This window comes from Pholis gunnellus, assembly GCF_910591455.1.
Source record: "Pholis gunnellus genome assembly, chromosome: 8".
NCBI lineage: Eukaryota > Metazoa > Chordata > Actinopteri > Perciformes > Pholidae > Pholis > Pholis gunnellus.
The window spans coordinates 4416209-4488297 of NC_136534.1; the positions used below are offsets into that span (position 1 = coordinate 4416209).

The 72089-nt window shown below is 44.3% G+C and overlaps 2 protein-coding genes across 2 annotated transcripts; one reads left to right on the top strand and one right to left on the bottom strand.

Annotated features, from left to right (window-relative positions):
• Positions 1–11147: 11147 nt before the first annotated feature.
• On the top strand, positions 11148–46800 carry LOC306700253 (protein TMEPAI-like; the record flags this gene model as incomplete). The annotated part of the gene is made up of 4 exons (XM_079165216.1): positions 11148–11362; positions 40926–41080; positions 42320–42370; positions 46213–46800. The coding sequence occupies exons 1-4, from the start codon at positions 11269–11271 to the stop codon at positions 46798–46800; spliced, it is 888 nt and encodes a 295-aa protein (XP_079021342.1). The 5' UTR covers positions 11148–11268.
• A 15328-nt stretch (positions 46801–62128) lies between these two features.
• On the bottom strand, positions 62129–66213 carry LOC306700251 (uncharacterized protein C18orf19 homolog A-like). The gene is made up of 4 exons (XM_079165214.1): positions 66078–66213; positions 63878–64355; positions 63617–63728; positions 62129–63393 (listed from the first exon to the last, which is right to left on the bottom strand). Exons 2-4 carry the CDS (start codon positions 64297–64299, stop codon positions 63079–63081), a joined length of 849 nt encoding a protein of 282 aa, XP_079021340.1. The 5' UTR covers positions 64300–64355; positions 66078–66213; the 3' UTR covers positions 62129–63078.
• Between the last annotated feature and the right edge of the window lie 5876 nt (positions 66214–72089).

Consider the following 72089-nt stretch of genomic DNA (forward strand, 5'->3'; position numbering starts at 1 on the left):
GAGTTCTGCCAGGGTGGTAGCAGGTCTGGGGCGCTGCAACATGTTCCCGCCGCCGTCCATCTGTCGGCACTTGCTCCGAAGCACAGCATCTCTCACCTAATGTTATGTTTTCATTGTATCTCCCTCAATATGGGAGCTATAGCATTTTGTGTGGCGTGGCCAGGCGGGCAGAGAGGAGGAGTGTTTGGATTGCTGCAACTTGTTCATATGAGCGTCCATCTGTTCCGAACCTGCTGCCCTCACAGTCGGTAGCTTATGCTGCGACAGTCTCAGATGTATGGAAGAGATGATATGTGAGACTGACTACACCTCAGCCGAGATGGCTGCTCGAGTTGTTTTTTGAAAATTAAACTCCCGGGGCCTAAATTATATGTAGTAATTATTTGACGGATTATAAATTCTCCAGGAATTTGGCTACAATCCATTCCACCTGACGAAAAGCAAAAGCAGAAACGGGACCAACGATCCTAATTAGTCCCTGCAATCAAAGTTAAATTAGTCATTATAATACATCCAAATAACTTTGGATCAGGCAGTGTTTCGACAGATTTAATGGCATGAAATCTAATAGCAGAACCCAGCTAATTATTTTGTTTTTCGGGGTGTCATCGCAGCGTTCGGTTCGCTGGAAAAACAAACGCCAACGTATCACCCACAAAGCGATTGTGTTGAAGAGAGAAGCTGAACATAATCATCCCTTTTTAATTAGAGAAAGGTGATAAGTAACAAGTGAAACTGGTCAGCATGACTCTACACTGTGTGTAGGACAGGTAATGGGAGATTTAGAGGCACAGGGTAATGGGGAAGGGGAAGAGGATGGCAGACTGACTTATAAACATGTGACTGATGTTGACCATGTAGACAGACAACAAATTATTAATGTGACTGTTGATTGTGTAAGCAGAAAACAGTGTGACAGTCAGGTGACATGGCTGTTGGGTAACAATGTACATTTCGGTATGGTTTGATCATTCCCAGTGTTTGAAGTAGTTAAAGATGCAGTGTGTGGGAATTGGCGCCATCTAGCGGTGAGGTTGCAGATTGCAACCAACCGTATCTTCTCCTGTGTGGGCTACGGACTGGAAAAGGCAAAAACACAAATGGACCCTCTCTAGAGCCCCAGTGTTTGGTTTGTCCGCTACTGTAGAAACATGGCGGTGCAACATGGTGGAATCCGTGAAGAGGACACCGCTCCGTATTTAGACATAAATGTTTCATTCTAAGGGAACAAAAAAGTTTCAGGTGACTTTATACAATAAATAAAACACACTTATTAAATTCTAACTTCACCTCCAGGTCTTAGTCGAAGTAAACCCATTGCATAATATATATTTAAAAAAAAGCAAAACCACATTCATTTCTGTATGACCAAAGTCATGACGTAGTGTAGACAAATATTACTGCTACAGTAGCTTTGGACAATAGCGACATGGGGCAGTGAATTTGATGAATTTGCTGCTCGTCAGACCACAAATGGGACAAAAATTAGCTAGCTTCAGACCCAGCTGGCCACCAATTCAAATCATTTTCTGTAACCAGTGTAGCATGAAAGCGTGGTGGAATTATCAAGTTAACGTTAGCTAGTTAACTAGCCAGCTGCTAAACGAGTACACATTTCACAACTTCCGCCGCCGTTCTAGCCACAATGTTGTATTTAGAAATCCCCAGAAATTCTGCCGGACCAGTGTGAGGCTGATGGGAGTGTTGTTACCTTTCCAGTATATTTGATAAACCGGTAAAGTATTGGACAGCGAAAGTAAAACTTTAAACTGATCATCGTGCTAAATTTAAAGTTCTGGAGATTGTTACAATTCATCCTCAGGGGAACATGAGTGTCTGACCCAATTATTATAGCAATCCAACCAACAGGTGTCAACGAATGAAACTCGAAAAATACAAATGTCAACCTCATGGTGCCACTAATGGAAAAAGTCAAGGGATTACCAAAGTGAGCAGGATTCATTGCTTGGGCATCATAAATGTCACATTTTCAACCAAAAGCTATTTCAGTCCAGATTAAAGTGGTGGACCGACTGACATTACTATCTCTAGAGATAGCGGGGCTAAAAATACAAGCATTTTCAAAATGTATGTATTGAAATCAGTAAAACATGAAGTTGTATTAAATAAAGCCGGCCCTATTTTTAACATATTCCATCACTTCAAAACAGTGCCAACAGGGGATACAGATTTCTTTCCTTCCTCCGTGTTGTCCTCGCGTCTTCGTTTCAGATGCAGATTGAATTCAACACGGTTGTGTTGTGAGGCCACGGTTTACACAACGTGTCGAGATCACTGTCTAAGCAGCAGACCTGGGGATAGGAGAGCGCCGTGTCGAGGCTGCTGGGAAACGCCCGCAGTGAGAATAACCGCCACATTGAGTGAACGCAAACGCATGTACTGTAATAACAACAACGTGCTTTGCAAAGCAGTGCTGAATATTCTGAGCAGGTTGACCGTCTGTTCATTTTCATATTAACATGTATATATATGTTGATATCACATTAGCATACGACACAAACGGAGAGAATGCATGTATGCATATGTATTCTAGTCCATATGTAGACATCTTTTGATTTTATGTTTTAGCAATAGGTTTGTCTCAGTGTGTGTGTTTCAGTGTGTCTGTGTGTGTGTGTGTGTGGACTCCTAACAGCGGGAGGCTATAACCTGAACCATCCACCCTCTGTAATCACTGCTGTTTATGGCTGCATAAAACAACACACACACACACACTTGCTCTTTTGCTCTCCCTCATTTTATCTCTTCTTCGCTCACTTTTACACACACACACACACACACACACACACACACACATATACATTATAGCCGCTGTGTGTCTCCCTGGCTGTGTGATTATTGCCGTCTGGTCCGGGGCTCTTATCACTTTTGTGACGGAAGTGGCTGACACACACACACACACACACACACTCACACACAACCCCGACACACCTTCACCCTCCTCCCCCATCTCTCTCTCTCGCTCTCTCTCTCTCTCTCTCTCTTCTCTCCTGTGTCCTTCCTCTTTTTCTTTGCAGCGGCGGAGCGGCAGCGTGGCGTCTGCACTCGGCCCCGCCGAGCCGTGTGCCAGTTCTGGGAGATTGGCATTAAAGCCAGACATGAGCTCATCGGCCCAGCTGGGCAGACAGCCCATTACAATGCTCAGCAGGGCCCTACCGCAGGGGTGAAAAGAGCTCAATACCTGCTGATTATCTACTCTTTCTCCCTGTCTGTGTCTCTGGGTCCCTCTCTCCCTGACTCACTGGCTCTCTGCTCTCTCTCTCCTTCTTCCTCTCTCCCTTTTCTCTCCTCTTTTCTTGTCCTCCTCTCTCCTCTTCATTAATTCATTCACTCCGTCAAGTATCCTCCACCTCGGGCTCCACCTATCTCTTTCTTGATCTGTCTCATTCAATCTGTCTCCCTCTCGTTCAAACCCAAACTTGGACACTGTCTGTCTGTTGTCTTCCTTTCTCTTTTTCTCCCCCTCTTGTCTCTCACAACTTTTCCAGCGAGCGCCGTGGTGTCATTGCAGTGGTGCCTGCGGCAGTAAGAGAGGTAGGGAGGGGTGTTTCTTTTTTTTTTTTTTAAATGACAGGGGGTGGAAGCGAGGTGTGTGTGTGCGTGTGTGTGTGTGTATGCGTGCGTGTGTGTGTGTCTAGAAATGACAGGGGTGGGAAACTAGACAGCTGGTGCACCTGTGCGGACAGGATATGACACGGAGCCTCAGCCAGACAAGGGCAGGAAGCAGCAAATATGACGTGGCGTGCCAGACGTTTTTTTTTTTTAAATGTTATTGAACGCAACTCTCTACTCTGCAATCTCAGTCTGGAGTGGCCTTTCTGTTACTTAGCGCTCCGCTGAAGACGCCCGAGCTACAGTCTATGCCTAGGCAAACACTCCCCCCTCAACCACCCTCTCTCTCCCTCCTGCTCTGTCAGCTGGCGAGATGTATTGCGGTTAATTCATGAATCCCATTCAGCCTTGGTATTAAGGCTGAGTCATATCCATCTTTTGTTCTGACATTTAGAATGGGATTCAGCAATACAGAGTCCACACAGAAGTCACGGGGTGTGTTTTCTTTTCTTTTTTTCGAGTTATTAGTCCGACTGAAAATGTTATGTCAGAGTCAAAATGGATCACCGTCATGCGCGGGTACTTTCATCACAAAAGTCCCATGATAGAGGCTGCAGCCTGCAGGACGATTCTTTTTCCTTTTTGGATAAACAGGCATTAGGAGATGCAGGATAGAAACTGTTTTCCTGCTGTTTATATAATGGCTGTGTGTTGTGTGGATTTTAAAGTGGTGCGGGTTAATTCTTGTTGTGCTGCATGACACATTTGTGCATCTGAATGAAGGGATATGCTCAAGTTCAATGGAATATCCCAATGGCTGCCATGAGCAGTGGAGGTTCACCATCAGCCGTGATGTACAGCAAAGTAGTTGTAGCGCACTAGTGATAGATCATTATAGGAAAAGGAACAGATACGTTCTCTTTCCAAATATAAATCGTACTCCACTTTTCAGAAGATGGGTAGAATTTAGAAAATGTCCAGAAACTAAGCAGATGAACTGGAACACTGATTCAAACGGCGAGGAATGGATGAAACATGGTCAGCTTAGATAAATCATTTTGTGATGATGCCTTGCACCTACATGTGACCTGCGTTTAATGACAGGTAGGGGGGCCACCGATGAGGGGTGACAAGGCCCCGCTACGTCACTCCTCCGCATTCTAAATATGATAACTTCTGTTCATTGGTTGCGAAAACAAACAACATGGCGACGGCCGTAATCCAAGATGGCAACGACGAAATCGCCGAACTCAAGGTTTCAAAGCGGCAGTCCACAAACCAATGGTAACATCACGATGGCTCTGTCCACTTCTTACTCACTGTCTATAGTTTAACAACAGGTGTTTGCTGAACATGAACAATAACAATCGGGGAGGATGTATGGATTGGGTAGCGAGTGACAGGTGTTGTCGTTGTGATATTGGATTGGCGCACTCTCAAAGGACAGATTAATAAAAAAGATTATAAAAATCGAAGCAGCAGAAGCAGTGATATCATGACTTTTATTTCGTCAAGTCAACATTTCCCATAATGCAACTCTAACCCCTTCTAAATGCTACAGTTTGTAATGCAGGGTTTACGTCGCAGTTCCATAGTCTCAAGCCCAAGCCCGATGGTATCATCAGGGCTAATTCTTTACATTTAGGAAAGCTCCCTCAACAACAAGACATCATACAACTGTTTTCACAATCCGACTTGGACTCCTTTTGACGAATAATCTGAACTCCATGTGTAAAATCAGTGGAGTGGCCCTTTAAACTTTTACTACAAAGTTGGATCTTTTTTTTTGGGGTCCACTTTTAAAAAGAGACAAACCAACGCGACCCAATTCTATGGGGTCAGATCAGTCTCAATAATTGCAAATGCACACAGAAAAACTCACAAATGCAAACAGAAAGATTCACAAATGCGCACAGAACAATTCACAAATATATTCGATTTACAAATGCGCACAGAACAATTCACAAATACATTCCAATGCACAAATAAATAAATTACAATTTATATAAATGTAAAAAAAATCACAAATATATTTCTGCATTTGTATGTATTTGTTTGTGGATTTGTATGTATTTCTTTGTGGATCGCACTGCATTTATTTGTAAATCGCTTCACATTTGTTTGTGGGTATTATGAGACTCCCCTGACGCCGCTGGATTCACAAATGCGTTTTTTTCAACATAGACCTGTCTGTAGCCAATCAGATGTCAGCCTCATTTTCAACCAATCACATGAGCGCAGCTCCCCCCTCCCCTCCCCTCCCCACGAGACTGTCAGCTTTGTTGAATCAGGAAATAAATATTGTAGCCGTCTGTGTTCACCCAGAGCTCTACGATACCTCATATCAGTAGAGACCGGACCAAACTATATGTATAAATGTTATTTCGGAGTCCCTTTTTGTTGGTTTATTGCCGTTAAATCACTTTATGTTGTGTTCATACAGCTGTGGTAAACAGCCGACGTGTGGCTTGCTAGACACAGTGAATACAGCTCGATGAAATCCACGGAGCTCCTCCGGACTATGTTATGAACCAGACATGACGCCGTTTAGTTCCCCGTGATATCTGGGACTTCCACAACACATACTAAGCAGAAATAGAGGTTATTTTTTCCACAGTTGAACGGCTTTCAACTCCGGCGCATCCAGCGCGATTCACCGATTCACGCGATCGAACACAAATAGTCCCCCGGGGAGACAGGCGAATAACACGATTAACGCGGCGCGAATCGCGTTTAGTGTGAACGCAGCATTACGCTGGCAGCCTCGTGGCCTCATTGTTTGTACCATATGGTTTACACACACATAGTTTGGTCCGGTCTCTACTGATATGAGGTATTGTAGAGCTCTGGGTGAACACAGACGGCTACAATATTTATTTCCTGATTCAACAAAGCTGCCAGTCTCGTGGGGAGGGGAGGGGAGGGGGGAGCTGCACTCATGTGATTGGTTGAAAATGAGGCGGACATCTGATTGGCTACAGACAGGTCTATGTTGAAAAAAACGCATTTGTGAATCCAGCGGCGCCAGGACAGTCTCAAAAACCCACAAATAAATGTGAAGCGATTTACAAATAAATGCAGTGCGATCCACAAATAAATACATACAAATCCACAAACAAATACATACAAATGCAGAAATATATTTGTGATTTTTTTTTACATTTATATAAATCGTAATTTATTTATTTGTGCATTGGAATGTATTTGTGAATTGTTCTGCGTGCATTTGTAAATCGAATATATTTGTGAATTGTTCTGTGCGCATTGTGAATCTTTCTGTTTGCATTTGTGAGTCTTTCTGTGTGCATTTGCAATTATTGAGACTGATCTGACCCCATACAATTCATTATAGGTGTTGTCTATAAATCGTGAGTAGAGCAAATTTGTGCATAAATGAACGTTCCGGACCATTTTTATTTCCATTTCCGCATCACATTATAATGTCCAGCCATTTAGAAGAGATGAACGTTTGATAAAGCACAACTTTATTTTATGCTTTGTCCTAATGAAAACATACACACGTGTTATATAAACAAGCTCCCTCGTGTGGCTCAAAAGTGTTCTGCAGATATAAATGTGAAATAAAAGACTACGGAAGAAATTCAGTAATTTATTTGGCGACCCAAATAAAATCTCTCGCGACCCCGATGTGGGTCCCGACCCAGTGTTTGGGAATGACTAGTCTAAAATATGACTGTATGCGGTTGCATCAAGATTTCCAGACCAAAAGAAGGCCATTTAAAAAGAAGTGTCCTCTCTATAAAAGAAAACTGCTGCATGTAACATTCTTGTTCTCCTTTCCACACTGTGATTCACATGGACATTGTGCTCAGCATGAATGCAGAGTGCTCTCTCTCAGCCTCGCGGTCTCTGGGCAAGAACAAGAGCACATCTCTACACCAGCTGCAGGATGTGACTCTCTCTCTCTTTTCCCCGGCTCCATGTTCCCTCGTGGTTTTCTGATGAAGACGAGTCGTAATTGATTCGAAGCTTCAACCCGTGCCCGGGGAGACGGCTTTGGTTTCAGACGTAATAGAGTGACTGAGACACCAGAGAAGTGGAACACTTCTTTCCTGCCCATGTTTTTGGGGGGAGCGATGCACCGAGCGGAGCTCCTCCGAGCTGAGCCACGAGATGGCGCTGTGACGTAGCGCCTCTGTCAGCGAGTTCAGATGGGAGAAGTTACTTTGGAGATGAGGGAAGGGATGGACCTACACTGAGGCCTTTTACTGAGCTTTTTTACAATATCAGCCTGATCACGTCCCTGATGCGTTCATGGTCTCATCACAAATGAGACCATGAAACTTTCAAGCATCTGCTTGTCAGTCATCTACTGCATGTGTTGAAAATACAGGCAGGAAACCTCTTCTTTAATGTTGTCTTCAAATTTCCTAAACATCTGAACACACACACACACACACACACACACACACGCACACACACACACACACACACACACACACACACACACACACACACACACACACACACACACACACACACACACACTCTCTCTCTCATGGCTTTGAATGTGGAGTGGTAATGTCATCAGCATTGGGCCGAAACATGGTGGTGGTGTTTCCTTTCCTGCCTTTAAAGAAAAATGTAATACAATAAAAATAAAATAAAATAATTACTATATATATATATATATATTAAGATCTTTTGGGGCATAACATGAAGATGGCATGCGCTCACAAAACAACATGAAACCCATGTGTAAGCAGTAAAAGCCCAAATTTCCTAATATTACCCTATCAGCCTATCAACCTAAAGTTAGTATTCCTCAAATACAAGATGAGACAGACGTTTCCCGAGAGAGACGCAGTGAGGCTATGCGTGCCAGTGTGTGTGTGTGTGTGTGTGTGTGAGTGTGAGTGTGCGAGTGTGCAGACCGCATTCTGGGGGGGGGGCTGGTAGACAAGAGTGCATTTGGTATTCAGCCGTGCCTAGTATTTATCTGTCTGCTGGCTGTCTAGTCTGGCCTGTTAGCCGTGTCACCCTGCGTGCTCCCCGGGGGACTAAATTGACGCTCCAGACAGACCGCGCGCGCGTATGTGTGTGTGCGAGAGTGCTGTGCCTGTTTTTTTTGTGAGTGGATCGAGGTGGGCTGCAGGAGGCGAGAATCGATGTGTGCCCGCCTGTGTGTGTACGAGAGCTTGTCTGGAGGTGTGTGTCTGGAGTGTGTGTCGTACATGTGTGTGTGTGTGTGTCTGTGAGAGAGAGAGAACATGAGAATGACCTCACATCAAGGCGGAAAAACCTCTCCTCTGTGCCCCCCCCCCCCCCCCCCCCCCCCGGATTGATATTGCTGCTTTGGTGGCACCTCGATTTGTTGCTTCAATAAAAACGATGACAGCTGCCTGGCGTTTTATAAATTGCGTCAGGGTCACGCGCCTATTTATTCCCCCCCCCCCCCCCTTCCACCTTTCCAACAGTGTTGCTCGTGGAGGAGAGCGTGGAAGCCGTAGCAAAAAAATACCTTTGCATGATTGGATATAGAACTTGGCTAGTGATGCGGCACCTAACGCGCAACACCTGTTGGAGGTCTTTACTTTTCTCGTCGACATTTTATTGCCTTTGGTTACTGCTGTTTTCAGCATACAAATGGTACCCCCCCCCACCCCGTAACGTTACGAGATCGTCTCCCGTGGAGCGGGAACATTTCTCTTACTTTTATGATTTGCTGCAGAAGTGGGCCGCGAGAGAGAGCAGGTCTGTGATCTGAAGAGTCGTCTCTGCGTTATTGTCTCGGATTGCACGGATCAAAGTGAACCTGCTTGTATGGAGGGGCCACCTGAAAGCCCCCTTCAATGACTTCTTAGACCTCTTAGTTTGGGAACCTGCTGGTCAAGAGTGGTAGTCAGAGCCTCTCTCTCTGATTGGAACAGCCTAGTTTATTTATAGACTGCCGACAGTCCTGCGCTTTAGAGTGTGTGTGTGTGTGTGTGTGTGTGTGTGTGTGTGTGTGTGTGTGTGTGTGTGTGTGTGTGTGTGTGTGCGTGCGCGCGCGTGTGTGTGTGTGCGCGCGCGCGTTGGGCTCCATTGGTCAGATCCAGACGGGATGTGTTGGGCTGGGGGGGGGGGGGGTGATGCTTCTCTGCTGCACATGTGCCTCTGAACCACAAGACTGGCGCGGGGGTCACCTCAAGGTTAGCCCCCTTCAAAGAGCCGGGTCCGTTGGCTGCGGCCCGCCGTAACAAGGGAGTGAAACTCGAAACCCCCCCCCCACCCCCCCCCGAATAACACACCAGACCGACCCCCCCCCCCCTTCCCCCTGGTCTGTCTCCCTCCCTCTGCTCTGCTCTCTCACAGCCATTGTCAACCGCGACCCGGCCGTCTGCTAGCTTTCTGAGTCAGGTCAGCCGGTGAGGACCCCCCCCCTACAACCCAGACACACATACACGCACAGACATGTAACCCTGCCCCATCCCTACTATGTTGCTGCCTTCAAGTCCTCCTGGTACAGCTCTAAATCCTTGTTGTGTATATGTGTGTCAATGCACACTCAGGTCCTGATGGCAAGAAATAATGTTGCAATAACAGTAGTTTTATTCTGGTGAACTGCTAAACTGTAGAAATCAAATGCAATAGATCAAGTCAGTATTCATTTGTAGTACTTTTTGGTGCTTATTAAAGCAAATACTTCAGACTCAACCACAAAGAGGATAGTTTGCTAAACAGGTGCAGCACTCTCAGCTGTATAAACTGTAATATTTATGAATAGTCAGTCAGCACGATAGCCAATTAATGCATTCTGCAGCTAATATATGCAAGGGCCTTCATGAATATTAACTAGGCCCACCAGACAGCACCGCACCAAGCATGACTGCAACAGGGGCCCTTGAATAAACAAAAATAGTCTTTTCTCATTCAAAGACAGCTACTTGCTGAGATCAGAAAATATGTTTATTTGGCTTCGTCACATAAGCCACTGGCAAGAAGAAAATAATGTCAAATAACCTAAATTCACGGATATAAGGACAGGATTGGTCTAAATGTGTTTATGATCTTTTTCTGTGTTTGGTATGAAAAGTGTTTGAAATGTTGGATCTCTAATTTGTATAATACGACCTGTTTTTCTTTCTTCCTATTATCCACACAAAGCGTGGTAGAGTCAGATAATTTTCCCCTCGGAGAGCTTAAACAGTGAGTCCAGTCTTTCCCTGTCTGTATTTTACAATCAAGTCTGAGTGTATATTGCATTTTATCATATGTTGGGCTGGTTCAAGTTGAGAGTCGTGTTATTTCTGTCCGCTCCTGAAGGCAGCACGTCTCTTTCCCCCTGTCTGGCCCGCCTCTTGAGCCCTCCAATTGGCCGGAGCGGCAGTCTGTCAGTTTGTGGGCGAGGCGTGAGCGCCTTGTGTGTGTGCGCTCTGCTACAGTAGAGGAAGGACAGCTGCTCTCAGCGGCGGAGGAAGGAACGGAACACAAACTATACAATGCGTTAGCCACGGGCAATGGCTCGTCCCCAAAACCTCCTTCTAGTTCACTCTGCGAGCCGCTCCGAGACAAACATGGCGTGAGAAAAACCGTGGGGAAAATAAGTGCGAAACTGTCGGGAGTTACTCGTTGCGGCGGACTCTGCTGCCGCTGCCTGGAAGTTTTCTGTTGTTTTCCAGTCGTGGGGCCCCGACAGTGGCGGCGGCGGCGGCGGCTCTCACCCCGGAGCGGTGTCCCGGTCTGCCCAGCCCCATGCAAAACCTAACGGCCCCTGGCGGCCCCGGCAACTCCAATGTCACCTGCTCCTGCAACTGCACCGCTTCCCAGCCACAGGGAATGGAGATATGTGAGTAAAACAAAAAAAGAAGTGTTGCGTTGCTTCTGACCGTAAAAAAACCAGCCCGCTTAATCCGTTTTATGTGCACGCTCCAGTGTAGCGACAGAAGGGACAACAAATCAGAGCAAGTCGTCATGCAAGACGGGCGAGCAATTCTGCTGTTAGCTCGCTATCGGCCGGCCGGACATTCTCTCTTCTGTAGAGTTACAGTCTGTTTGCAGTCTAATACAAACTTTACTGTGATTTTAGGCTCGTTACTGGTGTTTGTAATGTCTTTTCTTGTATTTATTGGACTCCTAGTTTGTCCGTGCCACACCATATTAAGTTTACACTGGTTAACAAACGATATGTTACTGCTATAGTAGCCATTACCTTACATAGCCGTGCTGTAATACTCAACATGTGAAAACTTTCATATTCCTATAGCATTAGCATCGTACACATGTACAGTCAGACTAGCTATCGAAACGTAATACAGCTTTTCTGCAGTTTCTTTTAACGAGAACTCTTAGGCTGTGAGTTTTTCCATTTCTGTTTCTTCTTGCTTTACTTTTCCTCAACGTTTTTTTGCCGAACGGGATACTTTTTAAATATGAATACTTGGAGGCGAATAGGCCGTGCATAGACAGGGCCGTGCATATGCTCCGAGGGATCCCCACAGAGGGTTAAATAGTTTGCCTGTCAGCAGACAGGAAACGCTCGAATGGTATGTTATGTCTGTCTGCCTCCTGAGCGAGCCCAGAGAGAAACTATCATTATCAGCTCTGCCCCCCTAACACCAGATCCACTGCAGATGTTCCACTTTATGACTGAAGACACACAGACAGACGCACAGGGGCAGCAGCAGACAGACAGACAGACAGACAGACAGACAGACAGACATGTAGAAATGCAGAGGACAGACTGTGTGCGTACATGCTGCGTGCGTGCGTGCGTGCGTGCGTGCATGCATGCATGCAAGCATCCAGTCTAACAGATCTTCAGACGGACAGACAGACGGAAGACAAATAAACAAGAGACAGGCGCGTAGCAGACAGGCGGGTATGGATTCACAACCAGGGAAAGAGCCAGACAAGTAGGGACAGAGATGCGGACAGACACATCCGAAGCCAGACTGATGGACGGACACACAGACGAGCTGCAGACAGAGGGACAGGGTTACAGTGATGTGTAATTTCCATCGGGGCCGAGGCCAGGCCTGGGCAGAGTGAGGTGAACGCGGGATATTAGATGTAGATTTGGCAGCAGAGCGTGGTTTCTGCTGACGCCACATTGTAACCAAGAAGTGTGTCTCTGTCTGTCTGTGTGTGTGTGTGTGTGTGTGTGTGTGTGTGTGTGAGAGTGTGTGTGTGTGTGAGTGTGTGTGAGTGTGAGTGTGTGTGTGTGTGTGTGTGTGTGTGAGTGTGTCTGGCAGGCAGACGAAACTGGTGCTCTACCATTTGTTTTTTTGTTTTTTTCTGTGGCATCATCGTATTGCCAGCCAGGAAAAAAAGCACATAGTCAGGCATGAACGGGTGCACCCACAGACACACTGATACAGCAGAGAGCCTAATTAGATAATCCAGCAGAGAGCTGCATGAGACTTCAGAGCTGCAGAAAAAACAACCAAAGTCAAATGATTGTGTATTTAAGAATGTAATAAATGGCGTACTGTATTTAAGCTCATGCACGTGTCTGTTTGGTGCCAAATAAAAATGCCTGCTCGGTATGTTCAACGTATTCCTCGTCATCCGATTGGAGGGAGTTCAATTCACAAGTGGTTTGAAATAGCGTGTCCTACTGTAGCGGCCGTCTGGTTTTGAAAAGAGCTCTTGTTTGTGGGCCGTGTTGTCATGCAGACTCGGCAAAGGCTGAATAATGTAGCTCATGCTTTGATGATTTCAGTGGCTGAAGAAAAGAGCTACAGTCTGCCTTTTTTCCCTTTTTTTTTTTCTTCTTCCTCTTTTTGAAGCGGAGCGGGCGGTCTCGCTGGTGTGTTTCCTCTTCATTCAGACGAGGAGGGGAATTAAAAGGGACCACGAAAACACAGAGGGAATCACAGTGCAGACAGTGTGTCACGGCCAGGAATCGAACCTCTGCGCTCACACACACTGACTGGGATTCACGTGTAGAATTTGAGGAGGAGAGACCCGTAACAAGTGTTGGTCTCTAGCTGTTGCTTGCTCTCAGGTTCCTTGTGGTTATCTGGTATCACAGGTGTGGCGTTATGAAGTCCTGAGATATTGTCAAGTCCTGAGGTCAATTGGCGCCGCTTCATAAAGACTTTGTTGTATTTGTGCATATTTCTTTAGCTTAAACCTACAGTTAGCCCAGTATTTCTCAAACTGTGGGGCGCAGTGGTATTACAGGTGGGGCGCAGGGGAAATGCAGAATTTTTTTAATTTCAAGAACTTTATTGAGGACTTCACATATTACAAAAATACAAAGTACACAGACTTAAAACTAAGTCATTAATACATACATGGCGAAATGCCTGTACTTTTGTGTAAATGTTTACGTTACGCTGTTAACAGGTTATGCTTGCGCATGCGCGACGGCCAAGATCCTTGGCGACTCACATTTGTAGCTTAGTGTGCAGAATGAAGAGACATTATGGAGATGACGTCCGACTCTACCCGGAGACTGAGGTTTACGGCTCAACACTGAGTGAGTTCTGGCTTGTGTGGAGAGGGAGCCTCCGCTCATCGGACAGAGGGCTGAGGGCATTCTGCTTCCCTTCACCACATCCTACCTCTGTGAGATCGGCTTTTCTGCTGTTGCCTCTCAAAACAAGATGCAGATCTAAGCTCAACATTGAGCATTGACTGAGAGTGGCCGCATCAAGTCTGCAACCCCGTTTAAAAAAGATTTGTAGTGGAAAGCAGCTCATTGCAGCCACTGATACAACTTAATGGCTGACACATATCTGCACTCATTTGGTTTTGCACAGGTTGCACGTTATTGTTGTTTTGAAAAGATATGCAGTGCAAAACAGGTTAATTGTAGCCACAATAAGCTATTTTTTTGCCAAATATGAGGGTTTTTTTGCACATAGAACTTTATTTGCATTGTTCTAACAAAGTGATTGCACAATGTATTTGTTTTTTTGTTTTCAAAATGTTATTTCAATAAAAATTCAACATGGACCATGTTGTTACCATGTTGTTGGGGCGGTGGGGCATGAACATTTTTCTTCCTCCAAAGTGGGCCTGACAGAGAAAGTTTGAGAACCACTGAGTTAGCTGTTGACATTTTTAACCCACAGTGATGTTTGATTGCACATCCAGTGTTATAGGAAGTTGGGTTTCTCTGTGAAGGCATGGTCCCTGCAGGGTGACACCATAGGCAGGTCCTCTGCAAACACTCTTAAGTTATTTAATCTTGTATTGAGTCTTCCTCCTATCAGTCCCGTCTTTTCTTAAGCAAATGGGGAAATACTACGCCAACTGCGTGAGGTCATTTCGCTTGTTCTAATGCAAACACCCTTTGCCTTTTTTCAGTCAAGAGATGTTATCTTGGTTGCGGTGCAGTAAAGTTTTCATGTGGTCCTAAACACCTAATGTTTAGGAACATGGACATTTTGGACCAAATAAAAAAAAGGTTCTGTATCAAATAGGGATGTTGTGATACTAGAAATGTAGTAGTCGCGCCTGTACCTGTGAATTCGACCAATTTTCCACACCCAGTTCAATACCACAGTAAGAAAGAAGACACAACAATATATTCCATGTATCTCCTCCCTTATTACAGTTTGCAGGCTAATATTTGCCAAATTATTATTAATCCCGGATGTTCCGCATCAAATTTGTCATTATTACGTTATCATTTACCTTCACCTAATACTCATTTTTACTGAACAGAGCTTGAACGCATCATAATGTACTTCGATGCAACCTCCCTATGTTAGCTATTAGCTAAGTTCGAGCTGGACTGTGCCAGCTGCTAACGGTAACTAGCTCTCCTCTTGCCCATTTCAGCATTGTTGTTCACAAAGTAGCATTATCGGCGATATTTTCTATCGTCCGCGGGACGATGGGACTCCTCGAGCCCTGATCCCCGGTACGTACGGTACAGTCACGTTTTCCAATTTTTGGCATCAACTTGGTACTGAAGTATCGCTTCATGTGACATCCCTATCGAGTATCGAAACTTTTATATTTCTCATAGTAAGACATCCGAAAATTGTCTTGATATCGGGACCAAAACTCAGGTATCATTTTGGCGTATCAACACATTTCAAGTCAGACCTGGGCCATTATTGAGAAGAAAAAGTTGTTAAATGTGTTTCCCCAGAAAGGACAATAAAACCCTGTTGTGTGGAATAATCTTACAACGTGTGCTTCTCATCCTCCTGGTGCACACACAGTGGTACGCATGCACTGGCCTCTTGGGACAGGCCTCGGTGCATGTGTCAGAGACTTGAGCGGCTGTCTGCGTCTCTGTGTATGTAACAGTTAGCCTGCAGCAGGGGCCAGCCAGCCAGACGGATGTAAACGGCCTGATCTGTAATCCTGTGTGTGAGCGGTGTTAGTGTGTAGGTGGCGGCGGGGGTCATCTGCCAACTTCCCTTAGGCCAAACACGCACACCGGCTACTTGTTGACTCTCCCTCGAAAAACGCACGCGCAAGAAAAATGTACACATAGGCGCACACGCGTTTACAGCCAGATATATGCACACAGACGTACGCAGACAGCCACTCTCCGGCTCAGCCAATATTTACCCTGCAGTCTCCCGCCAGACAGCCAATCCAATCTCTCACTAAGCTCTTTGTTGTTTGTTTGGGTTCTGTTTTTTTGCCTTTTGTTTGTGGAGGTGTTGTTCAGTTTGGAATTAGTTTTTATTTCGTTTTATTATTAAGGAATTTCAATAATTAGCCCTGGTTTAAAAAAAATTATGAAAAAAAGACTCTAAATATAAATTGTAAGACTTTGGGCAGGGGGACTTTAAAGACAACCAAACACTGTTTAAAGAGAAAAAAAAATCCTTTCTTTTTGTTCCTTTTCTTGCGATCACTGCTCCTGTAATTAATTTCACGGGGAATTTCTACACTTGGTTAGTGTCTCTCACTGGGGCCTTATTTAGTCTGCCTCCTCTGATGAGCTGGGGGGGTTACAGCAGTGAACAGTGGTGCTCAACGTGTGAGGGGTTAAGAAAGAGCTCCTTGTTTTCTGTAAGTCAGAGGGTAGAGGCTGCTTTTGTACACTGTGGGGGTTGACCTGCAGACGCACTCTGCTGGCTCAGGTGACTTTAGCACATATTCTGGTAGAGAGCACACTGCGAACATATCCATGTCGTAAAGTTATCCAGAGAGAGTATTGGGTTTTCTCAATTACATCAAAACAGCAGACTACTACAACTCAGGGTGGCGAAATATTGCTCTTAACTTGCCATTTAGTCCAAAATGTGTTTTCTTTAACCCTTTGAAATCCAATACTCCCCTTGTCATTTATCTTAAGCTTAAGGACAGAATCCAACATGCTCTATATTCTTTTTTTTAAGCCACGTGAAGTCTCACAATGAGCAAAATAGGACTGATAGTAAACATATTTTTGATCATAGATTCTCAAATGTCAGCAAATATTCAATAGCTTTGAGTGTTTTTCAAATCCGACCAACAGCCCAAACCCCAAAGATAATCAATTGACTATTAGACAACAACATCAAAAAACGTAAATATCCACATTGAAGAAGACAAGACCAGTGACTTTTTACAACAGTTACTGAAAGGTTCTCTATACGACATTCAGAGCATTGACCTCCGGTTCTGCCGAGTGAAGCCGATGTGGAAGTGTCTTGAACCTGCATTCTCTCTAGTGTCCACCAGGGGGCGACTCCTCTGGTTGTATAGAAGTCTATGAGAAAATGACTCTACTTCTCTCTTGATTTATTACCTCAGTAAACATTGTAAACATGAGTTTATGGTCTCAATCTCTAGTTTCAAGTCTTCTTCAATACAGCATGATGTTCATTTAGTAAATGATGGTCCATTTAGAGTCAAACAGACCATAAAGCAGGGGATGCTTTAGGGCGGGGCTACTGTGATTTACAGGTTGCTGCCGCTACCAGAGATGTATACGGCTTCTCTACGTCACGCCTCCACATTCCAAATATGGTAACTTCTGTTCATTGGTTGTGGAAAAAACGACATGTCGACGGCCGTAATCCAAGATGGTGACTCAACTTTTCTAAACAACAGTCCCCAAAATACAGTCTATGGCTGCTAGCCGCCGGCTCAGCAGTGAATCAAGGAAAGCCGTGTATAGATGTTTTTGATTCTTTTAATTTAACACCTTTTTAAATGATCAAATAGTTTGCCACCTAATTTTCTGTTGATTTGCTGGATGACAAATCAACACATTCTTGCAGCTCCCTATTGAAACGTTTGACCCTGATGTTGTACGTTTTAACGGCTGCACCATTCCATCAAATTGAAACATTCTAGATGTCTTGTACATTTTTTAATACACATTTCCCTCCAAAATTCAGACTCACATATTTAGTACTTTTTATGAACTTCGTAATCTCTACTATTAAAACAAAGTTCTGTTGGTTTTGGCTCAATAACATGTTTCAACCACTGGTGGGACAATGAGGTAGAAGATGTTACTTTTCATTGGGAAATAAAATGCCAGTAAAGTTTCATTTATTATGCATGTGATCGTTAATTAATTAACTTTTGAATCAAATTCTGTCATGATTGGGGTCGAGTCATTTCCCCAAATTGTTAAGAAGAAGGTCAAAAATCTTCAAATTCCTTTCTTTTCTTTTTTTTTATCTCTTTTTATTTGGAAATATTGGCAGACATAGAATACAGTAAACATGCACTTTGACTTATATTCCTTTTAATGACTGACTTTATCCTTCAATTATTTAATGAGGACGAAATCTTCAGACAGGTTTCTAGATACCTTCCGGAGTTTTGGACCACAGCAGTGTTTATTTTTTGCGAGGCGGGTCCCAGCGTTGTGTGTGTGTGTGTGCAGCGGTCCCAGCGTTGTGTGTGTGCAGCGGTCCCAGCGTTGTGTGTGTGCAGCGGTCCCAGCGTTGTGTGTGTGTGTGTGTGCAGCGGTCCCAGCGTTGTGTGTGTATGTGCAGCGGTCATGGCGTTAGTTTACTCACAGAGCGCTTTCTGTATGAGCAACACTGAATGTAAACACTTGTTTGTTTGCTTGAAAACAGCCCAGGGCACTTCTTTTTTTAAATGAATATTTTTGCTGTCGTGGATGGAAGCTGTGTGGTTGATGTGTGACTACCCGTGTTTGTTTGGGCTCCTGGTCTCTGTGGTACTGAGCCCTCACACCAGTGGTCCAGGATGGTCAGCTATATACATGATGCCATGTTAGCACAGCAGGGATAGGATTTGTCATGGCTTCTTCTTTGGTCATTTTTTAATTTGTGCCTTAAATCAGCTTGACCACCGTTCACATTCTCATCTTGTGGTCGTGTTTCTGGAGTCAAACTGACAACCTCTTGAAGCCACAAGCGCTGTGGGAAAACAGCGCCCACTCACTCCAGCCGATCCAGGTCAAGTTCAGGCGGCCACTTCCGAAGTCAAACTCGACCCGGCTGCTCCAGCAGCATTCACGACCTCGTCACTGGCTGCTGGGGCTCCCTTTGTGTCTAGATTCTGCACCCCCCCCCCCCCCCCCCCCCCCCCCCCCCCCCACCACCACCACCACCACACACACACACACACACACACACACACACACACACACACACACACACACACACACACCCCTCAGTTCCCAAAATGCCCTTGGGACCAGGGCAGATTTGTAGTCCTAGTGTGTTTGGAGACAGGCCATCCGTCAAGTGTGTGTGTGTGTATGATGGTGGGGGGTTGTTGGTAGTCTGCTGTCTCGGTCAACAGCTATTTACACACAGTCTGACTGCTCGAGACTCTAAAGAGTCCCAGTGAATGAATCAGCCCCCGCTGTCTGCTGCGCGTCCCATGACTCCAGGTCCGGGGACATGCACGGGGACATATTACAGTCAATCAAGTCGCTGCGCTCCAGACAGTACACAAGCACACTTGTCTTTCTTTTTTTTTGCCATGTCGCAGATTTGTTTTCCCCAGCATTGAGGCAACTCAAACCGCTTGGCATGTTTATTACCCTTTGTGAGCCCGAGTCTCGTCTCTCTCGCTCTCTCTCTCTCCTCACATGAAACAAAGCAGCGATTATCACTTTGAAATTACAAATGCTGTTTTTTTGCGTTGTATGAGACAAAACGAGAGAAAGAAAAGAAGAAGCAAGCAGAAATGCTGTGCCTCCTGCTGTTTGTCATATTTTTGGGTAATCCGTTTGTTTATGCGTGCAGGAACACCCAGACTGTGGAATAATGACATGTCTCTTCAAGTGGTTTGCCGGATTTTCTTTGGATTTTGAAGAGGCTTACGTGAAGTTTCCAAAGGGGGGGGGATATATGTGTGTGTGTGTGTGTGTGTGTGTGTGTGTGTGTGTGTGTGTGTGTGTGTGTGTGTGTGTGTGTGTGTGTGTGTGTGTGTGTGTGTGTGTGTGTGTGTGTGTGTGTGTGTGTGTGTGTGTGTGTGTGTGTGTAGGGGGGGGACATTTAAGAACTCAAGAAAATGACGTGTGGTCAGAACCATTTTCATACCATGCACAAAGGAGTATAGTTGTGTACTTATTGATGAGAGAGAAATGAGCTGAGAGCTGTGGACGGTGGTCTCATTTCTTACTATATAATTTAAGTTGTATTTGCATTATTTAATCCATGCACTTGAAGGAAATGATGCGGAAAACCAGCAGTTTCTTCATAGGGATGAATACATCACAAAGGGCTCCTATGTATCAACAGCAACTTTGACTTTTTTTGAAATGGGAATAGTTTACCTTGTTAGGGAAGTGAGTGTCAGAGAGTTTCTATTTGTCAAAGCATCATGCATTAGGCATGTGCTGTGATTTAAGGGGACTCGGGGAGTACTACTGTGGAAAAAAGGTGCATTAAAGCTAATGTGGCTCCAGAGGGAGCCGTGTGAAGCCTGATAAATTGGCTCCAGTGATCACTGAATCAGCGGCGGTTGGGCTGCAGACTACCAGCTTGTAAAATATAAAATCAGATTGTGGAGTTGGAAAGAAGTGAGCTTACTAGACCTCTGCAAGCGCTGCTTTGTGGACAAGGAGCTCGAGGCTACATTAGCCGCCACTAGCTTAGCACACCCAAATCTCCATTGTGGGTCGGACGAGGGGAGACGAATGTGTGGAATGGAAAATCATTATGTCTGGTTCTGCTGCATCAATAAAAACACAACAGCTCGGTAGAGAGTTTGACAATCAGTGGAGTCCTCTGTTAAACATGCGGTACGGACTGTTGAGCCCTTTGTGACCTGATGATCAACCTGAAGTGTGTCACAGCTGAAGGTAGAAGTGCGTAGTAGTTCCCGGCAGGAAGCCATATGGAAACATACCCGTCTGTCAAGTTCCTGGCAAAGTGAGATTTGGAAAAGGGAATTCTGAATTCTTTGTTTGTACTTGGAGTCTTACTGTCTGCTTTTTAAAGCAACACCACTAAATGAGAGCTGCAACGATTAGTTGTCACTATTAAATTGATCAACTATTTTGATTATCGGTTAGGTAGTTTGAGTAATTTTTCTAAAGGAAAGAAACTCCAAATTCTCTGAGTCCAGCTGCTTAAGTGTGAATATGTGTCTTGTTTTTTACTCCTCTGTGACATTAAACAGAATATCTTTTGAGTTGTGGACAAAAGGAGACATTTGACAACTTCATCTCTATTTTCTGACACTTTGTAGACCAAACAACTAACCCGTTAATCGAGAAACTAATCAACAGGTTAATCGACAATGGATATAATCGTTATTTGCAGGCTAAATCATAACTGTAAAGTAGGTACATGCAGGGTCTAAATTTGTAACCCGACATTTGCCAAACGCAAGAAAAACGTAATTTGCTATTGGCGTGTTGTCGTAATAAGTCTACTTTACTACAAACTCTCTTCACTATGAGTTGATTGTTATCTAACTAGTGGACACAGTTGCCTCTATGTCAGAATCAGTGTGTGATTTAAAGTTTTAACGGTAACGATATCATCAGGATCTTTTTCTTTAAAGCAGCAGATCAGTTTAAACTGAATTCCCTTGTAATGGTCTTCTCTCACACGTCCATAAGTTGTGGTCTCCCGCTGCAAGAAGACACTGATCGTGTGTGAACGAGCTCCTCTCGTGACGACTAGTGGTTCTTGTTGCTGTTTTTAATTTGCCTGAATATAAGTGAAGCGATTGACAACGATTGCGTTGTTGCCTAGCGCCACGTCGAAGCCTTTCACTGCAAATAAAGTAAAAATAAAATGCCTAAGTTTGACAGGAATATGAGCTACAAAAAGAATGAAAGCATTGTGGTGTGCCTCAAGTCATTAATAATACATAGTTCTACTTCTGAATATTGCAGAATGTTCTGGGTAGTTTGTATCAAAGAAGTGGTCGTTACTGCAGAACCCTCTGCTGCTTTTTTCTTTTGTTCCTTTATTTTACATGACTACTCCAACATATTTAGCCTCCACAGTTTATTTTAGTATCCCTGTCTTGTGTGTCAAAGGGGAGGGGGGTTAATCCACTGCCCCCCCAGCTGGGCCGCTGGCTGCTGCTTAACGAGGCCTTGCTCCGGGTTTGACCGCATCGCAGGAAATTACAAGGATTACACCAGAGGTAGAGAAGGAGATAGAGATAGCCTTTGTGTTTTAAATGTTAAAAAATACAACAACAATGAAACAGCTCTGGGTTAACATGTACTTGGATGAACTGTGGCTCCCCTTCAGTCCATATATATTGGGACTAGGTCATAGATGGTGTGTTTTTGTTAGCATTGCACTGGTTCCCTTCTACAAAGAAGCAATGGGATTTTTGATTATTGCAGAACATATGCTCTGTGGCAAACACAAGTTCATGACACTTAAATGTTTCGATCAGTGAGATAATCTTCACAAATGAACACCACTTTTAGGATTTTTCAAGCGTGAATGCAATCGACAGAAGTGAAAAGCTAACGCTGGGTTATAAACAAATACTAGACCACTACTAAGCTAAAGGAGCATAGACTGTATATAAGAAGTGGATGTAGTCATCGTGACTTCACCCTTTGGTTTGTCGTTTTGAAGCCTAGAGTTCGCCATCTTTGCCATATCCATCTTAGTTGTTTTTTTGGAACCAGTGAACAGAAGTGACCATATTTGGAATGCGGAGAAGCAACATAGAGACGTCTCTGGTAGCGACCTGTCAATCACAGTAGCCCCGCCCTAAAGCATACTCTGCTTTATGGTCTGTTTGACTCTAAATGGACCATCGTTTACTAAATGAACATCATGCTGTATTGAAGAAGACTTGAAACTAGAGATTGAGACCATAAACTCATGTTTACAATGTTTACTGAGGGAATAAATCAAGAGAGAAGTAGAGTCATTTTCTCATAGACTTCTATACAACTAGAGGAGTCGCCCCCTGGTGGACACTAGAGAGAATGCAGGTTTTAAGACACTTCAGCATTGGCTTCACTTTTCAGAACCGGAGGTTGCTGCCTGGTGATGACATGTTCTAGTTTCACTCATTAGCAACCGCCCTCTTAAAAATATTTTAAAGAGACGTAAAATCTTCAAAATTCACGAGACGAGTATTTGCCATATTTGTACGTCGTAAAACAAAACGTTAAAATCACTTAAACTCCACAGACTTCATTTCAGACATCTAACCAAAAACCCATCAAAAAAACCCTGACTTCCTGGTGAGGGAACCGGAAGTGCCAAAAATGCTGAGTCACTTCTGGAGTTTAGGACTTATTCCTGCAGCACTCTATGGAACAACTCGTTATTTTATTATTTTACATTTTAACCCAGTTTAACCTCCCAGCCCGGAGACAAGTGGTAAAGGACGCGTGTGGGCGTCAGACAGAGAAGGATCTGGTCGGCCAATCTCCTCCTCCTCCCTCTCCCTTCCCATCCAGACACCGCAAGTCAGACAGCGGTGTCTGATACCTACCACCCCCCACACTTCTCCCCCTCATCCTCTCCCCTCAGCAGCCACCAGCTGACCCCAATCAGGCACAGGGCCTGCTGTATTGTCTGGGTGGGGAGGGGACACACACGCACACACACACACCCACACACCCCTACACACACACACGCTCATAGACTCAGACAGGGGGTCAGAGGGAGATAGAGGCTGTCTAGTCTGGTCTGGCCTGCCTCTTTGACTCCCAACCCCCCAACCATAACACAGCAGCTCTCCTTTCCTCTCCCCGTCATCTCCTTTTCCTCTCCTCTTCTCCTTCCCTGCCTTCATTTAGACTCAGATTCAGATTGGAAGTCCCAAATGTATCTGATGCTTGTTATGTAAAGTGTTTTGGAGTGGCATTGTCTTGCTAACTGAATTATCAAGCGTCATCATCTAAATGAGTTGGCGTTCTTGTCTGCCTGCTCAACATTGCGGAAATATGGGACGCCGATTTCTTTGTCAAGGAAAGAGCATCTTCAAGCTTGATTTTTGTTAAGTTGTATACCAGGCGGCAACCTCTTCTGCAGAGTGAGGTTAATGTGGAAGTGTCTTCAACTTGCATTCTCTCTAATGTCCACCAGGGGGCGACTCCTCTGGTTGTATAGAAGTCTATGAGAAAATGACTCTACTTCTCTCTTGATTTATTACCTCAGTAAACATTGTAAACATGAGTTTATGGTCTCAATCTCTAGTTTCAAGTCTTCTTCAATACAGCATGATGTTCATTTAGTAAATGATGGTCCATTTAGAGTCAAACAGACCATAAAGCAGGGGACGCTTTAGGGCGGGCTTACTGTGATTGACAGGTCGCTGCCGCTACCTGAGCTGTATACGGCGTCTCTACGTCACACATAATTGTAAAGATGTTGAATATCCACACTATTTACTCTTATGTGAGTAAGGTTTACTCACAACTGCAGTGCCACGCCGTTACTGAACCTTTATTCTATTGACGCTGTATATACAACTCACTCCTAATAAAACTTTAAATGATGTGGAAATACATAGTTTGCATTCAGGGTCTGGTTGTCATGGAAATAGATGAACAGGGTGAGAGAAAGCTGAAGAGACGAATGTATCATGTAGGCTAACTGAAAGCATTTGACTCACAGCTTAAGTGGCCATTTGTGTTGAAACTCACCACTTTTTGAAGTTCACACATTGACCACACATGAAGGAAGGAGGTATTTTTAGCTTTAGATGGACGAGGATGGCATCAGTCTCTGCCTGTCTCCCGTCCCTGATCATCACTCCCGGCTTTCTGCTTCAAGCCGCCGTGGCTCCCGGCTAGCGTTGCTAACGACGACCAGGCCTCCGTGCTGCATGGAGATCCCGCATGTGAATTATTAATATAGGTCACAGTTGCGGCATCCGGCTCGGCCCGGGCCCGGGTGCCGTCCCGACGCCATCGCAACACGTGGCCCCCTTCCCTGGCTCACCCCCGGTCCTTCCCCATCTGTCTGCCAGATTAGCCCGAGCGGATCACCCTTCACCGAGGTCTGCGCCAGGTGCGGCCTTCTAGCGAAAAAGGGCCCCCTCGCCAAGAGATCCTCCTGTGAGGGTCCGGGATGCCTTTTACCTGTGAATTCTAATTCCCCCCACAAACTTGTCCCAGGCTCTGATGTCGTGAATGGTCCAAAAATGTCTGTGTCTGCGATTGTAATAAGGATTCTTTCCATAAACACTTAGTCCCCCGCCGGTAATGCTGCACCCTGGGCCGCTCATTTACAGCAATTATATTTTCATGAGACAGGAATCTTAATGGGAAGAGTTTATGGTTCCTCATAAGAAACAGGCTTCCCATGATGAATTGCATCCTTATGTGTGTGTGAGTGTGAGTAAGCGGTCGGGACCGGTCGGGAGTCCCATTTCAAGAGGTGTGTGTGTGTGTGTGTGTGTGTGTGTGTGTGTGTGTGTGTGTGTGTGTGTGTGTGTGTGTGTGTGTGTGTGTGTGTGTGTGTGTGTGTGTGTGTGTGTGTGTGTGTGTGTGTGTGTGTGTGTGTGTGTGTGCGCGCGCGCGCGCGCGCCATAAACAGGGACAGACATGCCCTCTCAGCTGTTTTTTGTCTGCAGAAGCACACACGCACACAGTCAGACTGCAGCTCTATGCAGCATTGAATAGCTGTAAATCGGCCGAAGATTATCTAATTTAGCTTTTTATCATATTGTCAAAACACCTCACTTAGAAACGTTTTTTCAAAGCTGTCCCATTAATCGGGCTAAAAATGTAAACTCGCCACGATCTTGACCTGACTCTTGCGCTAAAGGTTAAGCCACCTCCATTGGAGCAGGACGCACCGGAGAGTTCACTAAAGAGAGTGTGTGTCGCTGAGTCGTAGATGCCTCCGGTTACGCTCGGCCTTCGCGTCGTCCCAAAAGCAGTTCTCCCTCGTCGAGTCGGATGCTTCTTTTCATTCCGCGATATTCGCCGCGAGCTGAACTCCCCGAGTGGTGCTTTCTACAGGGAGATGGAGAAAAGAAGGTGGCGTGGGTGGATGGGGATGGGGAGGGGGTAGGGTGAGGAGGGGAAGAGGAGAAGAGATGGTGTTGTTCCACTGCTCTCCCTGTCGACTCTAGATAGCGAACTTAGTAGAAAGACATCATGAGACGCATCGGAGAAGCGCTTCGTTTGATGTCATCTGCCCAAAGCTCAGCTGTATCAACCCATCCTCTCATCAGCAGCCAAACATGAAAACACACAAGATTTAAGAAAAGAAGGAAAAAGACAACAAAACCAATCCCAACATATGAAAAGGGTCAGTTCACCCAAAGTACAAAGAAAGTACTATAAATTAGGGCTGGGCAATAAATCGATATTATATCTATATCTTGATATGAGACTAGTTGTCGTCTGACATTTTGGATTTTTCTGTTTTATGGCTGTTTTTAAAGGCTGCATTACAGTCAAGTGATGTCATTTTCTGAACCCGATTGTTCTAGCTGTTCTATTTACCCACTTAGTCATTATATCCACATTACAGATTGTTTATCAAAAATGTAATTGTGTAAATATGTCGAAAGCACCAGCAATCAACCCTACAATGTCGTTGCAACATGGATATCGAGGGTCAAACATATAGGGATATTTGATTTTCTCCGTATCCTTATAGCCCCACTAGAAATATTGTTTCACATAACAGAGTCATGCGGGCAATTTTGATTTGATCTGTTTAGGATTGAGATTTAACCCTCTGAACCCCAAAATCCGCCAATCGTTTATCGTAGCCAGAAGCTGTAAAAGCTGACATAACCGTCAGATTGTGACGCTCCTTGAATACATCATGTGTGGCGAACGCCTCCGTCATTCTCTAGTTCCAGCTTCTGCGTTGTGAGGATTTGTTGCTATTCTTTGTCTCATGTAAAAATAAAGTGACTGTCAAGCAATTTGAACAAGTGATCTTTAGGGAATAGTGATGGGTTATGTTTCACTACATTCTGTCATTATATAGACCATACGACTGATAACAGAGGAGGCCCGACTCTGGAGATGGAGATCTTAAAAACCAGAGCACATGATACCAAAAATATTCAGCCTTCCAACCAAAGCAGAAGTTTTCACTTTCATAGTTTGTGCAATCGTTTCTCGAGAATCTTCTGTAGGCGACAATATGTGACATACATGATCTTGTAACAATACACTGCGTATGTAGTCAATGAATTGTGTAGCAGTCTAGACACGGCGCGCTGATGGAACATTTCTCAGAGCCGACAATAACCGTATTTCCATTCATCCATAAACGGCTCGGTTTATTCAGCATGGATAACTCATCCATTGCATTTCAAGTCTCATAGTGCAACACAGAGCAGACATTTGTGTGTGTGAGTTAGAGCTGAAGCGATGAATCAATTGGTTAATGGGCAGAACATTTATCTGCATATCGAGTGGTCACTGTAGTCACGACAAACTTCTCCTCAAATGTGAGGATTTGATGCTTTCGTCCGTTTCTTCAACTGAATATCTTTGGCTTTTGGACTGCTGGTTGGACAATACTGGACCCGAATCAGAGTAGTTTGATTCAAATTGTTCAATACGTTGCTTTTTTTCTCCCCATAGACGGGCAGATCTGGCATTCAGAAAATCCATGGCCATGATTTTGACCCCGTTAAAATGCGGGCCCCTCTAACAGCTTCATAATGAAGCGGAAATATTTTGTGCACTTCTCAACCTGGTGGGGTCCGGGCGGGCCGCTGACTCATGTCGCCCGGCTCTGGACCGACTCAGAAGGGCCCGAGGTGAAGGTGATTACCGTGATTCTGTTAGCGCTCACCACCTAATGGAAGAAGTCATATCTCCCCTGATATCTCACGACAAAAGCAACAATAAAAAAACATTGACTGTGCTTGTAAAACTATGTTGATATCGATCGATGCTGAAAAAGGCGGCCCGTGGGTCAACCTAATTGCTGACCCCTGCACTAAAAGGCAGCAAGAGAATGTGGGTTTTTTGGTGATTTGGATGAACCAAGCCTTTACATCGTTGGCCGTACTGCTTTAATGGCGGGAAAGGGGAAGCAGTTAGTTGGAGGAATGGAGATACTGTACCGCCGCAGCATCCGGGTTGGTCTGTAGCCCAGAGGACTTGATTTTTCTTTTTTCAGTTTTTTGTAAGACACGAGCTGCTCTCCACATTTAACGACCCTCCCCTCTGTTTGAACCCCTTCAATCTCCCCCCACTCCCCTCCTCCTCCTCCCCCGCCGCCCCAGGTCTATTTATACCTCCGTTCTTCCCGGAGCAAGCTTAAAACATCCTGGTCATCGTCCCCTCCCTTTTCTTCTTCTGCAGCTTCTTTTCCTTTTTTGTAGTTTCCTCTGTTTTGTCGGCAGCTGTTGCTCAGCACCGCACCGAGGTTCAGCCCGCGGTCACGGCCGAGTGTTCCAGCAAGGGGGAAAAGTTTTTTGATAGGACTCTTTTTTTTCTCCTGTATTTCCCTTTATCTTGCATTTTTTTCCCATATATATATATATATATATATATGGATGTGTAACTTGCTCCCCCCTTGCACTGACGTTGCTCTCACTTCCCTTTATCACTGTCTCACTTTCACTGTCTTTCTTTCCTCTCTCTTCTGTCTCTGTCTCTCTTTCCTGTCTAATCCTGCCTCCAAGGCATTTTGGGGGGGTTGCTCTGTTGGCTCGGCACCTTGAGAGCACGTGTGGAAGACATGTTTACACCCCTTCATGTGAGAAATGTGAGGAAGTGGGAGAAGAGAAAAAAGTGGGAGGGAAGGTGGGAGAGAGAGAAGAGAGGAAGAAGAGGAAAAAAGGATAGATGGATTAAGGAGGAGACGGGTGAGCACAGAGTGAAGGAGTGTGACGAAAAGAGTAGAAGAGGCAGACATAACGAGAGAGGAGGAGGAGGAGGAGGAGGAGGAGGAGGAGAAAGGCAGGCTAGAATAGAGAGAGAGGGGGAGAGGTGTCTCTCGGCGGGGAGACGGCGTGTTCGACAGTGAGTCATAGCAGAATAAAACGCCACGCAAGCATATGTTGCCGTTGAGGAGCCATCTTTTTTCCAAAATGGAAACCAGTTATGATTTGCGGGAAGAGATTGAAAAAAAAAGAAAGAAAAATAAAAGAAGCTGAGCAGATTAAATTGAGTTATCACAAACAGACGGGGTGTAATTACACAGCAGAGGAGGAGGCCGTTTGTCTTTTGAAGACACGGAGCACTCTGTTTCCTCATTATGTGTTTTTAGAGGTTTTAGTCCACTTGAAGTTTGTTTTTTTTCTGATTTAAATCAGAATTGGGGAGGTGTGAAAAGGGGCTGCAATTAACTATCTATTCATATTTTTGCATCTTTTTTTATTGAGTATTCAGTCTTTAAAATGTCAAAGAATAGTGAAAATGTGTGTGGACTTGACTTTTTCAACTGAGGGAAATCTTAAAGTAACTGTGAGGAACTCTGATCTGGTTATGACACAGTCTGTTTAATCCTGACGCCTCTATGTGACCTCCATCAGTAAATGACACCATCAGAGGAAAGATTGGTTATTTCCATATAGTTATTCTTAATACTTGTCAACGGTGCTACCGGGTCGAATCCCACGCATAATTAGACGGAATCATTCAGGTTCTCCAGGAACTCCTTCAGCTCAGACTCCAGCGGGGCCTCCAGCAGAGACCAGTCCACCGCGGACGGTCCCGGATCTGGTTTTGCCGTTGTATTCGACCTGCAGTCGAAGCTCCGGCGGGAGGAGGAGAGCTTCTCAACCGTCTCCTCCTTTCCGGTCAGGATCAAAGAATACCGACCCCACGCTGCTGGAGACCCAGGCCGTACTGATGGGCCCGCTGGAGGGAAGGGAGGCACGGGAGAACCAGAACCAGGACTGCAAGGAGCAGGCTCTCAGACCCCTGCTGTAATAGAAATTTGAGGTTTTCTGAGTTCTGGCACTCGGGAACATGACCTCCGCTTTTGTCCACAGGGACCACCAAAAATCATTCAATAACAGTCAGCTGCAGCTAACTATTGTTCTCATTATTATCATCATCATTATCCAGAATGAGCCCAGTATGTCTTTGTAACCCCAACAGGCCCAGCAGCTCCAGTTTGGATGTGTCCCATCATGCCTCCCTGAGCTCCCTGTGTTCCCACCCACGCTCTCCCCCCTGCTGTCTCTTGTTTGGCTGATCGCAAACAGCCACAGAGAGTTTTGCAGCACATACTCAGCATACGTTCTGTCTGAGAGGCGTCCGCTGCACCTCCCGACGTTTCAAATAAAAACCTACTTTAGAGTTGGACTGTAAATTCACCTCTCATGTGGGGGTGAGGTGTGTGGTGGTTGAGTGGGAGGCGGGGGGGGGGGGGGGGGGGGTTCTATTAAATGTGCCAGGAAGCATGCAGACAGACAGATAGAGAGACAGAGAAAAGCCCACTCGTTTCTTCCTCCTCCTCCTCCTCTCTCATCTCTTCTGTTTTGTTCTTCTTTTTTTTGTCTGCCTCTCTGCTGTTTTGTTGTTCCGTCTCAGAGATGAGACACAAGACGCCTCGCTTTTGTTGTGTGTCTGCCTTTTAACATCTGTCTGCCTTCACCTCTGTCCCTCCCCCCGCCGACTCCTCCCTCGTCCGTCCTCCTCCCGCTCTAATCTTTGCATCCCGTCTCCTCTCTGTGTCCAATATCTCTTGTTTCTTCAACCTGAGCCGTATTCTCTTTATCCTTCTGTTTTTTTTTTTTTTATCTGAGCCAAGCTGGCAGCTATGTGCTACTTCTTTCCACTTCTTACTTATTTCTGCGGGAGCTGGTTTAATCCAGGAAAAAAGGGCGCCATGCTTCCTTCAGCTGGGTCGGATCGAGCTCGGTTCATGTTCTCGCCACAAAGCAAACTTGTTTGATTTCAGCAGGACCGAGGTCACCTCTTAGACTGGGTCTCGGTCTGGCCTCACTCGAGGTGCAATTTGCTCTGTTCACACCTCCCAAACAAAGCTCCCCCAGGGTTCGATTCAACCAAACTAAAGGATTATTTTGCCTATTATGGGTTAACGTGATCTGTAGATGAGTGGAACTCGATATCAATATCAGCTGCATCCATCTGCCTGCGTGTTGGTGCGTATTCGCCCTTGGGTTGTATGTGCGCATCCTATTGGCTGGCATCCTCCCACTAATGCTGTCACAACAGCCCACTGCCATGTGTCCGCATCACATGATGATGATGCGTACGTTAGCGACGAGCCCCGTCGTTTTTCCAGTCACTGTCAAAGCTCTGCTGCCAGGTTAAAGCCCATCACCGCACACCCCTCGTAACCTGCTCCGGGTTATTATGGTCTGTCGCAGAGCGCTGTCTGGTCCCCACGACCCCCATTTACTCCCGGCAGTGCCCTTCGCTGTCATCACGGTGTTTCCATCATCATTTATTGCCTTCCGCTCGTTGCTTCTAGAGCTACTCGCAGGGCTTTGGGTTCAGGTTGTTGTCGTTTTATGTTCAGACTGATCGCCTCTCGTTCATCTGCTGCCAGCGTGTGTACAAACAGTGGAACAGACTGACCGAAGTCCTTTAAAATGCATAGTTGATCATCAGCAAGCAACTAGACGATCAGATAACTTATTATTAAGGATGGCACATTTACCTTAAGTAGAATAACACACACACACACACACACACAGCCATACAGGCAACTCTGCTGGAGCTTTGAGCAACATGCTTTAGCAGGCTGAGCTCATACAGAATGTACCATAACCCCCCCCCCCCCCACACACTCATTTACACTGACCCTGGTTGACCCCGGTCAACACCACACATGATGTACACACACACACACGCACACACTCACTTTAACCCTGACATCACTGACCCTCCAGTCTGGTTCAATCACTCAGAGAGAGTGTATTCAGTCTGGGCAGGAGGGGGGGTAGGGGTTGGGGGCGGGGTCAGGGGTGTCTAGACGCTATCCTGTCTGTCTGGCTCTGATAATGTGTACACACACACACACACACACACACACACACACCTGAGAGACTGCAGGCCAGCTCTGATGGCAGACTACAGTGTGTGTGTGTGTGTGTGTGTGTGTGTGTGTGTGTGTGTGTGACATGTTGAACCAGCTGACTCGTCCGCCATCTCAACGACCCCCCCTCTCCCTGCTTCACCGCTGTTCATGAATATTACATCATTGGAATATTGATAATATCAGACTATATTGTAATATTTATGATGTGTTATCACAGAGCGCGGCGTTATCCGTTTCTTTTCTTCATGTTATATTCATGTGGGTGGAGACGATACGGACTCAGCAAGGGTCTCATCATTACGGCCTACCTCGACAATAATCAACTTGAATCTACGATGAGGGAAAATGTTGCAGATAACTGCAGATGCATGTCAAGTCAGAGTGAGACGGTGAAATAAACGTGGTAGACAGGACGAAGTGTCAGGCACGATGAAGAGAAAGCGTGACTACGACCTAACCCCAGCGTGTGCTCGAGTCAGTTTTTTGGGCCAGTGTGTAGAATTTATGTGGATCTATTAGCTGAAATAGAATCTGATATTCATAACTATGTTTTCATTATTGTATAATCACCTAAAAATTAAGAATGGTTTTGTTTTCGTTGGCTTAGAACGAGCCCTTCATATCCACTTCGGGTCCTGGGTCTCTTTACGTATGCCGTGTTTCACCTCCATGTTTCTACAGTAGCCCAGAGCGGACAAACCAAACACTGGCTCTAGAGAAGGCCTTTCAGGTTTTTTACGTTACCTGAAGGCCACCGTAGTTTGTGAAACTGCTGTAACGTGAGCCGCAGAGTAAATAAATGTAATCCTTTGCATTCTCTTGGAAGAATCGGGGAATATCTGGCAATTTCACACATGACCTCTCTTCCTGTGGTGATTCAAATATCTGGTTTCATAAATCCTGATGAGTTAGTTATGTAAAAATAATGAGTAAGCTCATTGCTGAATTCTGGAAATGTGATGACAAATCTGGCAAGAAACGTGAGCAGTCAGACGATCAGACTGCTCCCAGGGCGGTCCAACTTATTTTTTGGGAACCGAAAATGAATGCGGACGGTAACATTTTTGCAGACCGGCTTCCTGGTTCAACTTTGATCTATAGTGTACTTGCCATAGCTGCACGCACAGTATTCATTCACACCATCTGCATCACCAAAACAAAATACATACCTTGTCGTATACCATATTTATCCTTCCAAACTCTACCATTAAAAATGTTTGTGTGCAGTTTTTGCAGCTGTTTTTTTCAACTTCTGAAATGAAAACTATGCGAGGAAAGCGCGGCGGAATGTCTCCCGTCCCAATTCAAGAGCTAGAAGTAGCCATCATGTAAGAGTCCTGCTTTTTGAGTCCCATTTAGTCTCGCTGGTGAAGCAGATACGGGCTGCCTCATTCAGCCCTGTGCTGTGTGAGCGAGAGAGGAGGAAGAGGATGGATGGATGGATGTGGAGAGAGAGAGAGAGACACACAGAGCTGTAATTGTTTGTTCTCTTGTTGCCCATGAGTCCTCCATAGCATGTTTGGCACCTTTCTTTCTCTCTTGTCTCCATCTCCCTCCTCACTATCTCCATGTCTCTCCTGACCCCGAGATACCTGTCTAATGGGCTGAGTATCCTACACACTCTAACACACACTTTGCGGGTTAAGCAGCACTAAACTAGTTCATTTATTTCCATGGAGAGACTGAATGACTGTAGTAGAGGAGGGGAGGCTGTAACTAGGCTGATATCTACTACATGCTGTGTCTCTCTCACACACACACACACACACACACACACACACACACACACTGTGGTTGAGAGACTGTTGCTGCCAGGCTGATACCGGCCGTCTAGACGTTACAGTGCACGTCTCCCGGGGGAGGTAGTGTGTGTGTGTGTGTGTGTGTGTGTGAGAAAGTGTGCGTCTCATTTTCTCTCTCCCCTCCATCTCTCCGAACTCTTTCCATCCCTTCATTACCAAACACATTCTCTGCTTCCCTTGAAGTGCGCCATTCTTTTATTTTAAGTGTGCTTCCTCTTCTTCCTTGTCTCCTACCATCTCACTATCTAGCTGCGCCGCGGTGCGTGCCTTTTTTTTTGTGTGTGCGGCAGCCAGGTCGCTGCAGCGGCGCCCTCGGCAGCTACCGTGCCTTGTTGATCACGGCGCCATACCCGTGTGTGTGTGTGTGTGTGTGTGTGTGTGTGTGTGTGTGTGTGTGTGTGTGTGTGTGTGTGTGTGTGTGTGTGTGTGTGTGTGTGTGTGTGTGTGTGTGTGTGTGTGTGTGTGTGTGTGTGTGTGCAGCAGGAGTAGGACGAGCAAGTCGGAACGCAGAAAGCCTCCTTTATTGTTTTTACTCTCTCCGTCTCTCTCTCTTTTTATACTTCTATTTATCATACCGGTTTACAGATGCATAGGTAAGAAGTAAAACCACGGATTGAGTGCCCGGGACTTTGGGATAATTACGCAGCACTTTTGCAGCACTTCCTCTATCAGTTTGTGGAGGACGTGCTGCATTTCACAGCAAAGTGCAGTTTTGATTGCCAGGTGCGGGAATGGTGATTTATCATTTTGTTTTCATGACTGAGGGCAGCAAGAAACAGGAAATGACTGCAGAGCATTCATTTGGAAGGTTTGTTGAGCTCAGCTTGGCTAAGTAACATAAATAAAATTCCCTAAAAATATATTGTCGACATTTAGTTTTCACGAGGAACAAATCCCCAATCAGTCCGTCTCCTGTTCACCTCCCAGAGCTGAGCCCAGTTTTGGCTGCGTTTTCACCGATGGGGCATCTGTTTAAGCAGCTCCACAAACCGCTGCTTCGTGCCGCTCGGCTGCAAGATAGGGTTCATAAGAGCCGGAGCTCGTTCTCCCTCTAGTCTGAGAGAGAGAGAGAGAGAGAGAGAGAAAAGGCATTTCCTCTGCTGGTGGGAGTAGCTCTCCCGCTCTGAATTAGCAAGCAGCTAGCGAGCCGTTCCCCCTTGCACGCTCAGGCTCCGCTGTCAGCACACATCCACATTCTCGTGGCTGCTCCTTTGTGCAAACTAAAACCAGCCAGGCCCTGGTTCTTTTTCTCACGGAAGCGTCCAAGGTCATCCGAGCTCAGACGTTAAGTTTATCGAGCGATAACAATGTCGGAGGCCCCGGCTGAGTGTAAGCAGTCTCTATAGATAGTCATTAGCCTTAATTTTATTTCAGGGCCAAACAGGGTAAGCCTCTGCGCCCTATTAGTCACTGAAGTGAGTTTCTCTCCCGCATTCACGTTAGCAGAGTTAGATATCTCAAAACCTGAAGAAATGTAACCAAAACCACCCGAATGACTAGAAAGCTACTGTTATTAGTAATTAATGCCACAGAATGATCATTTCTCATACGTGTCCTCAGACTGTGTTGTGCTCTGTTAGGGGCTGCTGTGTCTGACAGCTTCTTTTCACTAGCGGGTCCTCTGAACTGTGTCACCTTCCATTGGCCTCTCTCTCACACACACACACACACACACACACACAGTTCATTGGGTCACCGTCTGTGTGTGTGTGTGCACTCTCCATTCTGTTTACTCGCTCTTTTACTGTTTGCTTTTTGGCTGTTTGGGTCTGGTAAGGCTGGTGTCATAACTCAATATTTTTCACTACTGACAAAAGAAACATATTTATGTTCCTCAAAGTAAGGTATCAAAAAAAGTTACATTTTGGGTAGGAAGCTATACCCAGCTTGAGTCCCAACAAAAACAATAATTATTATTTTTGTATTATTATTATACAAAAAGGCACGAGTACTTTAACACAGAACGCAAATGCTACACGACAACAAATTGTCATCATTTAGATTTTTCTGAGCTTCTGCAGTGCGAATAAAGGTATCAACCAATCACGTCGTGCGTAACGGACGTATTGAAAATGTACACTATAGTGTACAACAACACAGAGGCACCGGAGTCTGAACCAAGACAACACACTTTATTACTTCTTTCAAACTTGACAAAGGCAGCGCAGAACAGACCCACTCCTTCCGTTCACACCTTTCACAATAAAAGCCCAAGACATATAGACATTTACACTGCGTAGCTGTTTACCAGAGGGAACTCAAATTCCCTCGCAGCATTTCGCTTAAAAGGAAACTCAATAAAATAGCTTTCAGTAGCTTGGGCTATACAACAATTGACCTCAGGTAGTTGATCCTCTGCCTGCATGAATCTATTTAAACCTTTTTATTGAACAAGTGCTGCAGCTGTTGCAAACTCTGACAACCTGAGAGGATATTTGATCCTTCAGTAAATAGGTGGCTGTTTCCTAGTTGTAACCAATGTCTCTACAGATGTTTGAAAGAATAGCACTACAGTCCGGTCTAAACGGCCTCTCTCTCTCTTCACCACAGCAGAAAAGAAATTCAGCCTGCCGACGGAATAAGGGCGCCGCAGACGCCGGGCTGATATTGTTTTGACAAGTGGATTACTGTTGTAACAACATCAGACCGGTGCTGGTAATGCAGACCGCCAGCACACACACTCGATCTCTGGCCTGTGTCGGCGCTGTACATTGTGTTCTGTGCATACTAGAGTTCAGGCAGGATAGGCCTCTCCTCTCTCCTTTCCACACATCCTTCCTCCCTTCTCAGCTCCTCCTCCTCTGGCTTCCTTCCTCCCCGATGTTCTGAGGATCCTCCATTAGAAGCAGTCGCTTTTATTTTTATTTAGCTTGAGTGGTAAAAAAAACGTCCCCACCTGTACTTCAGAAGACCACTTTGAGTCTGGTTTGTGTGGCTATTTTTTTTTTTTTTTACAACAGCAGAAGGCTGATATTTATCCGATAGGCTTACGGAAGGGCCTGGTTTACTTTGGTTTTCCCAGATGTCTGTTCTCTGAATGAAATCCTCCCTCAGTCCCCCTCCCTGTGGCTGAGTGCGGTGAGCACAAACAGGCCTGGGCTGGTAGCGGCTCAAGCTCCTGAATGAGACAATCAGTCCAGCAATGTAACATCTATCCAACGCATTTTCTCTTTTCATAGAGGCCAGTGGCCCCCTACGCAGGAAGACGGCCTAAAGAGCCACGTTAGATAGAAAATAAGTAAAATGGTGTTGGTTTTCTATGACTTTAACCAATTTCATGCTTTTTAGCCACACTAGCAGCATGGCTCTTTGGATGTCATGTAAGTCTATCCCTCTGTCTTTGGTTCGGACTGAAATATTTCAACGATTGCTGTGGAAACTTGTACAGACATTTATGTTCCCCAGAGGATAATCCTCATGACTTTATTCATCCCCTGTCTCTACAGCAGTTGGGTGGATTGCTGTGAAATTGTGTAGATTTGCCATTCCCCTCAGCAATAATTGTAATAACTTTGATCCCTGGACATTTCATTTAGCGCCATCATCAGTTCCACTTTGTTCAACTTTGAGTTATAACCAGGAGGCAACCTCTGGTTCTGTCGAGTGGAGCCAATGCAAAGGTCTTCTTCAATACAGCATGATGTTCATTTAGTAAATGATGGTCCATTTAGAGTAAATAGACACATTATGCAAATTAACAAATGTTAGCATGCTAACCCGTTAAACTAAGAGGGTGAAAATGCTGAACATTGTACCTGCTAAACACCGTTAGCACGTTAGCATTGTCACTGTGTGCATGTTCAAGTGCTGATGTTAGAATTTAGCTTAAAGTTCAACTGTCCCGAAGTCGAGCCTTACAGAGCCGCTAACAGGACTGTTGACTCTGATGGTGGGCACATGATAGGATTTAACTCTGATACACCTCTTCCCGAAAATCGGAGGGGAAGTCCGATCCAGCACCGTGGTCGGTACCCATGTTCAGCCAAGATTATCTGGTTACATGAATGGTTTACACATCCGGTCTTTAAACTCCCAAACCGTTCACAGCCTTATGGGGGGCTGTCCCGATAATTTCAAACATCTTATATGATATTTTGGGGTTAAATCCTGATGTCAGTACTTTCTTAGCAAATAAAAGAGACAAGCCGGAGCAGCCGGCTGTTTTTATGAGCAGCGGTAAACATTGTAGCCCTTGAGGGCGTACCACTGTTGATGGATTAAAATCTCACCTCCAGACTCGTAGCGTCGCTTCAGTGTGTTTGTGTGACGTGCCATTATTCTCTTAATCTTGTAATCTGTGCATGTTTGAGATTACAGAGAAGAACATTGGTGAAGTTTCTCAACCAGATTTCAAAATCGGTCAAGATTTTAAAACTCCTGTGGTCTGATTCTTATGAAATACTTGAGTTTTACCTTGATAGGACTCTTAAGAAGGGGTCATGATAAGGTATTGCTTGGTTTCAATGGTTCCCTAGACATATAGATTTGGAACCAGTGATATAGGGGTCACCTGACCTGAAGAAACCAGGCGTAAAGGGTCATGTTAGTTATTCAGAGCTCTGGGTCCTGGAATGCAACTTTACTTTAACGCCTCCCTTTTAGACATGCTAGGCGGATTTGGCTCCACAAGCTCGGTGCACTTTTTCTTCCTCTTATGTGTGGTTGATGACATTGCCAGAGGTGCCGTTTTTTTGGTTCTTCATCTTCACTTTCAGCCCTTTGTTTCCTCAGTCCTGCATGTTTCACATTAGGCGACTCCTATTGTGACGAACAGCTTTATATAAATAAAAAACTCTGTTTCTTTTATCTTGTGGGAGACACATTTTGTTTTGTTGCTTCATTAATCAGGCGGGTTCCAGTCATTTGCTCTGTTCTTTAACACAACACCACTTCACTCATCGTCTCATCATCTCGCAAAAGAAAAAGTTGTCGAGCTTGTCAGCCGTTGCTGTTTGGCACCGAGCATCTCCTTCCTCCGCTCTTTGGTGGTTAATGACGGTTGGTTTTACTGGCTTGAGTTTCGTTCTTCACAGCCCTCCCCCCGCCTTCCATGTGGTTTGTGCTAGTTGGCCGTCTTCCTCTCAGTCTTACCCCACCCCTCCCCTGTGGCGGCTGTGGTGTGGGGAGAGGCAGGTTTGGGTGGGTTTACGTTTCAGCTCGGGCTCGACACTAACCCACCGTAATGCTGATGAATAAGCCGGGGAGGATTACAGAGGCTGGGAACACTGGGATAGGTTGGGTTTACTGGACTGGGCTTGTGTGTGTGTGTGTGTGTGTGTGTGTGTGTGGGTGTAGGTGTAGGTGTAGGTGTGTGTGTATAGGTGTGTGTGTATAGGTGTAGGTGTGTGTTTCTTGCACCTTTCCTTTTTTTGTTTTTGTTAAACATACATGTTATCTTTTGTTTCAAATTCCTTTTTTTTTGGGTGGGGTTTTTTTAACATATAATTTTCTTGTCTGTACCTGATCCCGTCCCTGTTGTTTATGGAGGAGCATCGTAGCTCAAATAGCTGAGTGTACATTGTGTCACTGTTCTCACAGAGCTTGCTCGAAAACATAAATACACACACATTAAATGAGTGTCCAAGCAGTGAGTAAGATGTGAGTCAGAGGTCAGACTGGGTGCCAAGACCAGACAAGGTCAAGACTTCTGCTCAGAACGAACCCGACGACTCCATGACAAAAGAGTCTCAGACTGCAGAGAGAGAGAGAGAGAGAGAGAGAGGTGAAATAGAAGAAACGCAGAGGGAGAATGATGGTGGGCGAGGGAGGAATGCAAGAAAGGAAAGATTGATAAAGGCGGGAAGAGTTGGGAGAGTACATAAGAGACTTGTGGGACAGAAAGAGGGAGGGAGGAGGGTTTGGGTTTGAGGAAAAGATGGAAAGAGAGATGGAGGGGGCAAGTGGAGCTGTATGAAGGGTTCAAAGAGACCAAAAAGGAGGAAACAATGAACAAGAGACGAGAGGCAGACGTGACTCCCAGCGGTGCCCTGATCTGGGAAATCATCAGCTCTGACTGTGTGTGTGTGTGTGTGTGTGTGTGTGTGTGTGTGTGTGTGTGTGTGTTGCTGACAGAAACACGGCAGTTATTCAGCATCTCCACAAAGAGACCACTGTACGCTGGGACAGACACCAGAGTCTCAACACTCATCTTTCTTTCTGTGATTTGAAGCTTCTTCTCTGTAGAGCTCTTTAGGCTCGGGGCTCACGCAACATGGAGTTTGACCTGTGCCGCCCTCTGCTGGTGGACACGCGTTCTGACAGCCAGTCACACTAATGCCCAGTCAGTGGAATCTGTGGTTCCTTTAAAAAGAAGAAAAGTCTCAGAACATCACTATCATCAGTCTTTATATGACACATTTGTGCTTAGGGAGGCACAGAGGATTCTGAACAATGAATGCATTTATTTCATCCTCCATCACCATTAGATAGCAACAAGTAGTAGTATTAAATTAAATGGTTTTATTGTGGACTGATATATTGTGACTCTAAGTATTTATTTCTGGTTTGATTACACCAGGTTTTACGATTTGAAACTGTTGTCTTTCATCACCTTTTTATTATTTGAAGGTGTCTGTCTCACTCTCAACATTTGAATTAGACTCATGAGTGTACGTATGATGTATATTCTGTGTGTGTGTGTGTGTGTGTGTGTGTGTGTGTGTGTGTGTGTGTGTGTGTGTGTGTGTGTGTGTGTGTGTGTGTGTGTGTGTGTGTGTGTGTGTGTGTGTGCGCGCACTGTAACAAATATCTTATCTATCGTTTCTTTAAATTTCTTAGTTAAATTAGTGAAAACATATCGTCTCCCAGTTGAGAAAACGACCTCACCAAAAAGGGTCCATTCAGTAGCTTTTTGACCCAGTCATGGAGGGTTAGGGTTAGCTGTTCTTAGGGTTAGCTGTTCTTAGGGTTAGCTGTTCTTAGGGTTAGCTGTTCTTAGGGTTAGCTGTTCTTAGGGTTAGCTGTTCTTAGGGTTAGCTGTTCTTAGGGTTAGCTGTTCTTAGGGTTAGCTGTTCTTAGCTGTAGCTGTTCTTTTTGACCCAGTCATGGACCTCCCTCCCTCAGACCAGTTGTGGATTTGTCGATTATTTTTCTTTTTCAGATGAAGACAGAAAAGAAAGTGTTTTTTATACAGCCCTTTACCACAATCCCAACAATTGAAGTCCTTGTTTTTGTTTAATCGTTATCCTGTAAATTAGGCTCTCTAATAGTGCAGGTGTGTTAGCTGCTCCAAACAGCTTCACAATGTTCTGTTGAAATGTACGAGCCCACATCTCTTATTCTAAATGTCCGAAGCTAACGCCCCCTCCCTTTTTGTGTGTTTGTGCAGCTGAACTGGAGTTTGTTCAGATCGTCATCATCATTGTGGTGATGACCGTGATGGTGGTGGTGATCATCTGCCTGCTCAACCACTACAAGCTCTCCACCTGGTCCTTCATAACGCGGCAGAGCCAGGCCCGCAGGCACGACCATGCCCTGCAGCAGGTCAGTAATGTCTTCTGTGCATTGGGGAGGGAATGACAGACTTCTAAATAAAATGTATAGATATTATACTGTTTGTTTAGGGTTGTATCCCCCCCCCCCCAATGCCGGTATCATTTCGCTCTAACACTGACAGCGAGTGAACAACTGCCCGCTCGTCCGCTCTCACTGTGACAGTGCACTTCTTTATTTTCCCCGACGCAGGACAAACACAGCGCACCAGTTTGTTCCCAGTAAAGCTGAGCTAAATGAATCCTCTTCATCCCCCCCGTCGCTGTCTCTGTCCCAGTTTCACCGCGGTAGCGGCTCCCGCTTCAGTCTGTTCAGGTGAACTCGCTGAATTGCTTTCTTCAGAGCCAGACTCTGTCGGGCCTTGATGTTTAATTCACTACAGTGCCGTCTAGACAGCCCCCCCCCCGAATACGATCCGTGCATTGACACATTCACCTCCTAGACCGGTATCTGACAAACAGGATGAAAGATTTATCTCCCCTTACACATTATTTATATCCCTTTTTTTTTCGTCCTAATCCGTGTTCCGAAGAAAATAAAGATTATGCAAACAGAAGCAGACACATAGCAACAAAAAAAATCCCCAAATGCAACATCAGAAAGCAACAAAGGCCTGAAGCAATTTGGCCCCTTGACAGACACTCAGGTACCAGGACTCGTACATGTTCGTCCCCCTTTTCATGTTCCCTTTTCTCTTTCCCCTCACTAAATATTGTCGACTGTGCCCCCTTTTAGAAAAGATCCTGAAGTCAAATGCAGACGAAGGGAAACAGCAATTATTTGATAGCCTCGTGTCTTCACTGTCTCTTTCATCCTCCTTTTCTTTTCTTTTTTTGAAGACGGGAGCCGTCTGCCGCCTTTTGTTGTCCCAGCTCCCAAACGGGGCCGAGATTTTGTGTTTGAAGCCATCGGGCATTTCTCAGCATTTGTGTTTTATCTTTTGTGTCCTCCTCAAGTTGTTACTCTTAAAAAATGTTTTTAAAGAAGAAAGTTTGTAGAGCCAGCTTAATGGTGTCACATAAAAAAAACAAAGAAAGCAGTAATGACTGTTGATTTCTAAAGCTCCATCTGTGAAAGGAATCTAACACGTTGTCAAATACTAATAATGTCTCATATTTGTTAGAAACATGAATATGTGGGAAGCACTTGCTGAGCCTTAAAGACAGATCTTAAAGCCACCTGGGGACTTTTCAAAGCCTCATTCTTTCTTGTTTCTGTCTCGATGTGTAGGACGGGTGTCTGTGGCCTTCAGACAGCAGCTCTCGACAAGGTGCCTCGGAGGTAAGACCACCAACACACTGACCCCGTTTAACCCAAGCCAGCCGAGCCTTGTTCACTGTGGGGACGCAGCGGGCTATAGCTACACTTATACAATATTTCTAGATAATGTGAGATGTTTACAGCACTGTGACAGCAGCTGTATGTAGAACTGTGTCCTCTCTACTCTACCGGGTTACGAGCAGGCGGCAACCTCCGGTTCTCCAGTGTCTTAAAACCTGCATTCTCTCTAGTGTCCACCAGGGGGCGACTCCTCTGGTTGTATAGAAGTCTATGAGAAAATGACTCTACTTCTCTCTTGATTTATTCCCTCAGTAAACATTGTAAACATGAGTTTATGGTCTCAATCTCTAGTTTCAAGTCTTCTTCAATACAGCATGATGTTCATTTAGTAAATGATGGTCCATTTAGAGTCAAACAGACCATAAAGAAGGGGATGCTTTAAGGCGGGCTTACTGTGATTGACAGGTTGCTGCCGCTATCAGAGCCATGTAAGGCATCTCTATATGGTAACTGGTCATTGGCTGCAAAAAAAACAACATGGTGACGGCTGTAATCGACAAACTCAAGGCTTCAAAACATCAGTCCACAAACCAATGGGTAACGTCATGATGACTACGTCCACTTCTTATAGACAGTCTGTGGTTACGAGCCTGAAGAAGTATCATCATGTGTTGGGCAGGGCTGGAGTAGAAGATCTAAAATGAGTCTTCTGATAAATTCTAACATTTACTGCATCTCAATTTATTGAATACATATTTAATACATAAACACGTCCTGTTTCCTTTTTCATGGTAGCTTACTTTGATATGTTGGAGACTGGAATTATTACAGTATGCCCAACTAAATATAGGACTTATGGATTGGTCTTAGAGCCTCGCTGGTCCACTCAACCTCCGGTGGCTTTACGGATTCATCAACAAACTTCCGTATTTCTGAAGGAACTCCCAATGTCTTTACATTCTGGAAATCCCTCAAGTCGAAGATGAAACGTTTTTTTTTTCTTATCTTCAAATTCTTGGTGGAGTGTTGACTTCAGCGGTATTAGCTGTGGGGTTAGCGTACAGGGACGCCGTCATCTTCTGGTCATCCTCTAGCCATTCTGTCCTCTTCTCGACTTCACACATCTGCAAAGACAACTTTCCTTCGACTGAGTCTGTAGTTCTACGTTTGTCATTCAGACACTCATAAATCAACAGACATTTCCTGCAAATTTGCATACATTTTCAATGTATCTTTAGCTCCATGCCGTAGCCGTGTCTTCCCGGACTGTTGCTGTCGCTAAAGACATATTTTTTTGCTGCTTCCACATCGTAATTTAAGTGTTTCTAACTATAAAAGCAGGATAAGCCGTCTCCACCAACCAACCAAGTCACGTGACTCTCGCTTAAAGCTTTATTTTGTTGATGCTGTATATCAGTATTAATAGATTCATGTTGTCACAATTCTCATAACTCTGATGTTACCGTTACCTGGAGAACTTCCTCTGTGGCTTCATTGAAAAGGTTCAATATGTACAGCGTGAATCTTTTTTTTCTCTCTGTCTTTGTAAGAAAGGGCAATTTGTTTTGAAAGTGGAGATCCCTCCCTCTTCCTGTTTGGTGCCATAAAACTAACTCCTGGTGCTGTAAAACACTCCTGACAAACTGATGTGTTTTTGGTGGTCTTGTTTCTAAGAAACCTACTTAAACAGTATTTTAAATTGACTTTAAGATGATAAATCATTTCAAGTAGCACATTTGACAGCGTGGAGTGGAAGTAGACTATAAAGACGGCAACTAAAATGAATAAAACAGAGAGAAAGGATCTCTTTTGTCTAATCTACTGGTTTCTTTCTGGCTCGTCTTTGTTTCTCAGCTGGCTGAGCTCTCATCCATGTAGAATTGTTTTGTGGTTACAGGAATACTATCACGGGACAAAGATCCTGACATTTGCATTTTGGTTGCTTGTAAATATTTGATCATCCAGGAATTGAAGCTTGTAAGTCGCGCCGGGTACGGCTGGCACTGCACTCCAAACGGAATCAGATTTGGCGTGTCCTCAAAGACTGGCGAATCCAGAACCACAAACAAATGGCAGTACACTCGCTGTGAGCGGTGATCTGTTTGCTCGACGGCGTCCATGCCAGATGGAGGAGCTTACGAGTCGCGGTGGGAGGAAGTGCACTGGGAAAACTAAGAGGCCCTAGTTTTGTGGAAGAACACAACCGGTCGCGCGGTGTGTCATTGATAACTTGCATTGCAGTGTGAGACGTTCCGCCGGCCAGTCCGTGGCAAGTTTGCGTGAGCGTAAAGGGCAAGTTTGCACCAAAGCAAGCACGCTACATTCACTTTCGTTTCGGAGCACGCTATCAGCTAAAAGCCTTATCTATAAGCCAAAAAAAGAAAAAGGAGAGGAAGAGAGAACAGGGAAGCAGGTGAAGGGAGGCAGAAGCGGTGTCACCGTTAAAGCGCCCAGAGAAAAGGAAAAAGGCCACGGAGAGACAAACACAGAGGGACACGCAGCAATGAGTGTGGGTGGCTGATAGATGCAGGGAAGAGGGGTGTGTGTGTGTGTGTGTGTGTGTGTGTGTGTGTGTGTGTGTGTGTGTGTGTGTGTGTGTGTGTGGGGCTGGCTGGCTGGCTGGGGGGGTGGATGGTTTTTGGTGCGTCATTAATCAGCAACACCTCCCCTGACACTGTCTAGACAGCCGTCTGAGATCTGCCCTGCTCCGCTGCGCTCTGCTCCCTCTATCAGCGATACACCTTCCTCCCTCCCTCCCTCTCTCCCTCCCTCTGTCTGTCTGCCTGTCTATCTGTCTGGCTTCATACTTTTTCTTTCTGTCTTTATCTTTCCAGCTCTCTTTCTCCCTCTTTATCGTCCACAGCTCTTTCTTCTTCTCTCCTTTCTGCTCTCTCTCTCTCTTTCTCCCTCCTTATCTCAGTAGCCTTTCTTTTTAATCCTTTCAGTTCCACTTTCTCTCTCTGTCTCTCCATTTCAATTGCCCTGATCCTCTATCCTCCTCTCCCCCCCCAGGGTTTTATTTCCACCAGTCTGTTCTCTTCATCCATGCTGCCTTGTCAGTGGGGGTTGACTATTAGAGCCACAGTCACTAATTGAAATGGGTTGCCTCTGATAATGACTTGCACAACAGTAGCGATGTGTTGAATTGGACAGAAATGAGGAAATGGATCCTGCACAGTTACAGTCTGTGGAGCTAATTGAGGTGAAGATCTCTGACAAAGGCTGGAGGATGAACCAACATGTTGGATGTTGTGTGGTCGTAGAAGGCAATTTGGATCTTTTCTCCCTCTCACTGTAATTACACGGTTACGTCTTTAATAATGGATTGGGGATACATCGGTGAGTGCTGTTGCTGCCACAGGATCATCCTTCATTGGAATCAAGTGTTTACATTGAATAATGAATTGAGTTCAGTTATACTTATAAATATAGAATATATATATATAATGTATACATATGTATATACATATACATGTGTGTATATACTGTATATACAAACATGTATGTATGTATATATATGTATATATATATATACACACATACACACAGCAGGATACTGTTTACCATGCCAGATGAATAATAATGTTTGAGCATTTCTATGTATTCTTATGTATTCGTCCTGATCTGATATATTTTTTCATTTTACAGAATTCTAGTTGTTGATTTTTGGGTTTTACACATTTAAAGAGTTTTTGTTTTGTACTATATTATAATGTAACACTATTCACTGCATTGAACACGAGTTTGTTTTATATGAACACATTAGCCATATTGTGGTCTATATGAGAAAGATATAATCTCCTCCTCCCGTCCTCACTCTGCCACCTTCTCTGTCCTCTCAGGTGTTGTACGCTCCCCAGGCCAGGGATCGCTTCACTGCTCCCTCCTTCATGCAGCGCGACCGCTTCAGTCGCTTCCAGCCCACCTACCCCTACCTGCAGCACCAGATCGACCTGCCGCCCACCATCTCGCTGTCGGACGGCGAGGAGCCGCCGCCCTATCAGGGGCCCTGCACCCTGCAGCTCCGCGACCCCGAGCAGCAGATGGAGCTCAACCGCGAGTCGGTGAGGGCGCCGCCCAACCGGACCATCTACGACAGTGACTTGATCGACATGGGGGGAGGCGGCGGCGGCCTGGCAGGGGTGGGGGGAGGTGGGGGTGGAATGGGAGGAGGCGGCCCGAGGCCGCCGAGCAGTAACTCGGGCATCAGTGCGGCCAACTCCAGCAGCCACGGGCGCATGGAGGGCCCCCCGCCGGCGTACAGCGAGGTGATGGGCCACTACCCCGGCTCGGCGTTCTTTCTACACCAGCACAGCAATAACCAGAGGGTGGGGGGGCCGGGGAGCAGGACGATCCAGCAGCAGAGCCAATCAGAAAGCACAATAGTACCTGCCAAGGCCAAGGACGGCCAACCGGAGGACCTGGTGTGAAGAGAAGGGTCGGGGGCAGGTGGGGGCCGCCCACCCCAGACTGAAAGCTGCCTCTCCTCTTCACCTCTGATCACCTGTAAGCAGTGGTCTCTCTATCGCGCTCTCTCTTTCTCTCTCCGTCTCTCTCATGTCCACTCTCCACACTCCCATGCACAACTAAATATCAACCATAGCTACAACAAAACAAGGAAAAAGGAACCAAGAGTTGATTTCCTTTCAGTGTTTTTTCCAATGTAAGTCATCTGAACAGCTGGCACTGCTGGGGCAGGATGTATGCACTGCATGGAGAGTTTCTTTTAGAAAGAAACTGCTAGCACAGATTGAAACAATTTGTGCTTTTTTCCCGGTTCCTCGAGCGACGGCTCTGTCCCCGTGGAACTAAGGATGGTGTTTATTTCTTATTTCTTTTTTTTTTTTTCGGACCGGGATCTGTGCACAAAGCGAGAACTGAGAATCAAGGACTTACAGAGAAAACGACAAAACAAGAGACTCACAAACCCAAATCTTAGTGCCAAGGTTCACGAGGAAGCAAAGCAAAGTGTGCGGGGGGGGGGGGGGGACTCCTTCTAACATTCAAAACACACACAAAAAAGAAAAGTTACCTAAAAGTTGCACTATCTTTTTGTTGTAAAAGAGAAGAGGGAATTATGCTATGTGATGATAATGATGTGTCCTTTTGTTTCAGTTTCTTTTTTTTTCGTCCTTTTCATGAAGGACTGACTGAACTTTGCCTCCAAAGTCATTTAAACAGTTGGGAGCAAAAAACAACAAAAAAACCCAACAACAACAAGTATTATAAGCTTATGTCCTTCTGTTTTTTGAAAACGGCAAGAAATACTCGTACCCAGCCTACAACTCTGTCTGCTTGCACCACAGGCTCAGTGAGACTTAGTAAGAGAACAACCTTGTACTGCTCACGTCCGAGGAAGAACTGCCCGGTGACCAGCCGCTGGGTGGACGGGACATTTCTACTTCCTCTGGTGGTTTGTTACAAGATTTGGAGATGTGTTTTCCCAAACCAGAGTAGTTCCTAAGCTCTTACAAAGAACTGCTTGGAGAGATCCGACACGCTCCGTGCTAACAAATCAAGTTAACCAAGAATAACATAACTCAATAACAATAATAATTTAAAAAACATATCTTAAGTGTCCATCCAGCAGCGCGGTCACAGCAGATCCTTCACTTCTTCAACTCTGTCCCCCGACCTCTGAGCACCTTGACACTTCCTCTTTCCCGTTTCCTGCGTCCTCGTCCCGTCCCCCCCCCCATAACTTCTCTCCTCTCACCGCTCATCTCGACATGCACAGTTCATTCTGCCAACAGCCACACTGAACACCAACCCCCTGCCGCCATGACAACGAAACACAAAACAAAAAAAAGAAGGCTCGGCTCTCCGTCTTCACGTTTCTCTCACACACACACACATAAAAAATACAAATAAAACCACCCAGGACAACACAAAGGGAAGATTCCTGTCTGCATCCGCCAGCACAGCGATCAGGTCCTGAGGAACAATCTGTGGTGGAAGTCAAAGGGCTACGGGACGGGTCCTCTTTTTGTAAAAGAAGGAAAATCCTTTTTGAAAATTGAGCCTTTTTTCTCTGCTCATCGTTGCCTTCTGCTCTGCTCTTGCGCTTTTCTCTGTCTCCCCTTGTAAGCATTCGACACCAGTGCCCCCCCCCCCCCCCCCCCCCCCCCACACACACACCTCTCCCCCTCCTCCCACTCCATCCCAAGCTTGTTAACAGTGTCTCTGCTAAACACTTCGTCATCCCCCCTCCCATCCACGTGCAGAAAAAGTTGCGTTCAAATGATGCAGAGTCCGCCAAGCCCTTTAAAGTGGAGCCCTTGTCTGGCAGTGTGTGTGTGTGTGTGTGTGTGTGTGTGTGTGTGTGTGTGTGTGTGTGTGTGTGTGTGTGTGTGTGTGTGTGTGTGTGTGTGTGTGTGTGAGAGAGAGATTAATCGAATGCTTTGTCTGAGTTTAGAGATTCAAGGACATATTTGATATTTGGCACCGCCGATATTATCACATCATTAATTAAGCTTTCGTCCAAGCCAGAGGTGCATGATGGTTATTGTCGTGGTGCACAGTCCACAACACCAGGAAAACTCATTATAACATTAAAACAAATATGGTGTCGAGTCAGCTCACGGAAGGGAAAATAAAATGTGAAGTACTAAATCTTAAATGATCTTTCTCTTCAATGAGGTTAGAAGATAAGGCTGGTGTTCATGTGTTTCTAAGTGTCAACAAATCCCACAAAAAAACCTGCAGTGTGTTTCTTGGTCTCAATGTCACAAAAGAATCCTTGACTCATCGTCCACTTGCTTGTTTTTTTTCTTTCTGAAGCTTTGTGGCCGGGGGCTGGGGGCTGGGGGCTGGGGCGATCTTTATCCCCCGTAGACTCTACCACCTGTTATCATGTGACCAAAGTCCCCTCCTCACACATCATAAAACGCTAATTAAAATACTTTAATCTGCTAAGGAAGACCTCGACAGGTGGTGAAAAGCTCCCAGAAAAGTTAGTAAGTGGACCTCGAGTTATATTTTGTTTTTCAACTAAATTTATTTATTTCAAAAAATAATTTTATAAAACAGCTGATCAGTATAGTTTTTATCAAACGCTACTCAAACAGGAGGAAATGGTGCGTTTGTTATATTATTCCACATGTGGTGCTCTACTGGGCCTTTGTGGCAGCAGTAGAGCGGTGTACGGTGGTATGAGTGTTCATTAGTGAAGGAACAGCCAGAGCTACAATGTGGCTCATTGATGTGGTTTAATAGTTTGTGGACAAATATGGACCTCTATGTATACATCAGGCTTTGATACACACAATACTTGTTAGTAGGATCAGTCATTGTTGGTTTGAGTCTTTTTTAGGATTTGATGGCACTAAGAAGAATATAGAATAACACCAGACTTCTATTTTAATCGGTAGTGGCATTCTGAAGTTGATCTGTTAGCACACGGGTACATTTTAGCCCTGACCTTTAGGAACCTTCACACCTGCTGAAACATTCAGTTGTACTCTGCTGGCACTCGTCACAGCCGGTGTGAAGTTGCCTAATGCGTCATTAATGCGCCTGAAAGTCTGATTCAGTTAGCCTCAGTGTGTTTGAATGTACTGCACATGTCCCAGTTGTGTGTTTCTGGTCAGTGTCCACCTGGATCTACAGTGCGTGCGTGTGTGTGTGTGTGTGTGTGTTACTACATCGCTGCTGCTATTGCTGTTGCTGTTGCTGCTAATATCGTTGCTACTGCTGCTTCTCATGACCCTCCCTCCCCCGCTCCGCCTCCCTCTGTCCCCCCCCCGACTCATCCAAAACTAGAAATCTGACCCTCTGCAGTCAAAAGCACAAGTACTGAGACAAACCCTGCTCTCGTTTTCTCATATTAAAACATTTTTGTTCCACACAAAACGCGGGCGAGTCAGTTGCGGTAAGATTTGTCCCAACACTTCGGCCTTTGACTGCGCAGACCTGCTTTCAGAGCCCGCGTTTCTTTCCTCCTCTTCTTCTTCCTCTTCTTCTTCCTCTGTTGTTTTTTTCCTCTCGCCTCGTTCTGTCCGCGCGGTCATAGCTTGTAAATTGAGGATATAAAGATGAATTTTATGTTTTCTACAAGGAGGTTTTGCATGTTACTATTATGTGAGTAAATAAGGTGCCTATTGTTCATGTTTGAGCAGACCACACCTCCGTCAAACTGCTGCTTGGAATCCCTCGCAGGCCCTTGGCGTCGGGCCGACCGCTTGTCCGGCAGAATGGAACGGACGAGAGAAATAGTTTTCTTTCGGAGACGGATCATTCCCGGTGTTGTGTGAAGCCGTGGACGGACGTCACGGCGGGGACTTTTCAGGAGTCCGGTCTGGGTTTCACACTCTTGCTCCTGCTTGATCACAGACAGAATCTGATCCTGCGAAGAAGTGGACAAAAACAAACATTTAATTCAAGCGCCACATGAAACTTTACATGTTGGTGTCTGGTCCATCTCAACTAAACTCTAACCGGGACTGTGCTGTGGTCCCCGGGGTGCCGGACAGGAGCGCTCGCCGCCGAGGCGGCTGAAGCCATTTCAACCAGCAGTTTGCCCAGCGCGTGGAGCAGACATAGGAACCCACACTTGCACTCTAAAAAGCTCCCACCTTCGTTGTGCCTCACTTCCAACGGTGCTTTTTTCAGTAGTCTGTCTTTCTTTGTTTGTTTGTAAGGTGCTGTATATAACTTGAATATATTATGCACATATCCTACCCAATGGGTAGAAACCACACACAAAAACAATGTTGTGAATAATGTAATATAATGTATAGACAATATAAGAATTTTAAGAAGGCAGCATCAAATTTGTAAATGCCTACAGTTAAAAAAACAAAAACGTGCTTTGTCTTTTTTTTATGAGAAAACCTGGTTTGCAAAGTATGCTTAAATATGGTTGCGACACAAATACAAATTACTACTTATGATATTTTGCTATAAATAATAGTCTGTTATGATAAGGATGAGATAACCTCTGTATTAAGGGAGTTGTTGAGAAAGGATATTATTCACTTGTTTATGGGAGTTCCTCATCAGAGAACAAGCTTTTCGCAGCGCTTGCATCATTTGGGTACCGGCTGGTGGTTTTTATTATCGACCCCAACCGACTAACAAATGTACAGTTCTACGCCTCAGATCTTTCAAAGGAAAGCGGAAAAGCCCAAGCACTCGTCAGTCGCTGTTTTATGCCACGACTTCAGCCGGGCTCCGGTTTGATTTTCTACTCGCTTTGTAAATTGTTGGAGCGAAAAGCCGAAGCTTTTCGGGGCCGGGGGCGGGGGGGGGCGCGCGTCACATGACCACTGCTCACGAGAGCCGTCAGCGCTTCCGAATACAGAAGAAGCGCGCGTCCGTACTCATAGATCTTAACTTTGTTTTTTGTTACTGTTCAGCTGTCATTTTGTATATCTGCCAAAGTAGAAGTCTGCGGAGCACTCAGCGCCGCGTGTAGGACGTCGAGCTCCGGTTAAAGCATTTCAGCCAACGTCGAACAGGAAAGAGTGAAACGTTCAAGGACAACTCGTCATTCCCTGTTTTGGTAAAGATTGGAAAGTTTCACCAGTGTAGAGAAAACATTTTTTTTCTCTTATTTTTATTTTAGATTTTCTACATTACAAATGTTATATGTGGCACAGTATATTGAAACTTCATTTATTTACAGTATGTACAGAGAATAACCGCAGAGCATGTTCATTCTTATCTATAGGCGGTGTACATAGCAACGCGCCATTTCCCTCTTCAAAGCACCAAATAAGTGGCAGTTGTGTCGTTTTGATTTGGAAAGTAGTCTCTATCGTAACTGGCTGGACCTTCTTCTTCTTCTTCGTTTCCTGCACTAGCTTGAAGAAACTAACTGGGGCTCGGACTCATTGTTCTCCCCCCGCCGCGCGCGCCCTCTCTCCACTTCTCAGAAGTCTGTACTCAACTGCTGACAACAAGTAGCTGTTTGTATCGTTCCAGATTTTAATAACATGATAGCGTCTCAACAGTTTGGTATTCTCTCTGTCTCGACGGTTACCATAGGACTGCTTCCATCATGGGTTTTGTATTATCAGTTTGCTTTATTTACAAAAATGGATCCTTCCTCCCCCCTCTCTGCTGAAATCTAGATGTATATATATATATATATATATGACTGTATTCAGTAACCATACAGTGTGTATATATTTATATATATCCAAACCGCAGAGGTAAAATTGTTGTATTTTTTGCCTCTTTTTATTTAAGCAATTGTGATGTAATAGGTTTTAGGCCTAAGGTCTGTTATTGCAATACTTTTACAGAAAAGACGAGAAAAAAAATCAAAAAATGTTGCTCTAAGTGCTGTTGTAGTCAAAGATTTTATGCTTGTACTTATGCTGTAGTCAAACTGCAGCGTAATGAATAAAACTTTAAAAGTGATTACTCAGGTGTTCTCCCAGTATGTTTCTTTTTCCCTCCTTAGTCTTCTTTAGATAATGAGGTTGTGTAACGTGATCAGCGGAGCTGCCACTCGGCTCTTTATTCGTCCTCGCACTGATGCAGCCAAACAACTCCAGGAATTTAAGGACGGATCAGCTGCTCCTCAGGCTCGTCCGCCTGGTTTCTGCATTGCCAGAGGGATGCAGGTTGAGGCCTGATGGACCGACGGCAAGGAAATATTATGCATCATGCACACTTCAATTTACAAATGAAACTCAACCCTAAGCACAATGACTACAGGTGGTCTAGCCGCCATGTAGTGCTCTGCATCTGTTCTGTTGCTGCATCAATGTGTGGCCAATTCTATTTTCTCAAAACAACTTCTAACTACGTTTTATGATACGATTCATAGAAATGATATGATTTACTAATAAGAGCTGTGCACAAGGGGAAGAAATGTCCCCAGGTGTGTACAGACGAATAGAGTAAATAAAATGCGACGAGTGAAAAGAGTAAAAAAATAAAAAGACACCCGTTCTACCAAAAGCCATACAAAGTTGTGAGCTAAATGCTAACATCAGGATGTTGGCATTTAGGTTAGAATGCTTTGCCGCTGAGCACTAAACATAGAGCATAGCTGAGGCTGATGGGATGTCGTTAGCTTTGCGGGTATTCGGCGATAAACCAAAGAATCGGATGAATTGGTATTTTGCCCTGATGATGGAGCAGGATGAAAAGTCACAGGATCACCAAAGTGATTCTTTGCTGTTCTGCATTCTTGTCCGTTTGCGGTTTCAGGTAACTCTGATGTATAGAAGCTTTCAGACAGAAAGCGTTTCCCAGTAATTACAACTTGGATGATGGCGTGAACACTAGTGCTAATAGTGAACACAGTCACTTCAAAATGCAACACGTTCTCACTCCCAACTCGTCAAATTCCGGAAGCTACACTTCAAACTACGAAGCTCTACGTACCCCTCTAAGAATACTCCGTCTATGGCTTTGTAAAATAAACTTGTGTTCACAGGAATTAGCTTGGGTTGGTTTCAGAAAAGTCAGTAAGTAGGCTATGTAAACGTAAGTCATGTAATGTTAATTAACCTACGTAAAGTCACTGAACATAAGGTAATGTCGACTTTTGGTTTCACATGGGACATGAACAACTGCCTCCTGGGTGAAAGTCCTGCTTTTACCGATACATCCTCCCCAGCTTCCCCATGAATGGACTTTAATGGACTTTATTGCTCTTTAAACTACATCACATGACTTCCTCCTTTACACCCGTCCATAACTACGACCACGTTGTGTCAGAGTTTGACGAGTCGGGCCACTGACCAAGCTGCCTTGTTTGACGGTATGGGAGTGAGACCTAAACGCATCATTAGTCCCAAATATGAACCAAGCGCCGAAAACACTGGATCCTCATTTCCCATAGTGCAACTCAACAGCATATTTATTTAGACCGTCTCTGCCAGGTAAATACTCATCACTTTTAAACTCTATGCACCCAGTTTGTAACAAAGTGCCCTCTGTTTAACAATATTAGAATTTCCCTTCTTTCATTCGGTGGAGGAAGTGTCGTCTCTGGTGAGCTTCAGCTGAGGTGTTAAAGCAGCGCAGTACAGTACAGGTCAGATCCAGACTAGTGCTGGGTTAGTATACCGGTTCTAATTTTCCGTATGATATTAATTTTTCACACACCGCCATACATTTCACACATCGGCATCGCCGAAACAACTGCTGTCACTCTTCAACAGGCAGCAAAATATATTGTTCACCGCTAAGAACGCTCGGTCAGAGCTCGTACTCTAGAGCAGGGGTCTTCAACGTGGTTCAGGCCAAGGACCCCCAAACTGATAGAGAGATGGAGCAGGGACCCCCGACTATATATATTGTATAAAATTGTGTTTTATATTAAACTGGGCCTAGTACCATGTCTAATCATACCTTGTTATTGAGCATTCAATACATTCATTTCAAATAATACACAGGTTGATATATTCATGTTGTTATTTTAAACATGTGAAGGTACAGTGAGTAGGGGGGCCGTGCCACTGACATTTAGAAACATACCTTCAGCTGATACCAATGCCAACATCAACATTGTCTGTCAATTGCATGAAAATCATACAAGCTATTCAAATTGATGTTTTTATTTTGAACATAAATGTGGAAATGAAAAATGAGTGATGGCCTATTAGTGCCACTGCCATGCATACACATAGCTGTTATCTTCCATACAATACTGAACTATTAAAATAATGGACACATTCATGTTTGGGGGGAAAAAATGTTTTTAAATATAAAAGAAATGTGAAAAATTGTCTAATCAACCAACAATTTCACGACCCCCCTGCAGAACCTCCGCGGACCCCCCTGTTGAAGACCTCTGCACTACAGTGTATTGAGAGGGACCCCTAGTCATGGGTATAACTTTATAACACAACAATTAATAACCCACAACTAACGCTCTTTAACAGGGCAAAACACCACGACACAACAGTTTGTGACACAAACAATTTGTAACACTAATAATTGTACATTTATACAATGACATCGCCGAACGGGATGCTGGGTACAGCTAGCTAGCCAGCTAGCATAACAGTCTGCTAACAGCTGGAGAGGCTCCGTCGCTACAGTAACGTTACAGTAAAGAACAGAACAGAGCGATGCAGGAGGAACAAAGACAGACCGGAGATGCACCGATAGAGTCTGTGCTCAGTAGAGGAGCTGTGTCTGCTGTTTGGAAGTGTTTTGGTTTTAAAAAGTCCGACGTCCAAAAGACTATATTGCAAAGTGTGTCGAGCCACTGTTGTTGCCGCTCGTGGTAACACGAGCAACTTTCTCCATCACCTCAGCAGAAAACATGTTGGAACACCAAGAGTGTGATTACGGTCGTCAACCGGTAACGTTAACGCGAGTGAAACAGTGAAACCAAAGGGTCAGACATCACTTGAAGAGGCATTTGCTCGAGGCGCTGCAGATGACAAGAACAGCAAGCGGTGGAGCGACATTACGAACGCAATAACGATCCAGCTCTGCAAGGACATGGTCCCGCTACAGACAGTCCAATAGACTCAGAGCAATGATTAAAACACTGGATTCAAGGAACGTCTGACCGGGGCGACATACTATCCCAACATTATACGAACAAACAAGTAAACCCTCTAGTAATCAAAGCCTTTATACATGATGATATTCAAATGTTTTATATTCTATGTACTCCTGACAGAGTAAGCCATTATAAACCTATATAAAAACAAAGGCAAGGAAAAAACAAAAATACCGTGAAACCGCCAGAATGTTAAAAAATACCGTGATAAATGTTTGGACATACCGCCCAGCACTAATCCAGATCACATTCAAAATCTTCCTCTCCCTCTTTTTTCTGAAAGAGTTATTGGCAAAGATCCTCTTGAGCCAGGAGCAAATGACTCGCTGAGCCCCGTAGAGTAATGACATGTATAAAACATAGGTTTCTGTATATTTCAGCAGTAAGACCAGGTGTATTTATAGACAGACCCCCATCTGGCAACTTGTCATAACATTCACGAGAGTGAAACAAAGCTCATGTTCAAAGCACTTAGCCTCACTTACAAGTGCAGAGAGGAAGGGTGCCCCCCCCCCCCCCCGTCCTTTCTGTGAACCTCCTGCTGCAAAACGCTGCAAGGAGCACCACCGCCCTGAAACTGTTCACATTTCCCCCTGACTCACTTTCTTCAGACTACACACACACACACACACACACACACACACACACACACAAACAAACAGCTGCTGTCGGTTCAGAGATGAGACGCGATGCAGATTCGGAGTCTGAATCTCTCGCAGGCTTTTAGCAGCAGACTAGAAAATAAAGAAAAGAATGAGGAGGAGGAAACTGCTTTCTAGTATTTCACTTCCAGATTTAATCAAGAAGCAGTGCCCAAATGGTCCATCTCGTTTGGAAACCGGTTTGAAGGAAATACTAACACAGTGAGCTTTAACTAAGACAAGTAAAGCTCACTTTGAAATCAGACCAGCGCGTCTTTAAATTGCTATGACTGAGTTAGTGAGCGCACAAGGTGAAAACACTGATCTTCATGTGAAAAGTTATATGGGTATGCTTATATAACCATACGTACTTTTCACATTAAGATCAGTTTACTTCTCATAAATAGTGCAACTCAAGCAGAAATGCAGGAGCTCCTCAGAAGTCCGATCTACTTCACACTTGGCCGGTGTATTGCTGGGGACCCCAGGACGTATAGTGTCAAAAGTGGGGCAATTTGCACTTGTTCTGTATGTATCAACTTTGGAAAAAACAAGCAAATAGCGTTCTGTGCAGCAGTGGGGGGGCTTCAAGGCTCTGCGGACTGAGTCGAACGCGTGGTCCGCAGCAGGCCTTTACAGGCTCATTGACTGTGGTCCACTTTTGCTGCTGGATGCTGGATATAGGCTAAAGCTACTACTAACGACCAAACTCTTTACTCACTTTATTGGAGTCGAGTGATGAGTGGTTCTCAAGAACGCTGCAAGCAGCACTTCTGGGGGGCTCCATGCTCCCAACGACCACATCCAAAACGCGAACTGCACTAGTTTGAAAAATTTAGGGGGAGCTCTAAAGTATCAAAGCACTCTAGAACCATAGGCTGTGCATAAGAAGTGGACGTAGTCATCATGACGTCACACATGGTTTGTGGACTGCAGTTATGAAGCCTCGGATGTTGTTTTTTTCAGAAGTTTTTTCAGAAGTTACCATATTTGGAATGCGGAGGAGTGACATATACGTCTATGGTAGCGGCAGCGACCTGTCAATCACAGTAGCCCCGCCCTAAAGCATACCCTGCTTTATGGTCTGTTTGACTCTAAATGGACCATCATTTACTAAATGAACATCATGCTGTATTGAAGAAGACTTGAAACTAGAGATTGAGACCATAAACTCATGTTTACAATGTTTACTGAGGTAATAAATCAAGAGAGAAGTAGAGTCATTTTCTCATAGACGTCTATAAAACCAGATGAGTCGCCCCCTGGTGGACAGCAGAGAGAATGCCTTTTTTAAAACACTACCTTATCGGCTTCACTCAAGAACCGAGGTTGCTACCTGACTAGAACCAGGCCTAGAGACTTGTGACATTTACCTTGTCCCACTCAAGGACTATAAACCAAGTTCCATGACCAAAGCAATCCAACAAATGTGACCGTGACAACTTTCTGATGTGCACACATCTGCCTCAAAGATGAGTCCACTGACCTTTTGTAAGAAAAGATGTAAAGTAGAGAAAATCACTGACTTTCGACAGTTTTTTCCCCCTCCTGACCTGTGCTTCACATCAGGCTTCCCAGAAGCATCTTGACACTTGAGTCATGTTCAGCCACTGGCTCACACCTGAGGGACACAGATTGTCTTTACTATGAAAGGATTTCAGGGAATAGCAGCGCCGCTCTGTCCTCCGTGTCTTACTCCCTGTGGGAGGACAGACAGGTGTGTGAGTGTGTGGGGGGGGGTTTGTGGACTGCATAAACAGTTGTTCATTAGTTTGGACGGCAGAGGTCATTGTAACTCACACACGACGTCCCGCCGAGCAATGCTATCATATTTACATATAGATAAGATTCATAATGAGGGAGGCAGGGTCTGGCAGCATGATGTCTAGATCTGTTTAGCATTTCTGGACACTGACAGCTAAGAAAACTAAGCGCTAAGTTGCATACTTGACCTTGACCCACTGCGTCTGGGGAACAAACATCCAGCACAGTGACTGAAAATCATGGAGAGCAGAGCTAGTTTTTTTTTAATTCAACTGAATGTAAAACATTTGATAAGGATGATCTTTAAATTGCACATTGACATGAAAGTAGAAGTGGGACGTAGAGTACCATACCGGTACTGTAATTGTGTTTCTATGTCATTCTACTTTCTACTTCTATTACATTACATTTAAGGGACAATTATTATTATTATTATAGAATATTTGAAGGGTCCCTCTTATAATCTGAAGGAATAACCCAAACATTTACTTTGAGGCTTTCACAAGAAAGAAGCCCTCAAAGGGAATCCCTCTAGATGTTATGGGATGTTTAACACCATGCTATGTGGGCTCTCTGAATCTGCTGAAAGACATCATAGAAGCCCACACAGGAGAGGTCACCTGACATGGTCCCTTGGTAGTTGTATGGTATGTTATAATCATGACTACACTTATTTGACAGCTATATTGTTGGCAGAATGCAAGTTTTATATATAGATAAAGCTTAATTAGTTTATAAAGTACAACGCATTGTTACAGCCAGCAATATGTAAAATAAGTACAATTAGCTCCACCATGACCAGCTGAAACTAGTATGGGTAACTCTTACATAAATGCATTAGAAATAATAATTCAATGATATGTTGAATATTTAAAGACAAAATATTTACAGAGATGGTTTTTCTGTATCAGTACTTTCACGTAGCTGTAATGGGGTTTTATGGCCACTTGGGGGCAGACTTCTCCAACAAACTAAAATGACACACATTTGACATTCTGTCCTATAGCTTTGTAAAGTTGAGAGAGCTAACATGTTGCCAAACAGTTACTTTTTTTTAACACAGCCAGCAGACACGAAGAAACCACATGTTGAATGAAAGCCCAATATTTACTGTATTGCAGTAAAGCAAAATGTGTAAAGTGTGGAGTCAAATGCATTTTTTCGCAGTTATAAATTGTGTTTATAGCTTTTATACTTTAGGAGATGCATCAAAAATCAATTGTACATCAATAAATGTATCTCCCTTAAGTTTATTCTGTGATCTGTCTTCACTCCGGTACAGAACTTCAGAGATGTATCACATCAGTGCTCAGCTGCTGATATACAACGGCGGTTAAAAGACTTTCGTGGAGGCTGCTCTCGTGTTTCCTCGCCATAGACTGTAAAGACCCTCACTCACGCCCCCCATCCTCGCTCCACAGAGCAGTGGACTGGCATTATCCCTGCTGTTTTGGATATTGACAAAAACGTCCATACCAGTCTCTGGTGGAGCCCCAGGGCAAATCTTTAATCCCACAACAGGTTCATCTGGCCATGAATCAGAGAAGTCTTTCAGGAGTGGTCTCCACTTCATTATTAACTAGCTGCTCAAGAATCACTGAAACCAGTCGAAACCTTCCCCAAAGTAGCCTAATGACAAGTAATGGAAGACATGACTTCTATTTATGTTTTTACAATATACATCATTTTCTACACTGAAATACCAAATTAATTAATAAACAAATGTTTTGTGTTCCCCACAGAAAGTGCCATCAATACTGATGTCTTTTGAATTTGTCTAAATAATAATTTTCTTTTTTTTTCAATCTTTCAAATGACTGTCCAAGATGATGATGTCAAGTGAGGAGCGAAGGAAATGTGTTGCCCTCAGTAGGCTTCAGCTAACGGCTAACGACGACAGCAAACTCCTTTCAACGTCGATGTATATATATATATATATATAATGCCGATAAATTATATTTAGTTTCATTTCATTTCCATGTATTTTGTCATTCATTAATAATTTTAATAAATGTAAGCTTGTATGAAAGGTTGTTTTTAAGAAACATTAAATGGCCTATTTTTGTTACATTGGGATTGAAAAATAAAAGTACTCTTATTTACAATGTCTCTGGAATGCTGCAGCATAGAAACTGGCATTAAACTGCCTCCGCTCCATCAAAGCTGTAGCTTTCCGGTGCGATAGTGTTCCCTTCGGAAGCTTTGCAATGCAGCAAGGAACAAAGTGTGTGTTTTTAAGAGACTTTATAAAACTAATAAATCCAACAATGAATGTCTTCAATCATTAGTTATCATGTCAATGCAGAAAGCATGCTTGCCCTGCTGATTACCGGCAAGATGGCGCCCATGAGGCTTCTTCTTCTTTGGAGTTTTTCGGCAGCCGTCATCCGTTACGTTACACTGCTGCCACCTGGTGGAACTAGTCCGTTACTGGGCCATCTCAGAGGCTTTTCTTTCCTAGACCAGGGCGTCGTTGGAGCCATTTTATTCCTTCTTCTTTACTAACAGAAGGTGATGGCAGAAAGAGAAGCGATCTTACCTGAAATGAGAAAAACAATACAGTCGAATGCTTTTCGAAATTTCTGTTAACCCCATTTCCCATCACTTCTCTTTCTGCCCCACACCTCCAAACATAACCTGACCGTGTACACTGTGCTGTTTGTTACTGATGGCACTGCCATGGGTCCCACTATCATTCTGGTCTGCTTTTCCTGTTCCCGTCTGTGTGTGCTCCCAGTACTGTGAGATCATGTTGTGTTTACCTCTATGTCTCTGTTTTTAACAGCTTCCTTCGTCAATTTTTAGTTGCTCAAAAATGCCAATATGTGCTGGGACCCGTGATAAAGTAATCTCACTGCCCCATACTCATTAGAGTGCTAACAGGGTTTCATTGACTAAGTCACGTCAACTCTGGGATGTACCAGACCAGATACCCTGGATTGCCGATGAGTCAGTGCTGCTGGATTCTTCTGTGATAATTCAAAGTTGCTCTCTGTACCTATGATCTATGTGGCAATAATATTAATTCATTAGGTCTACTTTTTTATTCCTCATTCTGGCTTAAAGGAATTCCAGATCAACTTCCAGGGTTCCAGCAGCCACACTGGTACAGAAGGCCATAATACTGCAGTGCAGAACTCTAGACAACTGTGGCTCAGTGGTAGAGCAGGGCCAGCCTTCAATCAAAAGATCGGCGGTTCGACCCCCGGCGCCACTAGTCCATGTCTAGTCCTTGGGCAAGACACTGAACTTCAAGTTGCAACATGCAGTGTGTGAATGTTGTATGAATGTTAGATAGTCCTGATGAGCAGGTGGCACCTTGCACGCTAGCCCCGGTCATCAGTGAATGAATGGGTGTGAATGATGACATGTAGTGTTAAAGAGCTTTTGATTGGTCTACATACATACAGTCCATTTGCCCTTTTTTCCTTAAACAAAGTGTGAGTGCAAAAAGCCTCTAGTGATAGCACAGAGTTGAGGTGTAGGACAGATATCAGGGCATTATTAGTGCCAATTTGAACTAAATCCAAGCAGTAGGTGAGAAATATAAACTAGATTAAGTAGATGACTGGTTAACAGCAGTAACTGCCCTGACAAAAGACAACTGGCGTACAATTGATGTTAACTTAAAACCTAGATTTTCACTTCAGTCAGTGGTGCAAAAAGATGGCGACGGACTGAGTTAATGTTGAAATGCTAATGGCGCCCTTTAACGTACCAAAGATCAGCCACCATGAGCTTCTGGTGATATCAGATCAGGTGAGGCAACAGGAAAACCTCGCAGTGAATGCAGCGGAGAGTTCAACACGGCTGACCATGGGTTATGAATTTAACTGTTCCTCTATCTAAAGTTATAAGTCCCACTTTAAGCACAAACACAAGTCTTTATTTTGCTAGTGTCAGTACCCACATGGTCTTTAAATGCAGCGTACAAAACTTAGATGATTAGCATTTCACTTTATTCAGAGACATCTGTTTGAATTACTGATGAGAAGATTTGTGTATTTAGTACAGAAGTACTCAAGACATTTCATCTGGCCCCCTGTGATCGGTGGCCTACTGTAGCTCTACCCGCTGCACGTTTACATGTGTGACGGACAATTAGTTCCATCAGCCGACATGTACTGTGACTTCTCTCTAAAGAGCAGCTTTCAAACCATCATTTGACTTTGTAACTTTCAGTCAATACATGACGTGGTACAGACACGCATTGGGCTTTAGGATAGAAATACATTATAAAAACTGAATTTCTTACTCATTACATTAGATAAGACACGCATTGATACCCAGCCTTTCAGAAAGGCTTCGATGGACTAGTACACACCGGTAACCAAGAGCTTCAACTTCTATTTACCCCAACAAGAGCTTTTAGTACTGCTCTCTCCCATACAGTTACTGTTATACTGGGTTGTTTTTTTAACTCTTTGATGCACAGACCTCTCATTTTCCTCATGTGTTTATGTAAAGAGCAATAAGAACGCAGCTTCTCTTCTGTTGTTTTAATGACCTAATCACTTGATGCACAGGCGTAAATCCAGTCTGAGATGACTGAGCCAGAGTGTGGCGTTGCCAGGAGTCTGCTAAGCTGCTGTCTAGTCTACACTTACAGTGCATTGTGTTTGGACAATTAGGGACTGAAGTTGACACATAAAATAGACAACAGTGGACAACTGAGATGTGTGAAACTTTAGGACCAGGGTAGTATAAAGTCTCTCTTCTTTCAGAAAAGTCTTACAAGTGCTGTTACTTGGCCCAAACCTACTGATAACTCGTTGAGATCAAAATAGAATCATCTACTCAGAGGCCCCACCAGTAAAGGGGATTCGCTACTCGTTTTTCTTCCGAAAAAACGCTTTCCCCTCTGTGACTCTGTCTTTGGTTTCCTGCAGTTTCTCAGAGAGCTTGTCCTTAGTCTCTTCCATTTTCTCAGAGAAGAGTTCTTTAGTTTCCTCCATTCTCTCTGAAAATCTGTCCTTTGTCTCCTCCATCTTTCCCGTCAGTTTCTCCTTTGTCTCCTCCATTTTGTCCTGGATGTATTCTTTGACCGGCGGCGGTGTGGTCATGTAGCCGTGCTTGCGGAGATACTGAACAGTGAGTGACGTGCCGCCCAGGGTCGCCGTGTACCTAGCAGGGGTTGCAATCTGTAGCGAAACAAAGAAAAACACACTTACTGGTCAGCAGAGCAAAATGCCAGAATCCACCACTCATACATAGCTGGTTGGATACATGCACACTGAGCGGGGAAATGAGACACCTGCTGATCGGAGTTAGGTAAGAGGTCAGGAAATTTGACAGTGTGAATGTTTTATTAAAACAATGCTTTGATGCTGATCAATGAATCAACATGTTTGATGTTTAAATGACCTTGTACATGGCGTATGCAGTCAGAGCGTAGCCACTCGTAGTTCTTTTCAAAAGGCCGACGAGTGACTCTGGTAGACCAATCATCTCCAGGAAGGGCACTACATCCACACCTCTGAGAGGAAGACAAACGGAGGGCATTAGTATACCAGAGTTAAGCAGTCATTCTTCCAAAAAAAGACTTAAAATAAATCTATTTCAGGAACAAATGTTAATGTTGATCTATAATGGACAGCCATGAACTCAGAACACAAGAAGACTCACTTCATGGCAGCGTAATAGAAGGTTCCAAACCAGACTGAGGACATCATGAGATGTACAGGGATCATCACCTTCCCATACTGTTTGAAGGTCCTCTTAAACCTCTGGACCAAACCGATGGACTTGTCCTGCAGGGGGTCCACCTCCACTGCATCAGACCCAGCGTCCTCTTTCTGGACCTCCTGTGTTTGAGGTGTGGAGCCGGACTGTGGCTCCTCCTGCGGTGCCTGGTGTTTTGGCTGATGTGCCGCCTTGCTGGAGGCTGTGGTCGACAGCCACCGCCGGCCTGCGGGCACCGGCGGTGACAGGCGGAGGACACAGCAGCAGAATGCTGCTGGTGGTGGTTCGGGGACGGCGACGCCCACCAGTAATGGCCGTGCTGCTGCCAAACGCCGCAGAGTCCCGTGATTTAGGATGCGCTGCATTATCACCCCCCCTCTGCTCCTCCCACCTCTCTGCTGCTGTGACGTTTAGCCACAGACTGTGGGATGAGACAGACATTTCATAAACTCAAATCCAGACAGTGACATTACATCCTGGTTTAGTGAGGCTGCATTGAGTAATCGATTACTCATTTGAGTCGGTATCATGTAAGAAAATAATATTAAAAGTCCATTACAGGTTCCAGACTCCAATGTAACCGTGTGCTTTGGCCCACTGAGCTTTGCTCAAAAACCTTAAAAAGTACAGTTTATAATCAAGGGAGACTAAAAAAACAGCAAATATTGAATTGAGAAGCTGGATATTTTTACCTAAAACATGATTTGAATGATTGCCGATTGATTTTCTGTCTGTCTGAGAACTATAGACAAGACCAAATGGGCATTTTTATGCAATAATGAGTCTGAATCATAAACATGTTGCTGGAAAAACAAAGGCTAAATCCTGCACATGAAGAGTTTTTCAGATTTCATGTCAAGGACACCAAATCTGACATAAAAGTCTTCCAGAGGCACCCAAACACGCGACTGAAATGTACCGTTTTCATTGAACTGTCTGACCAACACCTAACTGTGATCTTCCCTGCACAAGATGGATACATTGCAGTTAATCTGCTGATTGTTGTTGCTGGAAAATGTGCATCAGAAGCTCTTGATCAGCCTTTAAAATACATTTGAATTGCCTACAGTCCATTCTGTTTGTCTGCATCACAACCTGACAACAGTGAATGGCCTCATTGCAAAACTATGGATCGCCAACATGTCGACACTCCAAGAGCAAGTTGTTTTTTAATGATTATACATATACTATGTTCTTTGGGATTAAAAGCATATTGTTCATACATGTTATTATACAGTAAAGCTAGCACCTCTGATAAAGTACTGATACCACTCTTATCTTTTACAATTCACTGAGCTAACCAACCATGACCTACATTTCTTTCATGCGTTAGCTATAGCGTGATCTCCTTTACATTCATTGATAACACAGGTTATGAACAGATTACAGGTCCCTGAACACACCTTGAGCTATGCTTGCACAATCATGAATGCAGCTCCTAAAGCCAAACAAACGAGTGGGTGAGTTTCATAAACTAACGTTGAGTTAAAGAATGCTCGTCTCTAAAACGTAAGGCTAACTCAGATTACGTTTCAAAAGGGTAACGTTAGCGAGGATACGCCTTTACTAAACGAGAAGGCAAGGTTTCCTGTTGCGTTACAAAACTTCTGGTGAACCTACTAGCGGCTAACGTTAGCCACAATACTGCTAGAGCTGCGCGACAGCGCCACAATGAGACCGGATGTCGTTAATGTTATCTTCACAATAAAAGTACTCAAATAGACTGTATGATAAAACGACGGTAGGAATTTGTCTTACCTTATTTTAAAAGTTCCGACCGGAAGTCTATAGCTAAACCGATGCTAGCTTTTCATGTGCATCTATTTCAGTTGACATTGGACAGATATTTTTTGGAGGACAAGGAGGAAGAAGCGTTTGGTCCTTAGTTTGTTGGGGAACTCAGTAGATGAAGGCGAATTAAAGCCGCTTTCATCGTATTGACGCAGACAGCGTTTCTTCTTTAGACACTGATTGGCAGGCGGCCTTCTAAGGCCAGGCTCTGAACTGCTGCCAACTTTGGCTTCTGACGCCCGACATTAGCTGTACGCTAGCAGCACTGCTAACCCTCACAAACAGGAACACAAGTTGTCACTTTACAAGTATAATATACCGAAGCAAAGGGTAGAAAGCGGACTACACTTACGTTGAATGTTACGTGAAGGGTTCAAGACAAAACCGTACCGGGTTATGCTGAGAGCCATGCGAATGTGCCCTGGTTATGTGTCGTTCAAGGACCACATTTAACGCTGCTGCAGCCCAGACTGCGTGGAGAGCCGCATGTAACCCCAACTGCGCAGAGAGCCACGGGAAATGTAGTTCACTGTGGTCCGACTGTGAAACGCAGCTAAGATGTGCAAGAAATTCATTTCCCAAGCTGCCTAGCGCAAGGTCAACTTCTCGGGTTTAATTTCAGTGTGCTGTTAGCGACCTTCAACTTTGGATGCATAACGTTAACTATTTAGACACATACGTTTTAATATGTTTGGGTTTAACTGTTAAATACAATTGTCAGTTTCACTCAACGACACAAAAGAAGGCCAAACCTATAATGCCCGTAGGCTGGCTCCAATGTTTACTATACATCAATTAATGGATAGATAATTTAACCCCAAACGTTTGTGTATTAACACCATACTATGGAAGCCCATTTCTGCCACTGTGAGGAAAAAATAAACATCCTGTAAGTCATTATAATAAGATACTATCTCAACATTTTGACTTAGCATCTCATATCTCTACTATACAAATCTTCCTATTTATTTATTTCTGTATTTAAACATTTATTTAAGCATTTATTTATTTATTCCTGTATTTATGTTATACATTTATTAATGCATTTATTTATATTCTGTCTTCATTCACACACAAGATGTAGTAGTAGATGCAGTTCAAGTATTCCACCAGCAGAGGGCGGTCAGGTTACATTCTACCAACTAGACTATTTTTATTATCTGGCAATGCACAGTAAAAATCCTTCTTATATACAGTCTGTGATTTAAATAGAAAAGGAATAGTCAGGTAATTAAGAACTTATGACTGGGAATACAAACAAATTTCTCCTTGTGGGATGAATAAAGTATCAATCTATCTATCTATCTATCTTTCTATATACATTTGCCAGTGTGATTGCTGTTATGGTTCAGTCTAAAAATCTATCTTCAATCTGATGAATCCCAGCTTTTTTTTTGTTTTGTAAATGACCACCTGAGGTAAAAATGAAACCTGTTACGCAGATCATCCCTGAAGCTGATTAGGATTCCGGTCACATTCATTGGATACTCAGCGGATGCCTGCTGACAGAGGGGTTAAAATCAAATCCGGCCAATTTCTCTCTGTATTGATGTGCACACAATTGCACGAGCATGAATCGGTAATTGAGCTCCAAGCCCACCAGGGACTCGGCACACATCATCCCAGTTTAGAGAGTCACCAACGCTGATCTATTGACAGGCTGAACCAACCTGAGGACAGATCAGATCAATCTAGTCTTACAAATCGGAATTCAATGTATGAGTGCATACATCGGCATTTGAGATTTACATATCTACTTGATGTGTAAATAAGAAACTGTCTTCTTACAAGTGGCAAAACAACAACTAATGCAGGTTAAAATATAAAGTAATTTATACTAAACACATCAATAACAAGCAATGAAGAGGCTTACAGGGAAATGTTAGATGGAACAAATAGAGCATTTAGTACAGCATGTACCCTTGCGTTAATTGCATTAGCAGAAGGCAGGGACTACTGCCATGTATGTCATAATACAAGTATTGTATTGTGCATTAGCGAGCAGAGAGTACACAATTACACAAGGGGGAAAACTGTAAAGACGAACTTGTCAGGTGGGTGGGGGTGCGAGGCAGCAGGGAAAGGACCCAAATGCACAAGAGCAAGAACATGTTCAGTAATGAGTTGAAGAGGTTGAAGGGGTTTTCCTGTACCGATGGGAGGGTTCTGGGACAGAGAATGTCGTATGTGTACAGATTGTAAAGCCCTCTGAGGCAAATTTTTGATTTTCGGGCTGTACAAAATAAATTAAATTGAATTGAAGATACATGACCTAATAGTAAAGTGGGTTTGGGCTCAGATGGCTGGTGAAGGAAGGGGAAAACCGGTGAGCAGGTGGTAGTGTGATCCAGCTGACTGGGATGGGCGGGTGTGAGGAATTTAAGTTTTAGAGTATTCCTAGTGCTGGATATTATATGTTACAGTGTGTTTACTTGTAAGAGTTTAAACCAAGAAGTGTGGTCATTTCATCATCAGAGGTCATTTCATGCTGTAAGAGGAAGGTAAGAGGAAGGTGTGAGGAGTGTACTGGAAGCGGGGGTTTGGCGAATCAAACAAAGGAACTGGCTCCAAGAATGTAAGGAGGTGTCTGCCAGCGGGGGTTGGAACGAAGCTGGCTAGCCTTTTATGTACATTTACTTCTCGTACCATCTTTGAATGGACGTGGTTGTTTTCTGACATGAGTGTGAGCAGACAACACAACACATCCATGCTAAGCAAGAAGAAGAAATATGTGATTGTACTGCTGGTCAGATGCCAACTGCTAGTGCAGTGTGTTGTGGTGTGCAGGAATTTGGTAAAGAGGGCAATGAGAGTTCAGTCAAGCTTTCATAAGTGTTTTTAAGCTTCAACCTTTGTCCTGATCTCGTCATTCCAAACCAGGAAGACCTTGGTAATCATTCCTAAAAAGCTTTGTACTGGCAGAGAACATATTTGACACAGAAAACGCCCCAAAGTGCAGGGCATTACGGGTCACTGAAGGTTTTGATGAGTATGAAATGGATGTGAATCTTACGCTATATCAAGGGCCTTCACAGTCACAAAGAATATCATTGGGAAGAATGTTGTTGTTCATCCCTCCAGGGGAGTTCTTAGGGAGATGTAGTGTATCACAATAAGCAGGTCGATGAGAGAGCTGGCGGCAGCGATCTGATGATAAAATACAAAGTATTGGCTGCAGCCTTTATGGCCCTAAATAGCATTACAAGAAACCATACTCAGCAGGCTCCCAAGGACGGGCTGTGCTTATTTGGGAAAACAGAACATTTCTCCAACCGTCAGCATCTTCTAGTCTAGAGAGTGGGGAGATTGTACATTTTGCATCAGCATATTTAAGTAAATAAAATCAAGTCATTCTATTTATTTTACATTTGTTTAAAGCTGATTCATGCAACAGATTTCTCTGACCACTTGGGGCAACGCAACAAGCGACAAACGCAATATTAACATCTCTTATGAAGTCGTAATAACTAACGTGTTAGCAAACTATTACCTTGTCATGCATGCTGCAGACACAGCAATATTAGCATTCATTTGGAGACAGGAAGTCCAATATTCACTCTTCTTTTAGCTCTATTTGGTCTCCACCAACTCTGAAGGGAAAGATCTGGCTCTTTAGCTACTAAATACCAACGTTTGGTGAGTGGCCTGATGCTTCAAATTTCTTTGGACGTGTCCAGGAAGGAGTGTCAGATTTTGCTCGTTACATGCAAAGTGTTTTTTCAAAATGAACTTCTTACGTAGGTTTACTTAGTCTTTAGGTTTACTTACAAAACAAAACTACTTTGTTAGGTTTAGGCAACAATGGTACTTGGTTAGTCATAGTACTGAAGTTGTGGAATAAAAGTAAGGTAAAATAAGTCAAAGTTGACATGGTTTCACATGCGACAGGCAGCGGTCTGCGAGGTGAAAGTCCTGTGTTTGTTTGTCCCTCGGAAAATATGAGCGGGGTGAAAACAGAGGTGACTTTCGTTCCATATTCTAAGGCTAAATTCAACATTCTCAGACCTTCAGAAAATCTATCTTGGTCAAAGAAGACAAAGCTGAGGTGAGGATGGGCAAGCAAACAGAAATGATTCTAGTTGACGGGGGTTTCTACCTGTAAATTTAGCACACGTGCCTCAAAATATAGGTAAACATGCTGGTTGAAAGAGGACCTGCATAAATTGTACACATAACAGTTAGTTTAATAGTCATTGTGAGTGCTCAGTCTGTGAAAACGGCAGTGGTGGACCGTCAGGGCCTGCAAAGCCTTCTCTGCTGGCCTAAACAGAATCACAAAGAAAAAACAATTTTTCTTAAATACACTACATGTATCATAATTTATAAAAATATTTTTCCCATTATCTTATTTTCTCATTGCACAGCTACTGTGTTCCTCAGTTGCTCTGCTTCCAGTGCAGCTTGTTTTAAGTAGAGCTTTTATCCAATCAGATTTCACCTCTGTGTCTCTAGGTAAGAAGAGAGGCCCCAGGCCTGCAGGAAACCCTTTGCAGTTTAAGTAAATGGGGAAAATATTGTTGATTGTCATAGTCTTCAACCAATCAGATTTTTAGTTTGACATGTTGGCCGTATTCTTTGATGTGCCAGAGCTTTCTGGGTGGCCTAGCCGAGTACGTCAGCATTAACGTGCAGCTCAGCATTAACGTGCGGTGGGCTAGCGTGACTGTTGTGAAGCTGAAGCTAGCTAGCAGAACTTAGTAGTAGTAAGAGTTCAAGTTGAAAGATATGTAAGAAGTTATGACATTGACATGACATTTTTTGCAACGGATTGTATATGGACCCAATTGCAGCACACAAGATTTTAAGAACCATTGGCTTTTATTATAAACTTAACAGGTACAGACTGATACATCAAAGGCTCTGGCAGAGCAGCAGAAACAGCAGGCAGAATTAATTCAGGAACAGAATTAAGTCAGGAACAGAAGGCTGGTGAGTTTACCGGGAGTCAGGCGGGACGGGTAGATCAGGGGCAGGAAGGGTCGACAACAGGAAATCAGTCCGGGATAAAGTGCTGGAAATCTGGCATTCATAGCAAAGAACAATCTGGCAATGAGTGTTTGAGTGCAGTGGCGTGCCGTGCATTTTATACCTGGGCCTTCAGTGCCGTCCTACTATAGTTGAACCACCTCCTAATAACCTCATTATGACACCACAGCTACAGGTTATTATTTGTTTCTTGGGGTGTAACAATACACATATTCGTAGGTATAAAACACATGGTATGAAACACATGGCCCGCCACTGTTTTACACAAATATATTTCAAGACACAAATACATTTTTCTCCCACAAAACTTAAGTTGAAGGTGCTAAATACCAGATTGGAAACATTGCTTTTGCCTCTCAGCAGCTCTCAACATGGCGACGGTTGATTCCGCGATGATACCTTCCTATCAGCTGTAACCGCCACATGAGAGCGGTGCAGAGCGGCGGCCGTTAGCTAACCAGTGGGGCACGCTCACCTGCATTAACACACACTGAAAGCACCCAAGCTATGTCAACAAAGCTCCAGAAAAGCTCTGATTATATGATTAATGATTATTCATTCTCTGTTCAGATAAATTACTCCACTATAGACAGTAGTTGTTTGCTGCTATATTAATGCTCTGAATCCCGTATATTGCAACTTTAAGATAAGACAGGCAGTTACTGTAACAGTTAACAGTTAACAAAGTCTAGCGCAGTTGAGAATGATTGAAGGCATTTTGGACAAATCGGAGCTTTGCTTTTCGTTATTACCGATACACACTCATCAGCTCTCCAGAACGACACACCGTGAAGCTAAAAATGATGCGGACGCTTCGACGTATTCCTTGAACTTTCCAGTCCCTCTTTCATATGTGTTTTTTTAACTTCGTTATTCATCTTAAGTAAGTCAGCAACAGGCAACTGCTGGCTGCGTAGGTGATGAAATAATGATGTTTTTCACCGAAATGAAAAGCGTTGTAGTCAGAGCCACAGGACCAGGCAACCGAATGTGATTGGCTGTGGGGTTAGAGACGTGAGATGACAGCCACCCGCAGCCCACTTAACTGGGCCTGTGACCAATGCATAAGCACTGTGTATTGCAGGAGTCTCAAACTCATCTTCACTCTGGGCCACATCAGCATCATGGTTGCCCTCAAAGGGCCGGTTGTAAATATAAGACTGTGTAAATGTAACTACTCCGAACATATTGGTAAATAACTGTCTCTGCATTTGCTTATTGTTTATTCAAGTGTAAAAATATATTTAAGCACATTTCTGTTATTATAACTTAAATCCTTTTAATTTAGGGTTAAGAAACCCACATTACTCTATCAAAGATCAAACTTTTAAAGAAAATAACAGATATTACATATTACAAATATCATCAAACACAAGTT

Bases quoted from the DNA above. Each gene is read 5' to 3' on its own strand.
- LOC306700251 (XM_079165214.1), bottom strand. From the start codon at position 64,299: ATGCAGCGCATCCTAAATCACGGGACTCTGCGGCGTTTGGCAGCAGCA. The intron at 63,729-63,877 runs GTGAGTCTTCTT...TCTTCCTCTCAG, and splicing joins TTCTATTACGCTGCCATGAA to AGGTGTGGATGTAGTGCCCT. The intron at 63,394-63,616 runs GTCATTTAAACA...GTTTCGCTACAG, and splicing joins CTGCATACGCCATGTACAAG to ATTGCAACCCCTGCTAGGTA.